General features: G+C 29.0%; 19 protein-coding genes across 19 annotated transcripts in view; 8 read left to right on the top strand and 11 right to left on the bottom strand.

The window, feature by feature from the left end:
* Positions 1-4,314: 4,314 nt before the first annotated feature.
* GO595_001157 (uncharacterized protein) lies at positions 4,315-4,875 on the bottom strand (the record flags this gene model as incomplete). Its single annotated transcript, XM_067913924.1, has 1 exon — positions 4,315-4,875. One exon carries the CDS (start codon positions 4,873-4,875, stop codon positions 4,315-4,317), a length of 561 nt encoding a protein of 186 aa, XP_067778627.1.
* An 11,058-nt stretch (positions 4,876-15,933) lies between these two features.
* On the bottom strand, positions 15,934-17,514 carry GO595_001158 (Myotubularin-related protein 8; the record flags this gene model as incomplete). Its single annotated transcript, XM_067913926.1, has 1 exon — positions 15,934-17,514. The coding sequence occupies one exon, from the start codon at positions 17,512-17,514 to the stop codon at positions 15,934-15,936; it is 1,581 nt and encodes a 526-aa protein (XP_067778628.1).
* Positions 17,515-18,054: 540 nt separating this feature from the next.
* GO595_001159 (CAMK family protein kinase) lies at positions 18,055-19,704 on the bottom strand (the record flags this gene model as incomplete). Its single annotated transcript, XM_067913927.1, has 2 exons — positions 18,055-18,951; positions 19,099-19,704. The coding sequence occupies 2 exons, from the start codon at positions 19,702-19,704 to the stop codon at positions 18,055-18,057; spliced, it is 1,503 nt and encodes a 500-aa protein (XP_067778629.1).
* A 399-nt stretch (positions 19,705-20,103) lies between these two features.
* Positions 20,104-22,890, top strand: GO595_001160 (vacuolar protein-sorting-associated protein 11-like; the record flags this gene model as incomplete). Its single annotated transcript, XM_067913928.1, has 1 exon — positions 20,104-22,890. The coding sequence occupies one exon, from the start codon at positions 20,104-20,106 to the stop codon at positions 22,888-22,890; it is 2,787 nt and encodes a 928-aa protein (XP_067778630.1).
* Positions 22,891-26,263: 3,373 nt separating this feature from the next.
* GO595_001161 (Brix-domain-containing protein) lies at positions 26,264-27,121 on the top strand (the record flags this gene model as incomplete). Its single annotated transcript, XM_067913929.1, has 1 exon — positions 26,264-27,121. One exon carries the CDS (start codon positions 26,264-26,266, stop codon positions 27,119-27,121), a length of 858 nt encoding a protein of 285 aa, XP_067778631.1.
* Positions 27,122-27,516: 395 nt separating this feature from the next.
* GO595_001162 (cellulase family glycosylhydrolase) lies at positions 27,517-29,133 on the top strand (the record flags this gene model as incomplete). Its single annotated transcript, XM_067913930.1, has 1 exon — positions 27,517-29,133. One exon carries the CDS (start codon positions 27,517-27,519, stop codon positions 29,131-29,133), a length of 1,617 nt encoding a protein of 538 aa, XP_067778632.1.
* Positions 29,134-31,193: 2,060 nt separating this feature from the next.
* GO595_001163 (UPF0769 protein C21orf59-like) lies at positions 31,194-31,928 on the top strand (the record flags this gene model as incomplete). Its single annotated transcript, XM_067913931.1, has 1 exon — positions 31,194-31,928. One exon carries the CDS (start codon positions 31,194-31,196, stop codon positions 31,926-31,928), a length of 735 nt encoding a protein of 244 aa, XP_067778633.1.
* Positions 31,929-32,524: 596 nt separating this feature from the next.
* GO595_001164 (transcription initiation factor TFIID subunit 6) lies at positions 32,525-33,838 on the bottom strand (the record flags this gene model as incomplete). Its single annotated transcript, XM_067913932.1, has 1 exon — positions 32,525-33,838. One exon carries the CDS (start codon positions 33,836-33,838, stop codon positions 32,525-32,527), a length of 1,314 nt encoding a protein of 437 aa, XP_067778634.1.
* Positions 33,839-34,059: 221 nt separating this feature from the next.
* On the bottom strand, positions 34,060-34,725 carry GO595_001165 (syntaxin-12-like; the record flags this gene model as incomplete). Its single annotated transcript, XM_067913933.1, has 1 exon — positions 34,060-34,725. One exon carries the CDS (start codon positions 34,723-34,725, stop codon positions 34,060-34,062), a length of 666 nt encoding a protein of 221 aa, XP_067778635.1.
* A 723-nt stretch (positions 34,726-35,448) lies between these two features.
* Positions 35,449-35,892, top strand: GO595_001166 (Vacuolar protein sorting-associated protein 26; the record flags this gene model as incomplete). The annotated part of the gene is made up of 1 exon (XM_067913934.1): positions 35,449-35,892. The coding sequence occupies one exon, from the start codon at positions 35,449-35,451 to the stop codon at positions 35,890-35,892; it is 444 nt and encodes a 147-aa protein (XP_067778636.1).
* A 1,173-nt stretch (positions 35,893-37,065) lies between these two features.
* On the bottom strand, positions 37,066-38,256 carry GO595_001167 (Transcriptional repressor tup12-related protein; the record flags this gene model as incomplete). The annotated part of the gene is made up of 1 exon (XM_067913935.1): positions 37,066-38,256. The coding sequence occupies one exon, from the start codon at positions 38,254-38,256 to the stop codon at positions 37,066-37,068; it is 1,191 nt and encodes a 396-aa protein (XP_067778637.1).
* A 6,399-nt stretch (positions 38,257-44,655) lies between these two features.
* Positions 44,656-45,711, bottom strand: GO595_001168 (uncharacterized protein; the record flags this gene model as incomplete). Its single annotated transcript, XM_067913937.1, has 1 exon — positions 44,656-45,711. The coding sequence occupies one exon, from the start codon at positions 45,709-45,711 to the stop codon at positions 44,656-44,658; it is 1,056 nt and encodes a 351-aa protein (XP_067778638.1).
* A 120-nt stretch (positions 45,712-45,831) lies between these two features.
* GO595_001169 (prefoldin subunit 2) lies at positions 45,832-46,179 on the top strand (the record flags this gene model as incomplete). Its single annotated transcript, XM_067913938.1, has 1 exon — positions 45,832-46,179. One exon carries the CDS (start codon positions 45,832-45,834, stop codon positions 46,177-46,179), a length of 348 nt encoding a protein of 115 aa, XP_067778639.1.
* Positions 46,180-46,509: 330 nt separating this feature from the next.
* On the top strand, positions 46,510-47,070 carry GO595_001170 (60S ribosomal protein L18; the record flags this gene model as incomplete). The annotated part of the gene is made up of 1 exon (XM_067913939.1): positions 46,510-47,070. One exon carries the CDS (start codon positions 46,510-46,512, stop codon positions 47,068-47,070), a length of 561 nt encoding a protein of 186 aa, XP_067778640.1.
* Positions 47,071-47,977: 907 nt separating this feature from the next.
* On the top strand, positions 47,978-49,252 carry GO595_001171 (ubiquitin ligase; the record flags this gene model as incomplete). Its single annotated transcript, XM_067913940.1, has 1 exon — positions 47,978-49,252. One exon carries the CDS (start codon positions 47,978-47,980, stop codon positions 49,250-49,252), a length of 1,275 nt encoding a protein of 424 aa, XP_067778641.1.
* Positions 49,253-49,604: 352 nt separating this feature from the next.
* On the bottom strand, positions 49,605-52,685 carry GO595_001172 (pecanex protein 1; the record flags this gene model as incomplete). Its single annotated transcript, XM_067913941.1, has 1 exon — positions 49,605-52,685. The coding sequence occupies one exon, from the start codon at positions 52,683-52,685 to the stop codon at positions 49,605-49,607; it is 3,081 nt and encodes a 1,026-aa protein (XP_067778642.1).
* Positions 52,686-60,632: 7,947 nt separating this feature from the next.
* On the bottom strand, positions 60,633-62,417 carry GO595_001173 (uncharacterized protein; the record flags this gene model as incomplete). The annotated part of the gene is made up of 1 exon (XM_067913942.1): positions 60,633-62,417. One exon carries the CDS (start codon positions 62,415-62,417, stop codon positions 60,633-60,635), a length of 1,785 nt encoding a protein of 594 aa, XP_067778643.1.
* A 499-nt stretch (positions 62,418-62,916) lies between these two features.
* GO595_001174 (uncharacterized protein) lies at positions 62,917-64,005 on the bottom strand (the record flags this gene model as incomplete). Its single annotated transcript, XM_067913943.1, has 1 exon — positions 62,917-64,005. The coding sequence occupies one exon, from the start codon at positions 64,003-64,005 to the stop codon at positions 62,917-62,919; it is 1,089 nt and encodes a 362-aa protein (XP_067778644.1).
* A 5,167-nt stretch (positions 64,006-69,172) lies between these two features.
* The window catches only part of GO595_001175 (uncharacterized protein), a gene marked incomplete at both ends in the record, with an annotated part of 1,311 nt that continues 483 nt past the window's right edge, over positions 69,173-70,000 (bottom strand). The window contains one exon of the mRNA XM_067913944.1: positions 69,173-70,000. This exon is cut by the window's right edge and continues 483 nt beyond it. Within this exon, the coding sequence (XP_067778645.1) occupies positions 69,173-70,000 (828 nt within the window).

A 70,000-nucleotide genomic window follows, 5' to 3' on the forward strand; every position in this document is an offset into this window, starting at 1 on the left:
ATTTTCCATTATCTTTATATAATTATTTAATGTCTTTAGATCTAAATGATTTTGTGAAAAGAAATTTATTTGACCGTTACGACTCGTCGATTGTTCAAAATCAACTTAGAGGCATTAAAGAATCGCCACTTGAAGATTTCCTTGATGATATTCAAGAATGTTGGAAGAATGCAATATATCATGACGAAGAAATAGAATATATAACAGTATCAGAAATGAACCGGTTATACGTTCAGTACTCAAAATACGATCGTTTTAAACTAAGTAAGAAATCATTTGAAAGAGAGCTGATGGAAAAAGAAATTTATAAAATGCAGTATAAAATATTTGGAAGAAATACACGTGTATTTTATAGAAAGAAAATCGACGAAGAATTTAATGAAGAATTTAATGGAGAGTTTGATGTTAAGAGATAAATTATATTGTAATTATTTTTTGAATTTAATGATAAAAGTTAATGATTCTAAATAATGAGTCATTGTTTTCTTATAATTACTGTTAAAGGTGATGGTAACAATTTTCAAAGTCAATTATGTGTGAATCGGAGTTTTCTTTGCTGTTTTTGATTTGAATGAGTCATTGTTTTCTATAATTACTGTTAAAGGTGATGGTAACAATTTTCAAAGTCGATTATGTGTGAATCGGAGTTTTCTTTGCTGTTTTTTGATTTGAATGAGTCATTGTTTTCTTATAATTACTGTTAAAGGTGATGGTAACAATAGCGGTAACAAAATTAACAGCATTTGATACCTTCATTTAACAGTACATTTATAAGTATTATATTCTTGTTTCTTCTGTTATTCTTTCATCTAGTTGTTTTTTGTCTGTTGTTTCTTCTGTTAATTTATTCTTATAAACAGAATTCTGTAAAATGTGCTGGTAACAGTAACAAGTCACAAATCAAAATTCATGTCGGATGTCGGAAGGCTCCGACACTATACTGTTAATATAAAAATTACCGGTTACTTTGCTACCTCATTATTTAAAAAAAAATCTAAAATCGACACAACCATTAACGACTCACGTGAACTAAAAACATGAATTTATCAGTGTTTTTGCAAAGTTCGACAAAGGATTAATGATAAAACATTATTTTAAAACAAGTTTACGTTCGTTGAATTTATCAGTGTTTTTGCAAAGTTCGACAAAGGATTAATGATAAAACATTATTTTCAAACAACAATTTTTAAGCATCAAACGCTCAAAATTTGCAAATCACTACGATTCAATACGAACAAAACAAGTTTACGTTCGTTCAATTTTTCAGCGTTTATTACAACATTCGACAGAGGATTAATGATATATCATTATTTTAAAACAAGTTTACGTTTGTTCAATTTATCATCGTTTGTTACAACATTCACAAAGGAATTTATGATATATCATTATTTTAAAACAAGTTTACGTTCGTTCAATTTTTCAGCTCTATTGCAACATTCGACGAAGGATTAATGATAAAACATTAATGACTATGTTGATTTAAGGCGTTTATGCTTATATCGACAAAGGAATTTATGATATATCATTATTTTAAAACAAGTTTACGTTCGTTCAATTTATCAGCATTTGTTACAACATTCGACGAAGGATTAATGATAAAACATTAATGACTATGTTGATTTAAGGCGTTTATGCTTATATCGACAAAGGAATTTATGATATATCATTATTTTAAAACAAGTTTACGTTCGTTCAATTTTTCAGCTCTATTGCAACATTCGACGAAGGATTCAATGAAAAACATTAACATTAGATGTAGATTTATGCGTTTGCTTGCTTATATTCGACAAAGGATTAATGATAAAACATTTATTAAAACAAGTTTACGTTCGTTCAATTTATCAGCGTTTGTTACAACATTCGACAAAGGAATTAATGATATATCATTATTTTAAAACATGAATTTATCAGCGTTGATTGCTAAAATCGACAAATCACTCACACACACGAATGAAACATCAATTTTTAAGTGTTAATTACAAAAATCTAAAAATAAATTTATGATGTCATCAATTTTAAAACATGAAATTATAAGCATTGAATAGTACATTAATTTGCGATTCGTTTGATATGTAAATTATATAAAAATAACTATCAGAAATTGAAAAAGAATTTTTTAATGCAACCTAACAACCTAACCTAACTTAACTTAACCTAACAAAAAAAATTCGAGAAAGCCTTTTATGAAATTCAGCATTTTGCATAGTATGTGATTTTCTTCTTGTTTCTAACGGTTGATCTTTTATTAAAGTGTTCTTTAACAACTTTCAATAATGAAAAGCTTCTTGTTGTTAAATTTGTTCCGAAGTAATTATTATACATATCACATAATTCTTTGATATCTAATTCTCCGTCAGGAACTGAAGCAAGAAATGAATCAAAACTTAATTCAATGCTTTGAATTCTAACTTTTGTTTCTTGTTTTTCTTCTGTATTAATTCCTAATTTCTCCATTAACGTTTGAATATAATCGGAAAATCTACTTTCTAATACTTCCGGTAAGTCTCTAATTAAAATTTGATTTATATCTCTTACGATTGATTGAGCATAAACTTTTATTGCAGTTGAATTTTCAAATGTTACTGAACTTTTAGCTATTGAACCGATGGAGTTTTTTCATAAAATTATAAATGGTCATAAAATGATCAGAAATGAATTTTTCAAATGATTTCTTTAAATATTGTTCAATTGTTAAATACTCTTCTGTTTCATTAAATTGTATTTTTGCGATTAGAAATTGTAATCTATTAATTAAAGTTTGATTGTGTTCGGTAAACGCTTTGATTACTTTTTGTGATGACTTAGTGTCAAATACATTTCGTATAGTTTTTTCATATTTATTCCGACTAATTTCATCAAAAGCATTTTTATACATGTCATAGTATTCATCCAACAATTCCGTATAATTCTTATTGACGCATTCATGAACAAATTCATTAAGATTTCTTATAACATCTTTGTTTGAATGAGGAATCGACAAAAACTCAATCAATCTTTTCCTTTCTTCTTCTTGCTCTCTCTGTAAACATTTTTTCTTTCCATTCAACCAACGTGAATTTTTGTTGGTGAGCTAAGCGGTCGTAAACGACAATTTGTTCTTGAAGTTCTTGTTCCATTTCTTTGTAAATGTGATTCTCCCGGTAATATTTATTAATTAATCTATCTTCAATTATTTCGGGAAGGTTCTTTTGCATATTCTTTAAATTTTCAATATCTTCTAAATCATCTTTATCTAATTCATATTTTCCGATAATAGCGTCGTATTGTTTCAATTTCTTTTCGATTTTATGATCTAAAACATCATATGAATCATCAAAATTTTCATTAACGTAAGTTTCAATTGCTTCTTTGTCGAATAGTTTTAATTTTTCTTCACTGTGTTTAATAACGCTTTCGAAATGCTCTATGTTCCACAACAAAGAATTATAATAATTTGATTGTGGTTTGAAAACCTCAATCGGACAATCATTAATAGTACATTTCATTAAACTTTTGCCGTAAACGTAAACGTAATTTTCAAGAGTTGTTGTTGCAGTAAGTGGAACTAACTTATCACTCATTTATATACAAATAAAAAAATTAATTTTAAAAAAAAACTAACTTTAAATTTTCTGAGCAAACAAGCATTTCCTGAACTACAACATCAAGAAACAGCACTAAATACAACATTCAACATAGAAACAAGCCTTTCCCGTCAATTAATCATCATCAGAAGCAGTAAACATGTAAAATTCACGTCAAGTCATCAAGCTAGACTTCAACCTCAAAAATATATGGAATTTTACGAAAAGGCTTTCTCGAATTTTTAATGATAGGTTAAGTTAAGTTAGGTTAGGTTGTTAAGTAGCATATAAAACTTTAAGCTCCAAACACTAAAATCTACATAGGATTAACATCAAAACCCTCATTTCCACAGAGAAATAACAGCAATTCTTCCGTGAACTTATAGTTAGCAGCTCCAGTAAACATGTAAAATTCACGTCAAGTCATCAAGCTAGACTTCAACCTCTAAAATATATGGACTTTTACGAAAAGGCTTTCTCGAATTTTTAATGATAGGTTAAGTTAGGTTAGGTTAGGTTGTTAAGTAGCATTAGAAATATTTTAAGCTCCAAACACAACTTACCACATAGGATTAACAACAACTCAGCCGGATTAATGCCTCACACATTTAAAAAATAAATGTCATCATGAATTTAAATATATTTAATTACTTTCAATCAAAACCAACCGATTTATGAAAATCAATCGCGTTTACACCGTTCATCCTTTAGTTTATGTAGCGCGAGTGGGAGCGAGTGCGTAGCACGAAGCTCACATAGCGCTGTGTGTGTGTGTGTGTGTTTGGTAACTTGGTGTTTGATCTGATCGAAATCTGATTTCGAGATTTTGTTCTTCATTTGGTCCCATATTCTCTCTGAAAGGTTCTGGACTGGTGTATGTCGATTCTGTGTTGCTTGCGGTGTACTTCGTTGAACTTTCTTCTGCATCTAATCGAAATCTGATTTCGGAATTTCGTTCGTCATATGGGCTCAAACTTTCTCTGAATGGCTCTGGGCTGGTGTATATTGATTCTGTGTTGCTTGTGATGTTCTCCGTCGAACTTTCTTCTGCATCTGATTCAGGATGGCCGGACTTAAAAAACGGGTTCTTCTTGATAAATTTAGCATTATTAGGCTCTATTTTTGGTCTTGATTTTCGTGTTGTGCATAGTTTCGAGCCTAAATGTTTATCTCGGAGAGATAATCTGATATGTTCCGAGATTCTCCAATGATCGTCGGAACTCATATGGTTCTGCTCCTCTCCGGGAGCTCTATACAATGGTGCGCTTTTCCCCTCTCTAAGTTGCTCAGGTGAAAAAAATAAAAAATCCATTCCGCGCTGCTGGAATCGAACCGGCGACCCTTTGATGACTACTTTTCTACAGTCAAATGCTCTACCACTGAGCTAAGAGCGGCGCTGTTAATTAATTATAATTTAATCCAAATTACTAAATTTCAAAGCTTCGGTGATTGGTGTGAGAGATCTTTTAAAAGAAAAAATAAGTATCTCAATATCATTGTTAATATTTATTTAAAAACTTCAAAAAACAAATTATTAGGCCATAGTAATAGTTATTTTTTAAATTTATTTATTCAAATTATAAACTCAAATGTATTTTTTTCACATTAATCCACAAATGTATAAAATGATTCGATAGTAGTATCTGGTTCATTATCAGCAGTAACATGAAGATTATATGGAATCAATTTTTTAACATTTTTATCATTTAGTAATGCAGGAATTTTTGCTAAAATAAAGTTTTTTTGGATATCGACTATTTCAATTTTTATATATTTTCCTAATAATATTTTTAAATTTTTATATGTGTTTAATTTTTCTCCAATAATTGTTATATAATTATTTCCATGTATAGAACCACGATCAGGAATTACATGATGAATATTAATCATCTTTGTTTTATTTAGATTTGCACATGCTATTTTAGGGTCAGGACATAAGGCATAACCAATTCTACCTTTTTGGTATATTTTCTTATTTTTTCTAGTGCAAAGATATTCAACATCATTTTCAAAGATTAATCTTAAATTTCCATCTGTTCCACATCTTGCTTTAAAACAAGAAGGAGAAATGTCATAAAAGAACTCTTTAAAATTACCATAAAATGTAGACATTGCACATACACTTGATTCTCCAAATGTTTCAAATGATTTTTTAAATGAAACATTTTCATCTTTACAATGGTCAGTAGGTGCTAAAACTGGAGCGAAATCACGTAACTCATCAACACCTAAAAATTTTTGATTTTGATCATAATACCATTTAATATTTTTCATGTTATCTTTCCAACCTTCTTCTTCACTTAATTCATTAACTTTTTTTAGTGTACAAGATGCTTTCGAAGAATAATCATAAAAACAATATGATTTATCACTGTCACATAAATAATCTTTTGGAAAGGAAATTCTTGGTGGATTAACCATAACATTTTGTGATATATATTTATTATATTTATTATTCATATAAATTAATTCCTCTTCTTTTGTAAAATTTACAGTATACCAACCTGTATCTTCAAGTAAATTAAACATAATTCCACTAAAATAATTTATTAAATGTGATTTACCTTGCATAACATCAGTGAAATACAAACGTGAGTTTGGATGTGAAGATGATGTCCCCTCACCTCCACCATCTTCAAGTTCTAATCCAAGTTTAGATAATATAGGATCATAAACTTGAAATCTTTGATTGACCCATTTTGTTAATTTAGGTGTTGAAATAAATTGTTGAGTAATTCCATATTTTTTATTGTGATATATTGTAATTGGATTTTCATAAGGAATACCTTTTTCCTTGTTTATCCATTTATAATATAATGAATGTGAAAACCCTAAAATATGCATTGTTTCATGTAAAAGAGTTCCAAAATAATAACGAATTAGACTATTCTCTCCTTGTGGATAATCAGGTATTGTATTTATATTAATAGAGATTTCACCTTGAATAGGTCTATTTAAATCATTTTTGTTTTGATTTAACTCAAAACTATGAGCCTTTGCAAGCAAACTTTCATCTTTTCTATTTTTATTTGATTTTGGAAAATAATTGCATAGTACAGTGATGACTAAATCATAATTAGTAAAATTATTTGGATAATTTTTCTTTAGCGCTTTATATTCTTCTTTTGCTGTTATAGTTTTTTGATATGTTGTTACATTTATGATCGAAGAAAGAAATTTTTTTACATTTCTAAAAGTTTGTCTAAGAACAAACTTTTTATTATTGGATGTTTCATTTAAAAATATATATTCCAATTTGATTCTAATTGGTTTTCTGTTTTTTGTTGAAAATTGGTTTTCGTTAAAAGTATTATTTAATAATTTCGTTGGGAAACATTTTCTGAGTGCTTCATCCTGGTAATGATTATGAATACATTGATAATAAAATCCCAGGATGAAAGCAACATGCATATAATTTAAGTACTACCCAAAAAACTTTTTTTTTTCAAAAGATAAACCAAAAATGGCATAAAACTCAGAAAAAAGCATATATAAATAATACAAAGGTCATTAATAATAGATGGTATTAAATTTTTCAAATTAAAGTAATCATTAAGAAACTTTTTCTAGCTTTTACTAATTTTTTCAAAAATATTTTTCTTTATATAAGAAATGATAAAAATTATAAAAGTAATTATTTTACATTTGGTGTTTTAAAAAAAAAAAAAAATTTTCTTTTGATTGATATTAATTTTTTAATTTTTTTTACATTGCATGTTAATAATTAAAGTCTAAAAACAAAATTATTTTCTAATATTATAAACTCTAATCATTGCATACAATGTATTTCTGTTCCTAATGATAATGCTTTTGTTATTAAAAGATAAGATGATAAATTTTACTTTCTTTAAATATGCATGAATAATATTAATGCTTATAAAAAATATGTATACATAATAGATTATTATTATTAATAATGGATATATTATACTGAAAAAGCTTCTTAAGAACTCTAAACCATTTTAATCATATTAACACATTGATTTATTATTTTTAATATTTTACAAAAATTAAAATATTATATAATTGATCAAATATCTTTTAAAATTATTAATTGTAGATTTGTCATTTCGATTATTTAGTAAAATATCTTTTGTTTATGAGTAAGATTCCCATTTACTTCCAAGCAACCCATAAAATAATAATTAAAACGACCAAAACAATAATCAATATCCATGCAACCCAATTTCCGGGAGAATTTTTCACTTTAACGACTGCATCAGTAGCTTTGTCAACCTCTGCTTGGGTTTTATCCATATTATCATTTATTTCATCACACATTTTAATTTGATCTTCTAATTCTTTTCCAATTGAATTTGCCGATTGTTTTAGATCACTTGAAACATCAACTAGTGCGTCAATTCTTCTATCTATTTCTGCAAAATTTTGCTGGGATTGTGCGTGTAGCTCAGCGTTGGTCATTTTCTTTTTGTCGCGTTATATAACAAATAAAGTATTCAAACGAATTTTTAAGAACGAAATACAACGGTTATATCTGTGAAAAAGAAATTGGCAGTTAATCAGGGTGCTCTCATATGTGTGGGTTGTTTTTAATCAAAATTTTCTATGAAACTTCACAATCCCAAATTTCAATGAAATGGATGAAATCAGATTCTTTAAAACATGTACAGAAAAATATCAAAAAATAATCCAAAAAAAATCAATACAAATGGGAAAAAATAAAATCAATAAAAGATATTCTTTTTGGTTTAATAAAGGAAATATTTATCAATCAGCAATTACAATATTCAATAATTTTTATAAAAATCCATTATCAATTGACATTATGATTAGCATAATAATTTATACATTATTTTTTGTTCGAATGAATAATTTATATATATATATTTAAGTTTTTTTACAAGAAATTGAAAAATTAGAACAACATAAAAATAGCAAAATAAAAATATTTGACCTATTTTCAAATTTCCTTACGAGCACAAATATTCAAGAATTAGAATCAGGTGTTGGTGAGTTATTTTTTCCATTATTATTAAAGCATTCAACAATTGAACTAGAGACTAGGTCTAGTCTTTGGGTTTTTGAGTTGGCATATATTTTATATTCAAATATATATGTCATGTTTAAAATTTCTCAAATTTATATGAGATGGAGCCTGTAATACCTCTCGACCAATTCCAAGTTTTAATACAAATTTTTCTAACTTCGCCATCTGAACAAGAACGCCATGAAGCCGAGAAGATTATTACCTTATGGCAACAATCACCAGCATCTATTCAATCCTCTCTTCAAATTATTTCATCATTAACAGACTCAAATATTTGTTTTATTGCAGGTGGATGCATAAGGTATTCTATACGTTATAATTTTCGTATTTTTAGTTTTGAAAATTTGTCACAAATTGTTCTCCTTCTTTTGGAAAAAATTAGGCAAAGTCCAGACAGAATAAATTCTCCTGAAAACAAATTGTATCTTATTATAATTTGTGACATTTGTCTTCTTTGCAATCAGTTAATTCAGTCTACACTTGAATCACTTCCACCAAATCTGATCATATTGTTTTTTAAAATTCTCCTTGAAGAGGCCAACTTACCATTTGTTCAAAAATATGACACCAATAGAGTATTTAAAAACACGCTTAACCAATTATGTCCATTTATTATTTCCACATTGAATGGAAACGAAGTATCCAAAGATTGGCTCGATCTTTACTATCTAGTTTTTCAACGGTATGAAAACACGGATATCTTATATCCTTTACTTCCTAAAATATCTAATGTTATTAACAATCCAGATTTTTCAGCAGAACTTTTTACACTTTTTTTTGACACGTTTTCTTCATTAGTTTCTGATAGTCCATCTTTCCCAACTTTTTTAGAAGCTATAATAATGATGTCATTACAGCTATGTTCAGCACATATGGAATATTCAGTGCCACTTTTTGGTGCATTTTTCAATTATGACACCGACTTTTTCTATGACGATACACGTGTTAAAACCACTTTTCAGCTTATTGAAATTTTCTTACGGATTTTGCCAACTCTTTTAAATGAAGAAAACATTTTTGATACATGTGAAAATTTCTCAAAATTTATAATAGAGTATCCTAATTTAGAAATAACGTTACCATATATTTTCCAATTTTTAAACATATTAATTCAATCTGTTCACCAAAATCAATCATATTATATCTATTCTAATTTAAAAAATATATTTTATTCAATCACGAATACAATTGATTTTAATCAACCACCTCAATCACAAATGATGAATCAATTCATATTTAATCAAGAACCATCTGAAGGATTTTATTTGTTTCTTCAAAGTTTCGCGAAACTTCAGTCATCTCCGTATTTAGCGATTCAAATGTTAAACAAATTATTTGAAATGCAAAATCTACCTAAAAATTCATTAGGATTTATTCAAAAAATTGCAAATCAAGAGTATATAATTCCATATTTACATCAAATAATACAAACACTTCTATATTTATTCCCTCAAATGCAATATGAAGTAAGTTCTACATTAAAAACAATAACTTTATTTTGCACTAAAGAAATGATTCCATTCTTTGAAAGCCTTTTTAATGTGTTTTCAAGTAATATATTAAAATTTGAGTTAAATACTCAAGCAATGATCATATTAATGTTCCTTAAACTTTCAGAAGAAAGTAATAATGTTTCCATTTTACCATTTATTCAAGAAGTAATGCTACAAAACACTCAAAATGCTGTTAATTCAATGGATGAAATCATAATTGAGAGGCTTTGTTTGTTTTTGATAAAAATCGCAGAAAATTCAATCGCTCAATACAGCAAAGAATTCAAAGGTTTATTTTTTACACCGGCGTTTGTGAAAATTTTTGAAATTTTAACACCAATAATGATTGTAAATAATGAAAACATGCTTAATAGCTATTGTGATTTGTTTAATTGTTTGATTAAGTGTGATTTAATTGATTATTCATTGCCTTTTAATTGGATTAATGTAATTCTCCCACATCATCCATTACCAAAACATTTTGAAATATTACGAATGATGAAAGCTATGCCAACTGAAACTATTCTTCAATTCATTTTATCACAAACAAGTGAACAAAATAGTGATTTATTAATATGCATGATCCAATATCTGACTGAAATTTTCCCAAAAATTGAATCATTTTGGACAATTATTCCATTTCCTTTTATGCTGAATTTTTTTAATTCTTCATGGGATGTAAGAAACGCTCTTATAAAGTTCTTTGCGACTTCATTCTTTTCTCCTGAATCAAAAGAAATAATTCCAATTGTTGTTCAAGCAATCCTTACTAATTTTATGAATAATGATCTGTTTAATGTATCAAATCAACAAACAGCAATCGAATTATTTATACAAATGAAAGAAAATAATCAAAACCCAAATTGTATTTTCGAAATATTCACAAAAATGTATCCTAGGCCAACACCTGCTGGACAAAGTTTCATTGAAGAGTTAGCTAAGGCAAAGAAGCTCACAGCCAAACTTTGTGAAAGCATTAGGACTCACATACAATTTAATTTAAGTTCATAAAAATAGATTTTGTTAGAAACCGTTTGATTTTGAATAAAATTGAATATATCGTTTTACAGCAAACAAAAAGTTGTCACAAAATAACAGTTTTTTATTCATTCGAAAAACCGAACTTTCTCGACTCGACGGCGATTTTCAAGAGCTTCTAAATGATTGTTTCGTTGTTGCTGAATGAAACGTATGTGATTTTGATCTCTTGCTTTTGTATCTGTGTCAACTTCTGATACATATTTTTGAAATTGAGATTCGTTTTTCCTCAAATATTCGTATTTGTTCTGTCTAAAATTTGCTTGTTTAATTTTGTCTTGCTTTGCATTTGGAGATTGCAAAAAGGATGTTAAATATGCTTCTGATTTAAGTGGAGATAAAGATGTATTAGGATCTGGATGTGATATCCATGATGTGCTATACGAATATGGCGTGTTTTGATGTCGAGTATTTGGTTTTATTGATGAAGAAGCAAATGTAATTGTTGATGGATCTACATCTTTACCTCCATTGAACATATTTACACGATTTCGTTCTAACTGATCTGTTCTGCAATCAATGATTGGACAATTTATTTTCATTTGTAAAGGTCGTAAATTTCCTTCTTGGGATTGTCGAGATGAAACAGTTTGTTTATTAAGAGGAGTATGATAATTTACCTGATCAAATGTAAGGTGTGGTGAAGATTGTGGTATTTCTCTTATTCGTGGTTCTCTTCTAGAAAAAGGTAATTGATCCATTTAGAAGAGAAATATAACGTACAATGCACTTTTTTGTAAATTGAGTTGAGCACTCAAACAAAAAATCCATTATCTCATTAATTACACTAATAATATCTCATAACAACGCGAGGGTAAAGAAAAAAAAAGATAGAATCTGTACGTTTATTAATATCAAATATTTTTAATTTAATTTATAATTTTTGAAAAAAAATTAAAACACTTCAAACTAAATGCAAAGCTTTGTTGTGTTTTGCGTTAATATTTCTATGAATCAGGATATGCATTATTGAGGAAGAAAACAAGAAATGGAATCCAGAACAGCAAACTAAATATATAAACAGGTATAGCTGCAATCCAAAGTTGCGATGGTAAAAATGGAACAAGTGATGGGAAAAAAATCCATAATATGATAATAATTGGAATAATAAAAGAAAATAATAAAATCCAAAACCCGAATTCACCATATATCTCCTTCTGTTTTAGATCATACCTTCTGTGATTTATTTCGTTATTTTGCAATTTCATTCCAAAAAACTATTTTTTCGAGTTTGGGAAATTTAACAAACTTTGTTCGGCTTTTTTTAAAATAGAAAATCAAAAAATTTTATGAAACAACAGCATCATTTTCTCTTTAAAACCAACAATGCTAAACCCTCATTAGTTCTTTGCATTTATGTTAAATTTTATGAGATATTTTTATACATCATTAAAAACATCATTAATGATTTTTTAAACTTATTTCTTTATTTTGTGATAAGAAGTTATATTGAATAATACAAAAAAGAAATAATGAGTGATAACTAAATAAAATGAAGTCAAGGTTATGAATTAGAACCTACAAGACCAACAAAAATCGAAATTTCACTATCTTTGTTTAGGTTCAAGAAAGATGAGCAAAGTGCAGAACAGAATTAATCTACAAATTCAAAAGGATGTACTATTGCCATCATTCTTTAATGAAATATCAGAAGATTATGAATCAAAAGTTTCATATTGTAGACCAAGTCTCCCAGATGAAATTGCAACCATAATCAATTTAGCAGCATTTCCACGAAACATAGCAAAGTATGCAACGAATGATCAAGACGCTCAAACCTCTGAGTCTCAATCAAATGAAAATGATTCTAATAATAATGAAAAGCAAGATTATATTCCAAAACATATTGTTTATGGTTGCATTTCTGAAATCGAACGTTATTATTGTATCATTGAGAATCAACTTTTTTTATGGAAAGTTGAAAACACCGAAGAATATCAACAGTTAATTGAAGAAGATCCCATAATTACATCTGTTTCCATTATGTCTGTTAGTCCAAATCTCCCACCATTTTATCCTGCAGCACGTTTTGTACTAGCAGTCTCCACATCTCATTATATCAAATTTTTCATAATTAATTCTTCAACCATCGATTTTAATTTTTCATATAAAGTTAACATTGACTTTCCATCATTTTGCATGATACCAGGTAACAATGGAACATTAATAATCAGTTCAGATCGAGGTAACATCTACATATATGACTTTGATACAGACAACTTTGTCCTTAAGGGAAGCACCAAACGCTTTTTCCGGTCCATTAAACAATTTTTATTTGGTGATGTCACCACTAATTATTGCGACATGACTTTAGATAGTAGTGGGACCATATTATCCGTTATTGATGAAAACAATTCATTACATTTTTATAATATTTCATATGAAAACTATAGTTTTACACATTTAAATTGTTCTATTCCTGATGAATATGAATTTGTATCAGTTAGTTATTTACCATTTGAATGCATTTCTAACATCATTGGCTTTTGTAAAGATGGCCGACGAATATTATTTGGTTTTGAGACCAATTCCATATTAAACTTAGAAATTAAATCAATAATACCACCACCATCTGAGTTTACCGGCCATCAATTACAATATGGCTATACGACAATGGGAATCACCACATTATTTTGTAATGATATAATCATAATAATGCGTGCACAACGAAGTGATTTATTACATCATTTTTATGAGTTTGTAATTCCTATTGAAAACATTGGTAATGTTTTGTCGTATGGATTTAGTTTTTTAGATTTCGAATTAGATGATCCATATTTATGGCAACATACACAAGAGCCACCTATAGCTTATGTATTAACTACTAAAGGAAGTTATAAATTCCAATTTAGTACACCTTGTCAATCACTTTATAGGTTCTTAATGCCTAATGAAAGTTATGATTTACGATATGGGATTAATAATTTGGTTACTAATTTCTTATTAAATGAAACATCAATCTCGAAACATTATTTCGAGTTATTTGATAATTTAAATGAAACCGCAGTTAATATAATATTATTATGTTCTTATTACCCGAATAATTCTAAATGGATATTATCAATAATGTCACAATACTTTAATAAGAAAATAACTAAATATGAATATGAAAACAAAATCACTGAAGGATTTTATATCCGTGTTTCAAGATTATTATCGAAAGTAATGTACCAACCGATATTCATTAAATATAATAGTAAAAAGAATCAAGAAAAATGGATGATCAATCAAAACTTTATTAACTTATCGAAAGTTGGAATATTTCATTTACATAATATTGAAGATTTCATACAACAATATTTGGAGATTAAACAATCATCAATAACATTTATAACTAAAGAACAAAAAGTTTCATATGAAAATGAAAAAGAAGAATTAAATGAACTTTATGATTATATCCTTAAACTTAATGATGTTTTTACTTTCTTTGGCTTTTTATCGCAACAAAAAAAGATTTTAATTACTGAAATTATTAAAAGATTATTAACTGATAAAAGTTATGAATATTTATTCAAAGATATTAACTTAGAGACGCAATTGTTTTATAAATATGATATTAATAATATAATTGATATAATGCAAAAGATTTCATTCAAAATATTTACAAGTGTTAAACAAACTGATCCAAATATTCAACGTCAAGTTGAAACTCTTGCACAAAATATCGTTGAACATTGTCCGACATTATTTAAAGTTAATAATCGTTTGATTAATTCAGCGATGACATTTATAATACCTGACACCGAAAAAGAAAACAATGAAACTGATGAAAATGATAATAATGATGACAACAACAAACAAAAAATATTTTCTGTTTCTTTGTGTACAAATATATTCATACAATATATATCACAAATTACGAAAGAAGATTTACATCGAATTTGTGAATATTTAATAACAAATAAAGAATATAAAGCAGTGATAGATATAATAATAGCGAAAGTTACAAACATAGATAAATATCATCGAGCATTAAAATGGTATAAAAAAGGTTCAAATGAAATAGATATAAAAGGAAAAAACATTTTTAAAGAAGTATATGAAACGTATTCAATACTTTTCGATATAATTAAGAACGAAAATGGCTTGAAAATGATATTAAACACAAAAGATGAATTAATGCATTTGATAATATATCAAAGAATTATCGACGAAAATGACGAAAAGAAATTACTCGATTTGCAAAGTGTTTACATCGACGATTTCATTATGAAGGAGGCAAGGAGTTTGTACTGGAAGAGACTGATCAAGCAGCATAAGGTGATGGAGGCAATCGAAGAATTGATGTTCATCGCAGAAAACGCTGAAGATGTGGAAAAGGAGAAGAAATTGGAGTGGCTGGAAATAGCAAAGAAATACGCAGTCAGCCAAAACGCACATGAAAAAATTAGAAAAATAGATGAACTTTACGCAATTATTAATAAATAAACAAATAAAATGAATTAAATTTTGGTTTAACAATTTGTGAAATGGATAAATCAAATGGAAATCTTTATGCTGTAAAGATGAGAATTGATTACTGAATCAAATTGTTTTGTACTTGTGTTTACTAAAAAATATTATTTAAATGATTCTGTTTATAAAAACATTACATTAATTAAATTATTACTCAATGTGTGCATATATTTTTGAAGAAACTTTCGTTAGTGTAAAAAATCCTTTGGCAAACGATAGACAAATCAAATGATCAGATAAAACTGTTCTCTCCTGCAAAGAAACTCATGAATGCGCATTTTTGAATAATTTACAACTCATTTGGTAGTTACAAAACATATCAAATAAAACATTTTCTTAAAAGTTTTTTTATTTTCGCTTAAAATATTAACAATATTTATTTTTTCATCAACTTCTCCCAAAACTCTGGATTTTTAGGATAAAGTGGTGTTGTAGAAAGGCCACCGAATATTGGCGGCAAGTTAATTCGTGCTGAGAATTTGTACCCTTTGACGTCATATTTAATCAGATCGTTAACATCTTTGAAATTTTCGTTAGTCATTGATAACCGAAATTCTTCATCTTCCAAGCATAGCCATAGCGAAGGAGCTCTTTCCATTGTGGATTTTTCAACGAAAGATTGCCCATCGAAATCACCAAATAATTGTGAATATGCATGAAAGTTCAAAAAGGCTAAGAAGCATTCGTTAAACTCAAAGGCCGTTGGATTTAAAACCATTAATTGGTATACAGCGTCTATAAATTGAGAAAATATTGGTGATGATTCATCTAACTTTGAATGTGGAACGTAATTACATCTCATATGGAACATATGTCCTGCATCGATCCAATCTTTTTGGATTAAGTCTTTCATTCCTTGGAATGTTCGAGAATAAGGATCAACAATTAATTGCACAATTGAAGATACTTGTGCTGTTCGATCCCATCCATCAGAACAATGGACAAGAACAGCAATATTCTTCTTTAATTTGGAAATTATTAACGCTGAACCTTTGATCAGTTGTAAAATCAGGGCGCCCCAATCTTTGAATGGATCGTCATAACCGTTTTCAAAACCGTATTGCATTGTTAGGTAATACTCTCGAACTTTGTGAATGTTGGGTATGCACAAGAATTTAAAGGTGGAATCATCATAATGACTCTTGGATTCATAACCGCCACCAGTAAATTGATTTGCAAAAGCATTAAGTTTTGGTCGACAATCAATTATTGCAAATTTACGACCAGCTCGAACGGCTTCAAAAAACTTGACATCGTATGGATTGGATGAACCTATAAAACCAGTTAATGGTTGAGCAGACCTTAATAATGGGGCTTTGTTTTTGGGATATACAAATGAAAGTGCCGGAACTCGTTGACGTGATCGAAATTCAGATACCTTAATAATAAGCTCGCGATTGGTTGTGGGTGGGATAAGGAAAATGTGTGGATATGTTGGGCAAAAATCATTATTGATGAAATCCCATTGAGAATCATTCGCCAATCGATCAAGCCATTTCTCATCTGGAACCCATACATCTGTAGGAAGTTTTAGGACATTCTCAATAAGTCCATCTATGGTCTTAGTAAAACCTTCCACAAGGTTATCAGCTGATTTTGGAAATGTTACATGGACAACCGATAATGTGGAAGTTTTAATGCTAACAATAAGGTCACCATTTTTGGTAGTTCTTTTTTTCTTTTTGTAAGATACAATATTTTTCAACGGTATAGTATAATCTTGAACTGCTTTTGTCCACTCATTAAAGGCAAAACGGAGTGCCCAGTTGGTAGCGAATAAAAATACATCACCATGAGAAATATGATGGTAATAATGGAAAAATCTTATTTCTTCTTCTGGCAATAAAGTAAAACGAGATCTTAAAGACTCAGCCATTTCAGGGGAACTTGCATTAGCTGACTTTAAATGAAGTCCAGCAAAAACGGTCGTGCTTTGGCTTTTTTGTGGAATCGACATTTGGCTTTGAGCAGAACCAAAAAAAAGTTGACAAACGGAACAAACAAAATTGTTAATTAACAAAATTCAGATAAATCCGATTAAAATTCTTTCAAAAAGCACAAAACTCATTGAATTTTTTTATACAGGAAAAAACAATGTAAAGTATACTAAAAGTGAAAGAGAAATTTTTCTTCTTGAAAAAAATCGTGATAAATTCATAATAACAAGGATATTATCAATTTTTATTTTATTTCGATATATTTTGGTTGATTTTTGGAATAATGTATTAGTTAAAATAATCTCCAAACATATGGAATTGCAAAATTCCTTCCCCAAAAAACCGACAATACGATGGAATTCAAAAATTGATTTGAATACATTTAAAATTGAGTTTTCATAATTGAAAATTGCGCTTTCACCGAAAAATAAAGTACAGAATTTGTCATGGTGTAAACTGTCCGTCAACAAATCATAAAATGTCATTTTCCTTCCAACACATTTAAACTATACTTATTATAATAGCAAAAAAATTGACATTTTATTAGTAATATCTATGACTCACAAAATAATTCCTTCAATGACTGATTGAATTTTTTCGACGAATCCGTAAAATTCATCTTGCCCACCTGCTATTAAGCTTACTGTTAGCTTTAATGAATCATCAATATCATAATCGGCCTGGAGAATCAAATCTAGTACCGACTCCTTTCTTGTCATTATTTTTGTTTCATCAGGATAAAACCACGCGAAACCATTTCTATTTAAATACAACTGAACAGCGCACATCAAAGATTCGATTGAAACTCGAATTTCTTTGATCGTATAATGTTCATTACATTGTATTGAAGGAGCTTCTTCTGGTAAAAAAGATTGTTCAATAACAGAATAAAACTCTGGTGAACATTGTGACGTATGTTTGTGGTTTCTATAAAAGGGATCTGATGTGTGGAGCGAAGCTGACGATGTCACATCAAGTCCCATCTGATCTTCGACGGTTATTTCTGATGCCTCGAAATCTTGTTCGATCTCATCTGTGTTACGAAGGGACCACGGGAGGTTATCAAAGGAAAGCCGGTTCGTAAGCATTGTAACGAAGACTTTGGACATGGTACTTTGATCAGAAAGAAGTTCTCGTGATAATTCTTCATCACTTGTCATCCCAAGTTGATGTAAAATATCTATGGTTTCCTTGTCTAGTGAAGCTGGATCAATAGGATTTGTAAGTGTTGGAATTGGTAGAGGTGAAGGTAAAGTATATGATTCTGGAATATCTCTACGGAACGCTGGGTGTGCTTTTATCTCCTTGAGAGTTATCCTTTTCGCAGGATCTTCTGTTAAAATCTTCGAGATAAGATCTTTGACATCATCTGGAAGATTTTGTGGGATTTCATACTCACATGAAACTATTTTATGAAGCAAGTTATGGAGTGATGTGTCTTCAAATGGTAATCGACCCTATGTGTTAGTAAATCCTTAAAAATTGCTTCCCGCAAACGATAGGAAAACGACTTGATCGTTTGTGACTTTTTGTGTTGTTTTTTGGCCATATCACATATCTATCGTTTTCTATCGTTTGTGATGAAGCAAAAAAAAACATACTACTAAGAGAGCATAAAGAATTACACCAGAACTCCAAATATCTAACTTACGCCCATCATAGGGTTTCCGTTTAAGAACTTCTGGTGAAAGATAATGAGGAGAACCACAAAATGTTCCAGTGATTTTGGTTTTTATCCATCTAGCAAAACCAAAATCACTGATTTTTACGTTATTATGTTCATCAAGAAGTATATTTTCGGGTTTTAGATTGCAATGGCAAATTGAATGATCGTGAAGAAATTCAAGTCCATAAATTATTTGTCTGAAGAATTTCATTGCTTCAGATACTTCCAAATTACCTCTTTCAACAAGATAATCAAAAAGCTCTTTGTTAGGAGCATATTCAGTAATAATGAATAAATGTGATTTGCTTTCACAAACATTAATGAATTGCAATAAATGTGAATTATCAAACAGCTTCATAATTGCAATCTCGTGTTTAATCTTCTTTTCGAGATCTGGCTGTTGGTTAAATTTTGCCTTTTTAATTATTTTTATTGCAACCTTAGCTCCAGTTACCTTATGTTCTGCTAATTTTACTTTACCTGTTGAACCAGTTCCAATAGTTCCTAACATATTATAATCTCCATAAGGAACTGAGACATTCATCCACTCCGAAAATAGGACATCTAGGGTACCCTGTTTATTGGCTATTTTTGGATTCAATTTTTCTTTGAAACGATAAAAACGACAGCTCCATCTCACATGACTTAAACGTTACTCAATTCCCCTAAATGTTTGATCAATCTATATACTTAAAAAATCAAACTTATTAATTTCTTGTTCAAATAACATATGAATAATGGTTTGAATTATTAATTGAGCATCTTGAAAATAATTTATCAACTATTCAAAAATTCAAATTTGATATAAAATTATCCTTGCTATAAGGGTAAGTTGATTAGAATGATCATTTACGGCTCTATTTTTTTATTTTGCTATAAAATGATGTGAAACATTTTGGGGCACCTCAAGTTAGCAATTTTCCAGTAACCGTTACTTCCAAAAATGCAACCCTGGAAAACTTATCACTTCTTTCAGCAAAAAGATGTACCAGAAATCCCTGAACTCCAGACAATGGAAATCACATGTGTTTCTTCTGATTTTAGCCAGGTAATGTTTGGTACAAATGATGGTCATATTCATGTTCTTGCTTCAATTGATCCTCCAGATATTATTCAATCCGACTTTGAAACAACTGGACCAATTCTTTTCCTTCAAGTTTCATCAGATTCTTCAAAAATTCTCATTGTTAGCAAATCTGAAGATTCCTATGTATTTACAATTTGTAATGCACTTTTATTTTCACCAATGTATGAACTTACTATAAGTACTGAAGGTACAACTGAGATACCATTTATCTCATGCTCAGGAGATTTAACAAAAGTAGCCTTTACGTTAAACAAGAAAACACTTACTGTTTATACATTCCCCAACAAAGATACTGATAAAGTTCAAAAGCTTACACTTAAACCACAAACCTTTGATATGGATTCTGAAATCACAGGAATATTCTTTAGCTCAGGTCTCGACAAGAACAGGAAACCAATTTCCTTCATATTTGTCCCAACTGTACAAACTATCAACTGTTTTGGTCTCAATAATGGAAAACTCAAATATAGTCAAATTGATGCAATTGGTTATACTCCTGAGCCTGGAGAGAAAACAGCTTTTATTGGAGAGAATGGAAATCTCTATCTTTGTCGTAAGAATGTTGTATCAATATATTCATCAAAAGGAAGATTACTTAACGAGGACATAGTTCTTGATGTCAAACCCATGAAGCTTTTCAGGTTCCGTCAGTACATTGTTTCCATTGTCCAAACCGACAAACCAACAAATTCACTGAAAATATATGATCCGAAAATCCATTGTATTTTCGGTGTTAGCCATCTTGGAATCAAAGTATGCTATCTCCTGAACGAATGGGGCTCACTTACCTTGATTCTTGATGATGGCAAAATTGCATTATTAAATGAGCCCGATATTGAAACCAAAGTTCTCCAACTTTGCCAAAAATATAACCAATATGACGTAGCCTTTAAATTGGCCCAAGCGAATCAAGATGATCTTAGTCCAACCGTCATCCCGATAATTCATCATAACAAAGGTGATTCTTTTTATGAGAAGCGTAATTACCAAGAAGCCATTCATGAATACATAGAAGCCATTGGTTACCTCGAACCATCATATGTCATTAAGAAATTTTTAGATCCTCAATTTGCGACATATTTAATCGAATATCTCGAAGCGTTACAAGAACACGGCAACAAAACGGCTAATGAAGAATCGCATAAGCTTCACACCAATTTGTTATTTGGTTGTTACATTAAGTTAAAGCGTATGAAAACTATTCAAGAAAAAATTGATTTAGCAGCCGAATGTCAACGCAAAGGAATTGAGCCTCCGTATGATGTTGAAGCTGCGATTGAAGCATTAGACAATGCGAACTTTGATGACTTAGCGTTAGAGTTAGCGAAAGTTAACAACAGTCATGAAACATATATTAAGTTATTAGCTGAAGCGCATAAAGTTCAATTAATTGTTGATCATTTAGTTAATATGCCACCGAACAAAATCGAGAAAGTTGTGTTGGAACATGGCCCATTAATCTTAGAAACGTTAGAAGAAGAAGCGCGAAATGGATTCATCAATTTCTTAGTTAGCGCTTGTACACGTGGTGTTAATGATGATCCACAACGCATGTGCAAAGCAGCGTCATTTTCTCCGGTGTTCATCGTATATCCGCAATATTACATCGAGTTCATTAATCGCTTAGTTGAAATTGACGCAGATAAAATGAGCCGAACTATTTGGAATGATTATATTTCATGTTCACTTAAAGCGAACACGTCGAAACTTACTTCGATTTTATTGCATCCGAAAGCGAAGTATTCTGATGAACAAGCATTGATTATTATACGTGAAGAACATTTAGCATTAGAGAAGATGAAGAACGAATACATTAAACTTCAAAAGAAGAACGTGCAAAACATAAACATTGATATTAATGATGTCGAACGACGACTTAAAGACATCACTGAAGGCTTAAAGGTTATCTATGAACATCGCGGATTGTTTTACGAGTTAATATTAATTTCCGATGTCACGGAATATCCGAAAATCTGCGAACGATTTGGGGATAGAGATCCATATCTATATCAAGAATGCTTATTAAAGGCAGTTACTTCCAAAGAGCAAAACTTAAATATCATTGAAACATTAATCAAAACTATAGTTGAAAAGAACATAATTCCAATATATTCGATATTACATATCTTAGAGAAAAATGTTACCACATCGAAAGTATATTATGGATTCATTTCGAAATATATAATGAATGATATCATTAAACTACAAAAAGATATTAATGATAAAACTGATACATTGAAAAAACTCGACGAAGAACTCAACGAAATAAATTCCGATATATCGCAAATGGAAAATGATTACTTCATGATACGGCCTGATATGTGTCGAATATGTAAAGTGAAGATCGATCGGCCTTCGCGACATTTCTTATGCGGACATTCGTTCCACATCGGATGTTTGGGCGACGAGCCTTACGTATGTCCGATCTGTAAGGAGATGCACTTGAACAACGCACAAAACTCAATGAACTCCATAAACCAGGCAAAGATGCAAAACGACATCTTCGCTTTGTTGGACACAACAGATGACCCGCAAGAAACGCTGAACATGGTACTGCAGGGATCGTTCATGGATAACGACTTGAATAAAATAGAAGAAAGAGTCGATGGGCTTATGATGAAGTTAAATATGCACGACGAGTAAAAAGTTTTTGGAATTATTTTTGAGGCTGAAATATTAATTGCTAAAAATGATTTATATGTGCAAAGAGAAAAAAAATTTTTCGTGTCAAAGGAAACCGATGGAACTTTTTGATAAATTTCTCATATGAAAAATATTTTTAATTTTATATATTTTGTTAATATTATATCTTCATGAGTGTTATATATTTATTGGAAAAATATTTTAATTATGGTGCAACAAAATTGAATAATATATTAGAGATACTAAATTACTCATGTGAAAAAAATTGCTTTTTTATTCAATATTTATTGATTTTCTTCAATTTTAATGAAAATTTAAATTTATTATGAGGAATTTATTCATAAAATATTTCATTAAAATAACTTTACGGATGACATTCTGCCGTGGTTCCTTTTAATCAATAAAAACTTTTTTCTCTTATTGAGTGAAAATCTAGAGGTCCCTATATTTAAGAAGTAATAGAAATATTCTCTTATAACCTTCATCAGATGCATAATCAAGTGCTGTAAGAAATAATTTAAATAATTTCCAAATATTATTTTGAATTTCTAAATTATTAATATGAATTTTAAGTAAAACAAATAAATATCTTTAGCATTAACATCAATTCCTTTTTGTTTAAGAAGTAGTTGCACTACTTCTGTTTCGCCACTTGCAGATGCATACATAAGTGCTGTAACAAATAATTTAAATAGTTTCCAAATATAATTTTGAAATACCAAATTATTAAATTAAATCATAAACAAAATAAATAAATATTTTTAGCATTGATATCAATTCCTTCTTGTTCAAGAAGTAATTGAACTATTTCTGTATAACCATTATCAGATGCTAAAATAAGTGCTGTATTAAATATTTTAAATAAGTTTCAAATATTATTTTGATATATAAAATTATTAAAATAAATTCTAAATAAAACAAATAAATTTTATCTTTAGCATTGATATCAATTCCCTTTTGTTCAAGAAGTAATTTAGCTACTTCTACTTGACCTCTTACAGCAGCATACATAAGAGCTGTCACAAATAAGCTAAATAATTTCCAAATATTATAATGAAATAGAAAATTATTGATGCAAATTTTAAATAAAATATATAATTATCTTTAGCATTAATATCAATTCTTTTTTGTTTAAGAAGTAATTTAACTATTTCTGTATAACCATTATAAGATGCATTCATAATAGATGTCCAAAATAATTTAAATAATTTCCAAATATTATTTTGAAATAGCAAATCATTAAAATAAAATCTAAACAAAACAAATAAATATCTTTAGCATTAATATCAATTCCTTCTTGTTCAAGAAGTAATTTAACTATTTTTGTTCTACCATAATTAGATGCTAAAATAAGTGCTGTTTTAAATAATTTAAATCGTTTCCAAATGTTAGTATAAAATTTCAAATTATTAAAATAAATTTTAAATAAAGCAAACAAAAGTTTTTAACATTAATATCAATTCCTTTTTGTTCAAGAAGTAATTTAACTATTTCTGTTTGACCTTCTAAAGATGCCCACATAAGTGCCGTAAAAAATATTTTAAAAAAATTTTAAATATACTTTTTAAATATCAAATTATTAAAATAAATATCAAATAACATATATGAATATCTTTATCATTAATATCAATTACTTTTTGTTCTAGAAGTAATTTAACTATATCTATATGACCTCTCATAGATGCAATAATAAATGCTGTATGAAATACTTTAAACAATTTCCAAATATTATTTTGATATAAGAAATTATTAAAATAAAATCTAAACAAAACAAATAATTATCTTTAGCATTAATATCAATTCGTTCTTGTTCAAGAAGTAATTTAGCTATTTCCGTGTGACCTTTTACTGATGTCCACATAAGAGGTGTCATAAATAACTTGAATAATTATCACATGTTGAACTAAAACATCAAATTATTAAAACTAAAATATACCCTTAGCATTTATATCAATTCCTTCTTGCTTAAGAAGTAATTTTGCAATTTTAATGTAACCATTTTCAGAAACAATTATAAGTGCTGTATCGAATTATTCAAATAGATACCAAAAAATATTTTGAAATCATGAATAAAAATAATTAAAAAACTTTGCATTAATATTAATGGATTTTTGTCTTACCAAATACTTGACAAGCTCTTTATTTCCTGATTTAGCAGCGGGAACCAAAATACAATTAGGGAAATTATTTCCTTCTATAAAATCTTGAATAAGATTTATATTTCCAATATACGCAATTTTGCAAATAAATGATTTATTTATTCTCATTCCTTCTTTTATTAAAAATGAAAGAACTTCAAAATTAGCATATGTAATACATATATCCATAAAAACAAGTGGATTTTTTATGTTTTTGATATCATATTTGTTGTAAAGATAATAAAATATATCATTTCGATGAAAAATAATCGATTTTTCATATAATATTACAGAAATTCCACAATTTTGCTCACAAAGATGAAAAATTTCAAGATTTCCTCCTGCAACAGCATATTTAATTGCGTTTTCTGGGTTTGCGTCATTCATAAGTAAATATTTAAAACAATTTATTGATCCAAAAAATGCTGCATAATCAATTAATGTAACATTTCCTTGATTAATAAAATCACATCTTTCATAAATTGATGGTTCAATTATTTGATTATAATCAAAGTTTGTTTGTGATGATATTTCTTGAAGTTTTTGGATGTCATCATTTCGAATTATTTTCGCAATTTCATTTGGATTAACTCCTTCTTTAATTAACTTCTTATGTAATTCCCAATTATTCTTTGATAGTTCTTCATAATTTTTGACGAGATATGACCAAATTACTTTAATACACCTTTCTTCATACAAAGGATCTACAGGTGGTTGACTTTGTAGTAATTCTTCAATGTTGTTTTCATCTTTATAATGTATAAAATATAATGATTTAATAGACTCAATAACTTTGGAAGAAATAATGTTCTCTTCAATCATTCTTTCCAGAAGGTAATTTGAGCCATCTACTAAAAAAAATGCTTTTAAAGTAATCACAAAAATTTCAAATATGTTTAATTTGTTTTTGTTAAAATGCTTACCAATCTCAGACAAAAAATGAAGAAGCATATCTACATCACATGAGCGTGCATAATAAAAAGAAAAGGTGATTCTACAAATAATGAAACAAAAAGAAAAAGGGTTATTTCCATCAAAAAATGATAGAATTTTTTGAACTGTCGATTCTACGTTTTCTTGATTGAGGTTGAAAACTGTGTTTTTAATAAGGAGTGCTTCATTTAAGTATTTCTTTTCTTGGCTTTGCATATTGATGAAAAAAGTTTATTATAAAAGTGACATATATTAAACTCTTAAAACCGTAAAAACTGTTTGTGAATGACCAAAGGCACAAAATGAAAAAACAAAAGGTCAAACCAAATCCACAAAAACAAGCAGAACAAGAAGTCGAAACAATGACAATGGTTATTCACCTTGGAGAGGTTGGCTCTTCAATTCGCGCTTTAGTTGATGATGTAAGAAAAATGCTATCACCATATACTTACATGAAAATGCGAGTTCATGCTAAAAATAAGCTTCGTGATTTCACAGAAGCTTCTTCCCTTATTGGCGCCAAAATGTTAATTCTCCTTCGTTGTAAATTAGATAAAACTACATTTGCAATAACCAGATTTCCTCGCGGTCCCACTGTCTATTTTGACGTACAAAAGTACGCCACCATTGGTGATGTACATCAAGCATATCCAGACTCAGCTAATTTCAACAAAAAGGAAAGATCAGAATCATTTCTCGTGTGTGAAGGATTTACTGATAGCGACCAAGACCAAGTCATTGTTTCCATGTTCCAAGGAATGTTTCCTTCAATCAAACTCGGCCAATGTAACTTGAAATTAATGAAAAGAGTTGTTCTCGCTTCTAAAGACCCTGATGGTGTTATTTCACTTCGTCATTACAAAGTTACACAAAGAGATCTTCAGATTAGTGATCCTCTCCAGAGGCTTGACAGAGGAAAAATACCAGATTTGAGTATGTACGAGTCAATCGAAGACTATTTCATGGAAAGCTTAAGGAACGCGCCAAAGGAAAAAAGGCAAAGAGCAATCCACCTCCAGGAAATTGGACCAAGAATTGACATGACATTCAAACAACTCGAAACAAATGTATTTGGAGGAATGAAGCTTACAGATCCAAACGCACCAACTCCACAAAAAACTTATAAATATAGAACACCTAAGAAAGACGATCATCGTTGAGTAAATATAAATATTAATGTAAAGTTTTCTGTTTTAGCATGAGCATCTTCTTCTACAAATGTTTCAATTCAATCAATAATGATGTTGAGTGATCAATCAGATTAAATTTGAGATATTTTTTTTTGCGGAAATGTTCGAATAAAATAACTAAAGATTTTCCAACATGTGAAATTTATATGAACCCTAATAAGCTAAATCACATCCCAGAAGTAACCAATAAACCGATTTGTGACTCAGGAATTTTTTGAAAAATGTTCGAAAGAAGTGACTTTCTGACTTTAAAAGAACGTTTCAAACAGTGTAAAGTTATCATTTTGTGCATCCAAAACTTTGTTCATTCAAATTATGGGGCGGCTGTAACTTAATTTTTTTTTTAGAAATCCAGCCAAAATTTGATGTGCTTCTGGAACCTTTTATTTCTTGTTCACTCAGAAGTTGTCCGTGTTGAAGATTTTACGTCAGATCGATATTTTTCAAATATTCCAAATTATGCAGAACTTACACAATATAACGGGCGATCATGCCTAAAAGTTCAATGGACCGATGAATCTACAAAGCTGTATACTCATGGAGCGAGTTATAATTTTACTGCTGATCATTTTGCAAAACGTACTCTAATTGTGACTGCATGGATAGCTTCCGAAAATGTTTCACCGCCAAAAGATAGTTGGAATGGCGTCAAGCTCATGTACTCTTATAAAAAAAACAATCAAACTGTATATCCTGGTCAAAGCACTATTATATCTGGTACACATCCTTGGACTGAAGTTACATACAAAGTCACCACATATGCAATGGACAATGTTTCAGCCGGTAATATGTTCCTCGGTCTCCAAGACTCTACAGGGACTGTTTATTTTAGTAACATGACATTTGAAGTTGTCAAGACAATTGAACCTGAATTTTTGTCAACAATTGATTATCAATGTGAATATACTCAACGCGTTTTATCACGTAGTAGAGCTCGTGGTGCTATGTCACCAACTAAGTTTAAAGAAGAAGACTTTGAAGATTTTAAAAGTTGGAATGGAAATATTTTCCGATGGCAACTTACATCATATGAAGGCGATTATAATAACCTTACTCAATACAATGAATGGATTAATTATAAACTTGATGAACTTGAACTTGTATTTCAAAAGGCCGAAGAATTAAAGATATGGATCGTTATTGATATGCACCAATCACCAGGAGGCAGATCTGGAGGCAATATAATGTATGAGAATGAAACATTTCATAATTTATATATCGAAATATGGAAAACAATTGCGACACGCTTTAAAGATTGTAAAATGTTATGGGCATATGATTTAATTAATGAACCATCTCATAACAGTAATGCATTTATTGATTATTTACAAAGTCAATATCAAGTAGCTAAAATCATTCGAGAAATAGATCCATATACACCAATTATTATTGAATTTAATTTTCAATCAGATGCATATCGTTATATTTATTATGCGCTTCCATTAAAAGATATATTTTATTCAATACATATTTATATTCCTCATAAATTTACTCATCAAGGAGTTTTGGAATCATGTCCAAACAATTCTGGTTCTTATCCTGGTTCTTTTGATGGGACTTATTATAATAAATCGGCAATAGAAAATTATTATAAAACATTAATTGACTTTCAAAAAGCACATAATGCTAAAATATTCATGGGCGAGTTTTCTGCGATTTTATGGGCTAAAGGCGCTGAAGATTATATTGAAGATGTAATAAAGATTGCCGAAGAAAGAAATTGGGATTGGACTTATCATGCATTTAGAGAATGGAATGGTTGGAGCGTGGAACATGAATGGATTAATGGGCCAAGAGTGGAAACAACAAAAAGAAAAGAAATTTTATTAAAATATTTTAAGAATAACTTAAACGCAACAGAACCTTGGATTGAACCTGATAAAACAGGAACAATAATCGGATTAGTTGTAACTGTGTTAGTTATAGTTGTTATTGCAGTGGTTATAATTGTTGCACTTGTTAAAAGAAGAAGCAAAAAATAAATTGTTTATGTTGGAGTTATAAATTTCGTTGATTGACACAAAATTCAATGTATCATACAACAGATTTTGTTTCCTTGTATTTTTTAGAGATAAATACTAATTGAATAAAAGTCATATCGAATTTTTTTATTATTTACATGTAAATAAATAATTATATATGTGTACTAACGAATTAGTCGATTCATAATTAATTATATGTAAATACATAATAATCATAATAGATATTTATGACAGTTAAAACGGATATTGTTTATAATCAATATTCACATATATTACAAGCTACATGTGACAAAATTTCTGCTGCCACTATTCTCAACTTTCATCGTTAATTAATATTAGTATATATATCATAAATATCTTCTTCTTCATTAGTTTCTAATACATCCTTGTTGTAGATAATACCAGTTAATTTATTATTTATATCAATTAAACTTTCATTAGTTAAATTATGATTTATTTAAGAAATATTATCAGTATCAATACCATTAATATTATCACATTCTATATTACCATTAACTTTTAAATCTTGATTAACATTAGTGTATATTTCATAGTTATCTCTTCTTCTTCGTTTTCAAATAAATCTTCATGATGAGTAATCCCTGTGTAATCAGAACTTATTAAATAATTATCGTGAGTATGATCAATAAACATTTTATATATGACATTCCTCTAATAACATACCTAATTCATTAGTTCGTTGTCTTTTAGGAACATTTTAATAATAATACTTCAAGTTTTTATAAATTACATTCATTTCTGGAAATAGTTTTATCAAATAATTATATTCATTGAAGTCTTGGTCTATATAATCTGCATTAGGAACCTCTAAATCATCTAAATTTTCGTAAATAATATATGGTAGTCTATCAACAAATAAATTAATTATTGCTTGAACTGATGTTTCAAAATTTTTTTCACTGGGATTGAAGATAATGGATTCTAATGATTTCGATAGATCCATTAAAATAATGTTTCAAGTTAAGTACGCCAAAATAAAAGAACATTGCAAAGCTTTTTTAAAAGAATTACTTCCCTTTATTACTATATTTAAAAAATACAAGTTCTTAGAAAAAAAAATCCATCTAACGTCTCATTCTTTCAATCAAAAATTTCCATGTTGTTGGAAATCATATCAAATCTAAATATGAGATTGTTTTCATTTATTTAGAAATACTCAAATGCTTTTAGTTACCAAAAATAAACAATAAATAAAAGGAATAAATAACTATTTAATAAATGTGTGATGAGAAAATTTGTTCATCATAAATTGAGTTTAATATTTTTCCTACCTCTTTCTAGGTACCACAAAAGCAATTATAGATCCGATTATTATGACACTCAAAACGCCCACGCTAGCAGACAATCTGATAATCAAATTCTTCTTATAATGCATAATGTATTCATTAAGAACTTCATTATAAAGAATTTATCACATAAAAGCCAGGCGCCATCATAATTATGAACTGTCAGCTCCAATCAAACAAACATTTTCTTTAATAATCAATTTGAATAAATTATATGAATATGCACCTTCTTCATAGGTAAAAGTAAAATAAGTTTAAAGCACCTCGATTTATTACTTTGTTTGTTCTATTCAAGCATTAATTCAATTGGTTCACATTCGCTATGCTTACTCACAGTTATGAAGCCTTTGACTTGTAAATATTTTATGTATTGATAATGATAATATTATGCCAACAGCTTTAAAATAATGCAAAACGCAATAAAATATTATACAATAAATCATCCAATAACATAGACATCTCATTAATCTTCAGTACTTCTTATTGTGGTAATTTGGAATGAATTTATGGAGTTTCATTAAGCATAATCGATGTTATTTTAAATTGTGTTTTTAAAGGAATTTGAGTAATCAGCATCGAAGCATTTTATGATGAATGAAATGCTAAGTATTTTAATAAAGTATAATAAAAATAAACCATAATTCGATGTTAGCTAGCTAACATTCCCAATAAAATGCAAAAGTGGCTATATTGAATACTTTATTTAGGGGCACCCCAATAATCGTTAATTTTGGAATCGGCCATTTAATAAAAATGGTCATTTTCCACCTTCAAACAACAAAAGAAACAGAATTTTTATATGAAACCACAAATGACGCTAGCATTTCAGATGTTATCACCGAAATAGCTGCAATTCATAATACAATTTTAAGAATCCGTTGTTTAGTTGAATATATAAAAGAGTTAATCAAAAGTGGTCCCATGGGTGAAAACGATGAGCGCAGTAATCCACCAGAAAATGCCGGAATTCTTGAACGTGCCATTTCAGATGCTGAGACAGCAATTTCTCCTGATCAAGTCACCAAAAAATTCAACTTCACTCCATCTTTTATGTCCGAAGAGCTTGCACGACTTTCAGGAGCAGTATCCATAATTTATCCTGAAGGTCTTCCACCAACAGAACCTGTTCGCAAGGTTTTAGAAGGCGCTGATGTTAGTGGCGAATTTGATCCACAGACATGCCAACTCTGGTGGGCACGTAAATCACTTCAGCGCGACAAAAAAGTCAGTGATTACTTAGGCAACAATTCACGCACCAAAGCCATTGCCAAACTCACTGATGCAAAATCTGGTCCTCCTCCACGCGAAATTTCCATGAGTAAAGAAGCACAGATAAAGATGATGTCGGCAATGCACAAAAAGGCCGAAGAATTAAAGCGGATACAGGATGACGACGATGACTCATACATGAACTCGGAATGGGCAAATCCAAATGGACTCAAGAACACGTTCCAGGGATTGGAGCAAGTCGACTGGAAACCACATTAAAGATATTTGATTTTATATTTTCTAGTTATAAAAATTTCAATTGAAATTTTTAATGTGTTTTTCTAAAAATTATTTGGCAATGCTGAACTATACCTCGGAAAAAATACGTTATTTACGATAGAGGACGATAGATATTTTATGGCAAAAATGATCGTTCGAAAAAATTATACGGAAAAAAAAAAATTAAAACAGTTGATTTATATTTTGTACATTAGAATAACCTCTAAATATTGCTTAATAATCTACTTTTATCTTTATTCTAATTATATAAATAATATCAAATAATTGGAGTAATACGAAATTTAATATTCCCCCAACAGTTAAAATTCAGCTGCTTTGCTTTTTCCCAATGGACTCAGTTTTTTGTGAGAGGCACTGAAATTAAATTGAATTTGCAAAAGATTTTCTTAAAGTTACAATGAACAAATTATGCCTTTGGACATATTGGGATGTCTTCGTGTTCATTATATTTTTAAAATCAATTGATATGTCAAGTTTACTTCTAATTAGAAAAACTTAGATTCAATGAAAATTATTAATATTTTATTAAAAATCTTATATTTACATATGTTTCTTAACTTACACAAACTCTGTATTTAATTTTTAGGGAATTCGCAAAACGACAAAAAGTCGTCGCCGAAGAACCCAACGATTGCATCAAAAACGCATTTGTATTCCTCTTCCAATTCACCATCGAAGTAATCGGGATGAAAACATAGTGCGCATAATCTTAACAAAGCGCCATATAAATGTGAAGATTGAATTCTTAAAGTCATATCTTTGCTATTCATTTCATTTCTTATAGTAGTAAACATTGAAGGTAAATTTGGAATCAACAAATTTCGAATATATACTTTATCTACGCATTGTAATCCAAGTACTGCGCCTAACTGTGATGGAAGTGAAAGCCTACTATCAAATACAATCGATATTAAATATTCAGCAATATTTTGTTGAAGTTTTGGAAATTGATGTTGTGATTTGAGAACGATAACATTCAAAAAGTCGGCGGCCGATGATCGGAGGTTGTACATGTCATCAAGATGGTCATCGCCGAGAGGCGAATGTACAAGAAGAGTAATGGCTATAGATATAAATGAATGAAGGAAAAGCTCGGTGTCAAGTCGTGCATTGGAAAAAAGTGCTCGTGCAAGATTTAGTGATACTTGAAGATGTTGGGGACTCTTGCCATTAGTAACAATGGTCTCACTAACGACTTTGAGAAAGAAAGGAAGTAAGGGTTGAATGGCAGTTTCGTTGGATAATGAATCTAACAATTTTAAAAATTCGGTGGTTTCGGTCTGTGAATTAAAACGCTGCTTAATGGTCTCAAGAGATGAGCAATAATAATTTTGGAGAGATTGAGGTAAAATGGTTTTGGATGAAATTAATAATACAGATTGATCAGTGGCTCGCATTTGCTCTGTAAGTGGTAGAAGACGATTGGGAATAGTAGGCTTTATATCATGCTCGCAAACATTTTGTTCAATTTGTGGCTGGATTCCATTAATTGCAAGCCAATGAAAATCAAAAAGCCTATCTTGTGGATATCCTTTGAGTGGAGAGTGAGCAAAGCTAGTGAGGGGAATTTGTTCATCATCATAGGCAAGAATGTCGAGATCAGAAACTTGACCAATATGAACGAGTTGTTCAATTTCATTTGACTGATAACCATACAGAGGTTGGAGCATTTTAGATTTTAATGATTCATTTATATCTGATGCTTTCAACCAAGTCATATGTTTATGTTTTCGAATACGATTTGCAAGTTCAACAATTTTTATGATAAACGATTCTGCATCTCTAGCAATATCTTCAGAATTGCGTTCAGATGAGAATTTTATATCAAGTTCTTGAGATATTTCAATAACAGTTTCATTCAAAGCCATTGTGTTGTATTGAACAAACATTGTCAATTCAATAAACGGGCACTTATGGAAACTTGAAATTGCTCATGAGTTTTAATTGTTTATATATAAATTCGTGATAAAACACATTGCTGTAATGATCAATAATGAATTAATTTAGATTTTTAATATGTTGAGTTCCAAGAAAGAACTTTGTATGAACGATTAAAACAAGATCAATCCCACTTTTTATGTACTTTACAAATAAGAATTCAATAGCCTTTTTACTTTCTGGTGAAATACAAGGAACAAAACACAACAACTCCTATAGCAATAACAACAATAATAACAATGATGATACACATTGCTCTGGATGAGCCTTTTTGATGTTTATGAGCTTCTTCAAGTTGGACGTTTCCAGATTGCATATTTTGTTTAGAACTTGTAACAATGGAATCAACACTCACGAGTAAATGCCTTTGCTTTTGAATTTCCTCAAGTGTCTGCTGGAAAATTTGCTGAAGGTCTCTCATTGTTGAGAGAATTTGGTTAACTTCTTGTTCCATAATTTCAAGATACTCTGTTTCGCCGTCAAGTTGTTCTTGATCAAGAAGGGGTTGATTAAGAACCGGTTGTTGTTGTTGAGGGTGAATGGAGTCGTAGCATCTTCGCAAAGCCTGTAAAACTCCCGGTAATTTATCTTGCATATCAGCACGAAGTTGATCAAATTGTTGTTGGTAACTGTCAACTTCTGGATCTCCTTTTTCTCGAAGAGAAATTATTGTGGATTTAACTTGTTGGGAAAGCTCCATAAGTGATTTAACATCATTTTGTAGTGATTCTCTTAGTTCTGGAGTATCAGACCAATCACCAATACTTAGAGAATTTTGACATATTTCATCTAGTTGATGTTGCATTGTTTGGATGTCATTCGCTAAAAGGTAGGCCATCTCTTTTTAAGCAGTTTCAAAACGATGGAGAAATTGAATTGAGTTCTAAGAAATCGGTTAACAAACGGTGCAAAAAAATCAAAACCCAGAAAATGGTTTCTGTGAAAAAATCTAGAAATAAATCAAATTTTTATGCTTCTACTTTCGGCGTTTTGGGTCTTTTAATATTGCTTAAAAATTTAAGGAATTTTATATATGTTTTATGGAATTTCATTTCAAAAAAAGCATTTACTCTTAACGTTCTCTAACGGGGCACCCTAAAGCAAAATGATCCCTAAAGGAACGATTTATATACAACAGAATAAAAGCTATCAAAAATATATTGATCTTTTGCAAATAGAAAATAAAAATATTCCGATTGCATTTTGTGGCGAAAATATCCTGGGTCGATTTGAATTTATCTCAGATCAAGAATTTTCTCCAACAGGAATTTCTCTTAAACTTATTGTTAGTTATTATAATAATCTCCATGGTAACAATAAAATTAAAGATCAAGTTATTAGTGAAAAAAATCTTTCAGAGAATGGATCAATTTCAAATATCAAAAGTTTTACCAAATCTTTTGATATTCCCAAAGAAAAGATAACATTTCCATCATATAATGGACGTAAAGTAAAAGCTAGGTATACAATAATTGTTACTATTTCTCGTTCATTTTTCAAATCAAACTTTGTTTTCACCCAACCCATTATTATTTTAAACCCGCGCACTATGGCCAGGCCTATGTCTCCACAAAAGATCAGACCTATTGACCTTGTCAATTTATCATGTCAATTATCGTTGCCTAAATTAGAATATTCCAATAACGAAAAGATTGAAGGCCAGTTGGTTTTTGTTTCTCCACAAGAAAGGAACATTTTAATGATGACTGCACATCTTTATGTATCAGAACAATTAGGATCATCTCCAACAATTAACACACAGATCTTCTCTTATGAGCTGGTAAATGGCAATCCTTTGCCAGGAACACAAATACCTTTCTGTCTACAGCTTGGCTCGAAGAAAATTTGGACATTTCATCCAATCACTGACAAGAAAAACACGCTTGTGAAGGCCGATTTCAAACTCGAAATAGAGACAAAGACAACAACTGGAACAATACGAAATTTTGTAAAGTTAAATATATATCAAAACCATTTCGACGATGATGATGATATTAATAAATAGTTAATTAGTTGATGCCGTAAATGATTTTTATGTTTTTATTTTGGCTTAAAAAAAATTAATTAATTATTTAAAAATATAAGGTACTTTTTCGAAAAATTAATACTTCTTTTGGATATGCCAAATGAAAATTTTGAAATAGTGATTTTAATTTTCAAATTTAAATGAAACCTTATTTAAAATACTTAGAGTTATTATCTTTCTAACAAATCAAAAATTACACATTTTCATAATTATTCAATAAAGAAACAGACATTGGTGAAAAACCTGTAGACCGACAACAAAATTTTAGATAAATCATAAATTTTTATATAGTTTGTTGGCAAATAGAAATTTCAGCATATATTCAGTCCCAAAAATATGAATTAATTATAATATCTAAAGAAAATTGAGAAAAAAGATTTTTTCGTGTAAACATTCTTCTTGGTGAAGTGAGTGAAAAATAGGAATATTGCGAAAATTACAAAATTAAATCGAAAAAAAAATTATTAAATATATATATATACTAAATATGTTCTCTATGAATAATACTATAGTGTAGAAGTCGATTACATTAAGGTGCCAGTCTATAATAGGTTTTTCACTGTAGTCTATTTTTATAGTATGTTTATTCTTGATAATATTACAGCATTTTTATAGAGGTTACGGAAAAATTACAGGAGGTTACAGAAAATACAAAAAGTTTGGATCAAAAATTATCAGTGCCGATGTCCTTATCTGCTATTATATTCTATGATGTTGTTTTATAGCACAATGCACTTTCAAAATGCAAATTCAAAAGTTGATTATCCAATTGTGTTGCCATTTTGGCATTATATGCTAAGCTTTGCATAAGATATTCTTAGCATCAAAAAATATATGAATAAACATCACGTTCAATTTTATTTTTCATAGCAAAATCGAAGTTCTAAGAAACCGTTTAAATCGATTCTCTACACAACGGTTTATCGTTTTCCGTAACCTCCTGCAACTACAAGTCATTACTTTATTTTGATTTAAGCAAACACAAAAAGAATTGAAATTTATTATAAACTTATTAAAAAAAACAACCAATTTACTACTCCAAAACGCAAACTCGCTTCACAACATAAACATAATTTTCTTTATTATTTTTCTAAACATGTGTATATACATATAGTTTGATTTTTATTGTCAAAACAATCTTTCTCAAAAGGGTTAAGGCAAATCGTATTCCCACAAGCACACATGTGCATCGCCCGAACACGTTGCTATCATTTTCTTTGAAGGATGATGAGCAATTTCGAACAATGTATTTGTGTGGCCTCTCATTGAGAACAGCAGTTCTCCTTTCTTATAGTCCCAAGCCTTAAATGTTTCATCTTTACTACCTGTGAAACATATCGACTGCATAGGGGAGAAGCAGACTGACAGCACCATATCAGTGTGCTCGCCAAGGACTTGTTTACACTTCGCAACGCCGATTAACGACCAGATTTTCGTCGTTTTGTCATGCGACGATGTCGCTAATACGCCGTCGTATGGGGAGATCGCAACATCCAATAGGTACTTCGATTCCTCATGCGCACGGAAACATGTCATTGGCTGAGAGAAGCTCATGTCGGAGATCCCGACACTTCCGTTTATGAAGCCAACTGCGATGAATTCATCATCGGCATCTTTGGCTAAGGCTAAGACCATATTAGGACCTGACTTACCTTGTGATGGTATCGGATCGCGTACGACGGACTTAATGAGTTTCATGGTGGTGAGATCCCAGATACATATCTTACCATCAAATCCTCCAGAATAAAGACGTGTGGAGTCTCGTGAAAAAAGCAGCGACGAAATACGATTTTCATGATATGTTAGATTGGAGATTATCTTGTTTTGAGGAATTGAAAATAATATGATGCTGTTGTCAGGACCAGCAACAGCAATGTAGTTGGAATCAGGACTAATGCGTAAAGAACGTGGATAATCTTCTTTACAAAGAACATTATTCGGAATTTCAAAACATGTAAATATGGTGCCTTGCTCAGTATTGACAACAAAGACAGACTTGCTATTGCTAAAGGCAAAGAGGTTACCTGTGCCATCAAAAGAAATGGAACAAATAACAGAATTGGTTTTGATTGCATACTTGAGACTGATCTTGGTATTCTCGGGCGTAACTTCATAAGGGATACTGCAGGTTGAAAAAACTTCAGTTGATATTGGTTGTGAAGAAATTAAAGGTACTTTTGGAATTTGAGATTCTTGAGAATCTGATGTTAATTCATCAAACTTGGCTTTAACTTTCTTAAAAAGGTATTTTAGGGAGTCGTTTTCTTTTTGCAGTTGTAATAAATAAATTACTGATTGATTATATATAGATTGATAAGCTTCAATTTCAGTTGATATCTGCATAATGTTTTTAGTTAGTTTGGTGAGTTTATCGCTCATTCGTTCGACTTTTTCTTGAATAGAGGGTTGGTCAATGCTTATGTTCATTTTAGCGCCGATCTTATATTTTTTCACATCAAATGTCGATATTTCTTTACACCGTCACTGAACTGTGAATTGAATAGTTAATGACGGTTTTTATCTGCGTTTGATTTGTGAAAGGTGGAGAACAAAAATGAATTAATTCTGTTTCAATGAAATTCAGAATGGACGTTAACCAACTTCACTTTTTGCCAAATGGGTAAAATTTTAGAATGAAAGAAGAAACAATCAAAGTCATGCAAAATATGAAAAAAATTTAAGAATTTTATTGATAGTTTTTAATTTAAATGGTGACAACATCATTGAATCAGTGGAATCTTCTTTAGTGGACTTTTCTGGAGAATTTTACCCATATTATTTCATTATAGTAATTTGCGAAATTCTATATGTATATTTTGTCTTGATATGTTAATTTTCGTGTATTTGCAAAAAATTATAACAAGGATAAATGAAATTTGTAATGGTTTACATTGTAAGGTTATAAATGTTTTCGTACAATCTCTTTTATCTGTTCAAAGTCAAGAATCATTATCTTTTTGAAAAAATGAATGAAGCTGGTTTGACGAATTCAAAAACAAATTGCAAGAAAAAAAATGATTTTATAGCCCACTGTAAATCGCAATGTATGACTCAATGTTCAACCAAACCTCAAATTTTTCAAGACAAACATATGATTAATAATGAATTAATTATGAAATTATATGAAGCATCAGATAAAGGAATTGATACATATCAGTGTCGTTGGTGTAATTGGACGTACAACAGATGTAAATAATAAAAAATATGAAAATATAGATAACTTAGTTAATTCCAATGGGGAGATCAATTTAAAAATATACATGAAGAAATCGAACAGAAGTACCACAACCAGTTTTTACGACCCAATCACTGCCCAATTTACACAATTTTCTCATTTTGAAAATTTTCACGATAACTCATCAAAATCGGCTTAATAAAAAGTCGATTTGAATTGATTTTTTGTGTGACTTGTGAATTTGCAAATTTCAAGAAACCAGAAACAGTTAGAAGCAAATTTGCTGAACGCTTAAATTTCCATACAAATTCAATATAACCACTGGCCTGGAACCAGTTTAAAATGAATTAAAAAAGTATTTAAGAAAGTATGTTTGCATACAAAGGATATAGAAAGATAGATTGATAGATAATAGGAGCTTTGTTCAATTGGATAAGTTTTTATCTATCAAGGATAAAGCTGCAGGCTGCTTGGGAAACAATTCAGTTTATGCAAGAAATAATATTTTCATTAAAAAAAAAAATTTAGTTCAATCAGCTCTTTCAATATTTGATATGTTTGATAATAATTACCAGTATTCATTTAACTTACTTATTAGTCAAATAATTTATTCATCATTCTTGGCAAGGATGAACGATTCAGAAGCTTATATGAATTTCATTAAAGAAACAAAAAAATTTGAAGATAACAAACAAATACAAACTAAAATAAATAAAGTTTTTTAAAAAATGATTTTAAAAATATATTCCCAAGAATCAAAATATTTTCTTGAGAGAAAGATGCAAGAAAATTTATGCGAATCAAACATAGTTAAACAGATAAGAGAAGAATCATATTTTATACATTACATGTCCAAAAAATTTCTAGAAAAAAATAAATATTTGAAACGAAATATGGGAAACATTGAAGAACTTTCAAAGAATGATTGGGAATTTCATAAGAAATTAATTAAAAAAGGACATAATCCGAATGAAATTTCGGAAATAATTCGAAATGATGAAATTAAAAAATTTCAAGAAATATCATCACAAACAAATTTTAATTATAACCAAAGAATCGAACCATCACTTTATGAAATATTGAAGAACAAAGTTGCAAAACTTGAAGAAAGTAATCACAAATATCAAATGTTAATTAAATTAATTCATCGAACGACAAATTCATCGATGACATTACCAACATCAGTTGAAAAGTTTCTTAATTCCACATAATAAATTGTTTTTATATTTTTTGTTGTCATGTATTTATATATATGCTTTGATACAAATTTTAAGCTTATGTTTGAAATTAAAATCTAAATAATCATTTTCGTTTTGTTGAATCAATAATGTTTTATGAAATGTTATCATAAACATGTAGAATTATTTAAAAAATAACGTTAATTATTACGAAATAATATAAAATGTTTCTCTTAATTGATTCATTAATTAATCATCAAGTTGACCAAGATGGAAATATTTTGACTAAACTCTCCGGATTTTTGTACGGTATATGCTTCGGCATTGTCACTTTTTAAAATTGAGAAGTTGAACATTTTTTTATTAAATGATCTTTGATCTTTCACTTATGTATTATCGAATAAAACTGGTTGAGGTGAGCTTCGTATCGATACTAAAAACGAGACATAATAACTTGAATTTCCTGTATAGATTGAACAAATGCAATAGTCGAATTTTTATATTTTTGACCAATAGATCATATTCAGCTCTTTCACAATGGACTAATAATACTGCATGTGATACATCAGAAAGTCAAACAAAATACTTTGATTAATTTTACTTTAAGAAGCAAGATCGGTATTCTCATTTTTGATTGAAAAATTCAACTTTTTCACTGGTTTATACTCTCAAATTTTAATTATATCAGTTATTAATATTTTCCACATGAGGCCAAAGGAACTTTGCGACTGGGAAACAATTCTATCAATAAATCAAGCAATTTTTAGTTTGAATGAAGAAAATTTCTCTATGTCTTTTGGTTTAATAATCAACAAATTTGATGAAATCCATCCTTTATCTTATGATTTAATTATTATTCAAATGATATATTATTCCTTTGTAATTAAAAATAATAAAGTAAATTTATTTTTGAATATTATAAAAGAAATAAGAAAATTTGAAGAGTGTAATAAAATCAAATCGAATATATTTGATATATTTGGGCGATTTCTTTATAATAAGCATACAGATGAATCAAATTTTCTTCTTGAAGCTATGATTGAACATAATTTTCTTGAACCGAACATTGTAAAAAACAGCCAGAGTGATTATTTTGTACATTATATTTCTAAAGATGAATTAGCAAAATATTTAAGGAAATATAGTTTTATAAATTATGAAGGACTTTCAAAGAATGATTGGGAGCTTCATAAGAAATTAATTAGAGAAGGACATAATCCAAATGAAATAGCAAAAATAATTCGAAATGATGAAATAGAAAAACTTCAAGAAATATCATCACAAACAAAATTTGATTTTAATCAAAAAATTGAACCATCACTTTATGAAAGATGTTCATTTATTAATCAAGAAAATGTTTCATTAATTGATTATGCAGCATTTTTTTCATCAGTTAAATGTTTTAAATATTTACTTATGAATAATGCTAATGTAAATAATACAGATAAATATGCAGTTGCAGGTGGAAATGAAGAAATCATTCATTTATGTGAACAAAATCATTCATCATTTAAAGGTGCATATGAAGCAGCAATTATGTTCCATCGAAATGATATCTTTAAATATCTTTATGAGAATAAAATATGTCATATTATTAAAGACTTAGGAAAGAAGTGTATTTCATCACATAATTATGAAATTTTTATATTTTTACACAAAGAAGGGATGCCAATTAGCGAAAACATTATAAATGAAGCAGCAAGAATTGGAAACATATTTCTCATTAAACATTTTCTTGAAAGTAATCAAATTCCGAAAGATATCTTAATATATTCATCAGAGTCAGAAAACATTGAACTTGTTAAATATATTTTAATGCAAGAAGGAATTGATATTAATGCTAAAGATATTTATTTGTTATATTTAAAATTTATTTTAATAATTTGATATTTCAAAATAATATTTGGAAATTATTTAAATTATTTAATACAGCACTTATCATGGCATCTTCGAATGGTTATATAGAAATAGTTAAATTACTTCTTGAACAAGAAGGAATTGATATCAATGCTAAAGATAAAATTTATTTTAATAATTTAAAATTTCAAAATAATATTTGAAAATTATTTAAATTATTTAGGACAGCACTTATTTGGGCATCTGAAAAAGGTCATACAGAAATAGTTAAATTACTTCTTGAACAAGAAGGAATTGATATTAATGCTAAAGATATTTATTTGTTTGATTTAATATTTATTTTGATAATTTAATATTTTAAAACAATGTTTGGAAATTATTACAAATATTCAAAACAGCACTTATTTGGGCATCTGAAAAAGGTCACACTGAAATAGTTAAATTACTTCTTGAACAAGAAGGAATTGATATAAATGCTAAAGATATTAATTTGTTTTATTTAAAATTTATTTTAATAATTTGATATTTCAAAATAATATTTGGAAATTATTTAAATTATTTGAAACAGCACTTATGTTAGCATCTGAAAATGGACATACAGAAATAGTTAAAATACTTCTTGAACAAGAAGGAATTGATATTAATGCTAAAGATAAAATTTATTTTAATAATTTAAAATTTCAAAATAATATCTGGAAATTATTTAAAATATTTCTTACAGCACTTATGTATACATCTAAATCAGAAATAGTTAAATTACTTCTTGAACAAGAAGGAATTGATATTAATGCTAAAGGTATTTATTTGTTTTATTTTATATTTATTTAAATAATTTTCTATTTCAAAATAATATTTGGAAATTATTTAAATTATTTTTTACAGCACTTATGTGGGCATCTTATGATGGTCATACAGAAATTGTTAAATTACTTCTTGAACAAGAAGGAATTGATATTAATTCTAAAGATATTTATTTGTTTTATTTAATTTTTATTTGAATATTTTTCTATTTGAAAACAATATTTGGAAATTATTTAAATTATTTTTTACAGCACTTATGTGGGCATCTGAAAATAGTCATACAGAAATTGTTAAATTACTTCTTGAACAAGAAGGAATTGATATTAATGCTAAAGATATTTATTTGTTTTATTTAATTTTTATTAGAATATTTTTCTATTTGAAAACAATATTTGGAAATTATTTAAATTATTTTATACAGCACTTATGTGGGCATCTGAAAGTGGTCATACAGAAATAATTAAAATACTTCTTGAACAAAAAGGAATTGATATTAATGCTAAAGATATTTATTTGTTTTATTTGATATTTATTTGAATAATTTTGGATTTCAAAATAATATTTGGAAATTATTTAAATTATTTAATACAGCACTTATTATTGCATCTTATAATGGTCATACAGAAATAGTTAAAATACTTCTTGAACAAGAAGGAATTGATATTAATGCTAAAGGTATTTATTTGTTTTATTTTATATTTATTTAAATAATTTTCTATTTCAAAATAATATTTGGAAATTATTTAAATTATTTAATACAGCACTTATCATGGCATCTTCGAATGGTTATATAGAAATAGTTAAATTACTTCTTGAACAAGAAGGAATTGATATCAATGCTAAAAATAAAATTTATTTTAATAATTTAAAATTTCAAAATAATATTTGGAAATTATTTAAATTATTTGCTACAGCATACACATATGCAAAAGAAAATGATTATAATGAAATAATTGACATGATTCGTAAAAAAGAAGGAATCCAGGATGAGATAACAGATAAAGCAAATGATTAAATGGAATTCTTTGAAAAATTTATATCATTCGGAGAAAAAAAAAAACTTAATGTCTTATTTGGTCTATAATTCCGGTTGTTCTTTACCTAGATTTGATGTCAAGAAAATCACATTGCATTTTCATGAATCAATTGAAGCAATATCGTTAATAATAAATAGACTTGATGTGTGTTAGTACCTTTATAATATTATTAAATATGTTAAATGATGAAATTTCGTCGAAACAATGCAATTTAAAATTAAAATTGTGATTTTGAATTTCAACCATATTTTTCAGATCTATAGATCGCCAATATGTGCATATGCACTAGGTTTTATTCCGATCAAATATATTGTGATCGCGATCTCAGAAAAAATATAAAATAAATCAAAATGATGGTTATTCAATTAATGGATGTTTTTATAGTACAATATAAATCTTTTTATAGTACAGTATAAATCTTTTTACAATTCCTTTTTGATCAAGAAGTAATTTAACGATTTCTGTATAACCATTCCAAGATGCTCTAATAAGTGCTGTTTCTAATAATTTAAATAATTTCCAAAATATTTATAGGGATTTGAATTTAATAAGACCTCATAATTTATATAAGATGAATAATATTTTGCTAAAATTTCAAAACTTATATTTTATTCAACAAAAAAAAGATTTAGATAGAAAATAAGTTTTGTTTAAACGAAACACATAATACAATTTTTATTTTAAACTAATTTCTTCATCTTGATGACTTAAGGGGCGGTGTTCTGATTTCTGGTTCTTTTCTTTGAGTTTTTTGAAGACTTTCAAACTGTTTCTTCAAATCGTCAATAGTTTTATATTTTGAAGGTGGTGTTACCACTGATTTCTTTTGTTGCAACATTGTTTTCACTTTATTGAATTCATGCTGTATTTCATCAAATGATGGCTTTGGTGACAACTGCAAAATTGGCGATCTTTTTGGTTCTGGCGTCTTTGGTATATTATATTCTTGTGTATTAATTTGTCTTCCATTAGAAGAAATTAATAAAAATGATTTCAATTTCCGCATAACATATTTATCGTCAGGAGAGTTTCCATTTATATTTGCAAGAATTAGACGAATTTTATCAAGCTGTTTCATGGCCATTGTATTTTCGGGTAGATGAACTGAATCGGGATTAAGTTTACTAATAAGTTCGGAAATAAGTTTTGTGCGATTTTCAAATTTTGTTTGACGATCTTTAACGCGTTGAAGTTCACGATTATAAGCTTGAAGATGGTTATCATAATCTTGTTGAACTTGATCTAGTTGCTGTGTAATGCTTCTGTAGTCATCAGGAATAAGATTCTCTGATTTTGTAAACCTTTTCCGAGCATTTTCAATTTTTTTCCGTGATGTCTCAATAGCTGAATGAGATATCTTGATGTTTGTTTCAAGGCGAACAAGGTCATCTGAAATTTGTTTGTATTTTCTCTTTAGTTCTTCAAGAGTAGTCGGTATTTGAAGTTTAAATGCTTCATCAAAAGATTGTGAATTTGAACCATAACTTGTTTCAATAAGCTTTTTCTCTAATTCTTCATTAAGGGTATCGGCTTCTTTAAATTTTCGAATCAAATGTAAACAATAAAATGCATTCATATCAAATCGTTTTGAAGTTTGAAATTTTTCTTTAGCAATTTCTTCTAGTCTGTTAATAAGTGCATCTCTTTGTTTCTTTTTTCCTGGATATAATTTTATGTATTCTCTGTATGACTCTTGATTTGGAATATTACTACGAATTAATGAAACCTTTTTAGTCCAGTTTCCATGCATTGTTTCTAGAAAACCTAACTCAAGAGCTTGTAAATAAAGTTTTGCGTTTGTTTTTTCGTTCATCTTTTTTTTAAACGGAATCCAGGGTGGCCCAGATACGTTTATTCCTTCTGGCCAGAAATGTCAATAAGCGAACAATTCAACAAATTACGTGAAGAACTCAAAGAACTTCAAAGCAAAAACATTCAATTCGAATTAGACATGCAACAGCATGAACGCGTTCTTGAATCAATTGCAAAACTTCCTGATGATCGCAAATGTTACAGACTTGTTGGTGAAGTTTTGGTACAAATGACAATCGGAGAAGCTAGGCCTGCTCTTGACCAACAAAGAGCTTCCTTAAAGGAACTCATTCAAACATTTACTGCAAAAATCAAAGCTAAGGAAGAAGAACTTCTTGCATTCCAAAAGGAGCACAACATACAAATTCGTCCTTTAAGTGAGGTACAAGGATTAAATAAGCAATGAGTAACCATACATAATTGGCGAAACATGACGATTCAATAAAAATTGAATTTATTAAAGTCTCATTTATTGTGGTGGGGAACTACATGTTTTATTTTTCCGAACAGGCTATTTTTAAAGATTATGTTTCTGAGATCATTTTAAAATCCATAAAAAAAATTGTTCAAATGAAATTCCTCTATGCTTCGAACGAATTACTGGAATGATCAGGATCATTTATTCTGGATTAACAGTTTTTGCAAAAATTATGGATTCTAATCATAGTGACCGTTAATCAACATAAACTGTCTTTAAAAAATTGAATAAAACCGTTTTGGCCGCTCCTTCTTCTTTATGGGTGTTGATCTCGACCACCGTGTTTCCCGCAAGTCAAGGAAGACTCCAAAGTCAAAGAACGTTCAATTGAACATGCTTTTCAGACTTTACAGCTACCTTGCTCAACGCACTGGCAATGATTTCAATAAGAAGATTGCCCACCGCATGTGCCTTTCTAACACAAACCGCCGTCCATATTCACTTTCACGCCTTGCTGTTGCTCTTCAAGGCAAAGAAGATGATACAATTGCAGTAGTTGTTTCAAAGATTGTTAATGATGAACGTCTTTTGACTGTTCCAAAGATGAAGGTTGCTGCCCTCAGATTCTCAGAAACAGCTCGTGCTCGTATCCTCGCTGCTGGAGGTGAAATTATCACATTCGATCAACTTGCACAACTCCGCCCAACAGGAGAAAAATGCCTCCTTCTCGAAGGTGATCGTAAGCGCCGTGAAGCTTGTCGTCATTTCGGTGCTGCCCCAGGTGATGACAATAGCAAGACACGTCCAAAGGTTCGCGCTCATGGCCGTAAGTTCGAAATGGCTCGTGGACGCAGGAAGTCTAGGCTCTACCACGTTTAAAAATGCTTTGGATATTTTTTTTTTATATTTTTGTTTAAACATTTTGAATTCAATTTTTAACATTAAACGTCTCCTTTACATAAAAGTGACGCTGAGAGCAAAAGTGTAAACAAAAATGGCCGAGCAAAACAAATCTTCTGCAAAAGATAACAAAACTGCTAACACAAAATACTTGGAACTATTATATTACTCGCAACTTCTTTCTGGGTGCAATTTTGTAAATTGTAAAAATCCTCATTGTAAATCATGTTCGCAATTTCAATATTCATTTTCAAATGAACAAGAAATAAAAGATACAGCAAAAAAACTTACAGAAGAAAATAACCAAAAAACATTATGCAAAGGTATCTCACCTTTATTAAAAAATGCAAAAATTCATCAATTACTTTATAATTTTAATCAATCAGTCAAATTATTCATATCACGTTCACAGGTTACTAAAAAAATTGAATCTAGTTTTAGCGAACTCTTCAACAATTTTCAAGCATTTAGTTTTGCTTTTCTAAAAGGTAATGGCCTTATAAAAAAGGATGATTTTCAATTTAACACTGACCTAATAATAGATTTTCATGATGCATTAAAAGAAAGACCAGATGATCTAATTTTTATATTTCCAGACATTGAACAAATTTTAATGCAACTTCAAACATCAAAAGAGCGAGATACTTTACATTGGATTCGGTTCATCTTTGTTTTATCCATATTTACACCTTGTATTCATCCTGATGCCGAGAAAACGACGAAAAAGTTCTTTGATAAACTTCTTCATCTTGACCGTAACTCAATGACGGTTTTCAACACAATTCTTATCAAAACCCCCATTTTCATTGAATATTTGAATGATCTTGCTCAAAAATTCATTACTCATCATATCCATATAAAAAATCCCGATCCACATTCATATTTAATGCATGAATTTGCGATATTTATTGAACTCTTAAACGAAGCAAACCTTCAATCATATAAACCATATCCACCTGAAATCTTCATTAATCAATCATTTTCATCATTAGTTTTTCCTGATCTAGAATTAAACTTATATGAACAAGGAATCTTTTCTTATATTCAAGTATCGTCAATACTTGACAAAAGTTTTATAGCTAAAGTTGTACGCATGGAACAAATTGATAATAGCACATTATCCGTTGTCATTTCACGTAACAATATCTTTGAAGATGCGAATACTGAAGTATTTTCATTACCATCTGATAAATTAGAGCGCCGCCTAATTATTAAGTTTAAAGATGAAAACACTATTGATGAAGGAGGAGTTTCACGAGAATTCTTTTATCTTATTACAAATATATATTTTTCACCTGACATGAATTTATTTGAACAATTTGAAGACGGCGGATTTTATTGGTTTAAAAAAAATGCGAATTCTAATTTGAAATATTTCGAAAATGTCGGAATACTTGTTAAACTTGCATTATTAAATTCCATTACATTACCAATCAAGTTTCCAATTGTTTTATATCGGAAACTTTTTAATGTAACACTTAATATGAATGATTTTGCCGAAATTTATCCCGAAACAGCTGAAGGGCTTCTAAAACTTCAACAGACAATGAAAGAAGGCGATGATTATGATATATATTTTTCGGTCACCGAAAAAGATTCTAATGGAGAAATTAAAGAAGTTCCGATAAAAGAAAATGGAATTGATATCAAAGTAACGAAATCGAATGTTAATGAATATGTTAATTGTTATATTGATTATATGTTAAATGTATCAATACAAAAAGAATATGATGCATTTCAAAAAGGTTTCTTTAGTATACAAGAATCGATTGTTATCGAATGCTTAAAATATACCGATTATGATATATTAATTAGTGGAATCCAAGAATTAGAATGGAAAGATTTGAAATTAAACGCAAATTACACTGGTGGTTATGTAGAGACATCAGAAACAGTGGTAATGTTTTGGAAGATTTTCGACGAGTTTCAACTGAAACAAAAGAAACAAATTCTGCAATTCATTACAGGAATTTCAAGAGCACCAGCTGGAGGTCTAAAAACAGTAAAAATCACAATACAAAGAAGTGGAGATACGGATAAAATACCAACGGCTCATACTTGCTTTAATACTTTGGTTTTACCGGATTATAAAAATTTGGAACTCATTAGAAAGATGTTGGAAATATGTGCTGCAAACGCTGAAGGGTTCGGTTTGGTTTAATAAAATATTTCATTTTGTATAATTTTGCGTTTTGTGAATTTAATTTTATAAATTATTTTGAAACATAAAATTATTAAAACAAAAAAAAATATTATCTGAAATAATATCTCTACTATTAATATCAATACCTTTTTGTTCTAAAAGAACTTTAACTACTTCTGTTTGCCCATATTCAGATGCTATTGTAAGAGCTGCTGTTTCAAAACAGAGTTTTTTTTTGAATTTTATTTTGAATTTACCGCACACGGCGACCGTTTATTTATCCGAAATTCCATTTAAAACGATACGGAACAAATTTGTAAAAAGATAAAATTCGATTTTACTTATTTTCTTTATATGTTCAAAAAATAACTCATTCATCATTCCTCACCTCATATTTCTTGAATTCCAAATAGTTTACATTTGAACTCAAAATCTCACTAACGTACGCGGGGTACCCCACTGGGAAATCACAGGACTGAACTATCATATTATTGAAGAAACGCGAGTTATGTTGGATAGAGAATCGCTCACTATCATCGTTTTGGAAGAATATCAAACTCTTAGTTTCGTTTGAATAAATAGCTCTCATCCATTCATGTTTCATTTGATATACATTCCAATTCTTTTGGTCAAGAGCAAATCGCATGACAACAGTTTCGCCATTAATCTTCTCCAATGAAATGATCTTCTTCTTGTTCTCTATGAACGTGTCGTGGAATAATTCGGAGTCCATATTAGTGACGACATTTTCTTCTTCAAATCCTTCAATGAAGTCATAGATGTCTTCTGGTGTACTTTCGTCGTTAAACATGCCAGCAGAGGCCATATAACAAAACCCTGTTCCGTATTGAATGACCTGTTGAATAATTGTCATCAAATCTGATGAGTTATAAACCCATGTAAAGTCGTCATTAAGTTGGATATTACCTTTGAACCCATCAAACAACGTAATATAATTTAAAATTCCGTTTTGGTTAAAGATATATGTGGCAATGATTGTCCATAAGCTTTGATATAATCGGAATTCTTCGGGTGTATAATCAAAGTGATAAAGCTCAAAAATGGCTGGTAATTTGTTGGCGGACAATTCAATGTATTCTTCTGATTGACGTAAGATTTCTTGATCAGTGGTTTCAAATGGACTTAATGAGGATGCTATTCCTTGGTTCTTGGAAATTATATGAGCAAAGGAATATAAAAATGACAATTTGACGGTGGCAACACTTGCTCCAACAAATGCACTATTAAGTTTGGTCTTCGTAATATCATACATTTCCAATGGAACTCCCATAGCCCTGATATCAACAACGAAATGTGTCGCTATTTTTGAAGCTTCAAAGTTTGGAAACATTTCATAATTAGATATCAATTCTTCTAATCTTCGAGCTTCACCTCTGTGACAACTTGTTTGGTTATTGTATTCAAGACCTCTTAATTGAATCTTATAACGGTCTGGTTCAATTGCAATTACATGTACATATGCAGCTAATTCACTTGACTTAAACAAGAATATATCACCAGCATTGACCAATCCCAAACGTCCTTGCTTACATATGTTTGCAAAATGAGCAGTTAAAGCTCTACATGCCGAAATGTACACAGGTGTTTCGACTGGATGTTCAGCGGCACCTTTTGTGAGTAAAGCTTTCAAATCGCTATCTTCGCTCATCGGCCAATTGAAAAAGTAATACGGCCTTAACGGTGCCGGCAATAAAAAATAAGGCAAACCGAATATCGCAGTATAAGAAGAACCAGTAAAGAATGACCAAAGCATAGAAGGTATTTTTGTCAAGAAATCTATAAAATGCATTGATTGAATCAAGTCGAACAAAATATTCAACAGTAATGATTCAAACCCTTCCATTTCATCATCTAAATCAGTTGGATCACGTGCATGATAAGTCAAATCCAAAAGAGGCAAAAACACTTCAAATTTTGTAACAATTAAAAGTGTTAAAGCGAGGTTAATAGCTCTATTTGTGAAACCTAATTCAATTTCGAATGTTAATACACAAATTGCAATAACAAATGCGAATACATGTGATTCACTTTGTGACTTATGTATTGCATGTGTGATTATAAATGCTAAACATATATAGTCAATTGCTTGATTCTGTAAACATGAAGCTATAAATAATGGCGCAATTACATATGAAGAAATTGCTCGTAATAATGGCTCGATGATTAATGTCCTAAAGAATCGTAAATGGAAGAAAAAGTACTTATGATTACATGTAAGTATTGGGATTAAGACATCAATCAATATGAACCATCCAAATGATAACCATTTAACTATTTCCCATGAATTCTTCCAATGGAACACGACAACATATGCCATTACAAAGGTTAACCCTGTTGCTATAATTGGTAAGAAGATCATATAAATTATACTTACTGACCCTGCTTTATGTAATGGTAAATTTGCCATAAATGTTGCGATAGTTAATGCTATACATAAGTTATATTCCGATTTAGAATAATGAAGTAATAAACTAATGGCTACAACTGTTATACTACCTCGAAGGAATTGAACTATCATACTTAATAATCCACTAACACCATTTTGACCAAACGCATAACGGTTAAATGCTTCGACGATAGTTACAATAACCGTCACGGGGTGCCCGAAATAACCAAGAATAAACCAAAACGGCATCAACATCAATCCGTATCGGCACACCATGTCAATGTATGGAGCGACTGCGGTCATGTTGATGCTCCAGTATGAAAAAGGTAATGTAAGAGTTGGATGTCTCTTTTCTAATTCAACAGTTCCATACCAGATGGCACAAACAATGGAAACTGCTAAAGATCTTGCAGAAGAATTCCAACAATCTGGTACTGATGTCATATATGGATCTGTAGAAGGCCATTGAAGAATAGAATAAAATCCAAAGGCACATACGACTGCAATCCACCATTTTTCACGTGCAAGCATTTGATCTGATAAAAAGGTTGCTAAAACAGAAGAAACAAAGGCAAAAATTGTCGCGAAAATTGCAGATGGTAATGTAAAGTCTGAAGGGAAAAGAATATTAACATCTTCACGTGAAAATGGTACATGGATAAGTTTACCACATACTGAAATAACATTATATGATTCATTTTCTTGCTCTAATCTTGTACTAACATCAAGATATCTTCCAGCATTAAGTTCATCAATAAAATGTAATAACTGTTCAACATCTATACCAGATGAAATGCAATCATTAACAATTGCATCTAAAGATGGCTTATTTAATTCTTTGACAAGGCTTTTTCGTAAACTCCATATTTCATCCGGAATTTCTGATGGCCTATCTTCGCCAGATTCTGTTGATCCTGTCAATTCAAATGTTTTATTTGCAATAAAATGAATGAACCAAAGAATAAACTTGATAACAAAAATTACTACGGCAATAATAGCTGAAACTATGAGTGTAACTGTTCTTGATGGTTTTAAATATAACATGAGTTCGAAATAAACAATAAACCCAATATAAAAGAATAGCCGAATGAAAGTGACAATAAATCTGTTCATGAAAAGGAGACCGCCACTAAGTGAACATATAATTGACGAGAAAAGTTCCATAGCTTCTGTTTGTCACTTTCAACTGGAACTTTTTCAAAAATAAAAACCGACTTATCATTCAATTTTTTTACACGAAAAACACATTTTCCCTTTAAGCATAAACAAAATCCCTTAAATGCAATTAAAAAATTTTTATTCCCCAATCATGGAATTGGGGTTATGGAGTTTAAATTCTGGTTTTCTTCATTATAAAAATATTCCATTCTTTTTTTTGCCCATTTCTTCAACCGTCAGAACTTTGAGGCGCCCTAATCTTTTGATATCATTTTAACCGTTTTACGCTTAGAATTTGGTATCGAATTTTTACAACGTAATTCATATCTTCATATTTACATATTTAATTGATTTCTTATTATATGATTATATTACAAATAACATTTATAGTAATATATATGAAATATTCAGGAAAAAATTAGAATAATTGCTGGATATTTGCATTTTTTGAAAATTAATTTCTGAGAGGTTCAACGGTTTTGATATATTTTGCATTCAAAAGGTTAGACGATAATCCTCGTGAATTTGCCAATTTTTAAACGTCAATTGAAAAATCAAATTTAATTATTTCTACAATTTCGTATCAAAAGCTTCTTATTAATTATTAGTTAACCAAATGAATCTGTTATTTAGCACATTCAAAAAAGTGGATGTATTATCACAAAGAAAAAAATTTCAGTATTTTTCATTCGTCAAGTTAAAAAAAAAATAAAATTTTTATTTACGCATTCTCCTATTTCTTTCATGTTTTTCTGTTGTTGTCTCCGCAAAGCAGTTCAAGCACGCGAATATTTCTGTCATTAGCACGTCATCAGACTCTTGGTACTGCGTCTTCACTGACATTCCTTCGCATCCCTCTACGCACAACAATCCTGCGACTATTTCAGCCAACATTTCAGTTGATGCCTGATCTTGTGCATCTTTAATCATTTTCCAGCACATATTTTCTATTCTTTCTTTAATCACAGCGAAATCGCTTAGGAAATGTTTTAATCCATATATAATACATTCCGCGATTTCATCAAATTTAGGTCCGAAAGAACATTCACAAAAGCTATTTCCTATATATGTAATCATCTCAACTTTTTCCTCAGCAGTTCTTTCAGCGAAATTATAAAATATTAATTCAGGGAAATTGTTCGGTTTGAACTCCTTAAACTTTAGTCTTAAAATCCATTTATAATTATCACGTGCATATACCACAAACGGCAAAACATAAATCGAGATAATTAATGGCTGATCAATTAATTGTTGGATACAAATACTAAATAATTCGAGAACTAAATTCCGCGTATCTTCCATTTCAAGTGCTTTTGTTAATGCAACCAAAAACGCGAAAGGAAATCTTGAAACGAAATCAATATTAAGTGATTCAGCATATGCTTTAACACCTGAAGTTAAATTACCTGAATTTTTTAGTTGTGAAAAATCGATATTTATTAATGAAGTTTCAATTATTTGAGTTAATAAACTTATTGCAGATTTACGTATTGAATAATTCGAATGATTTGATGATAATAAAGTTGTCCAAAATAATATAAATATTTTGTTAGGTTCAATAATTGTATTAATTGATTTCGATAATATTATAAATGCAATAATTAATTCACGTTCTCCAAACTCTGATATCATTAAAGATGGTAATATATCAATATATTTTTGTGCTAATTCTGGTTTAATTATATTATGTTGTGCTGCAAATGCTGATTTAATATACCATGTTTCTTGATTATCATCAGGTTTATCTTCAATCATTAATCGTAAGAATTCTTCATGTGAATTCTTTCCATTAAATAATGAAATCTTTTCGAAAAATTCGATTAAATCAAATGATGAAAAATATTGATTTTCGATTATTGTATCAAATTCTATTATTAAATCATTAGCATTTAATGATTCTAAAATAGTTGTTAAAAATATTTTTATGTTTTTTGTGGTTTTAGATGTAGAATGTGTTAAAGCAATTACTAAATAAAATAATATGTTTAATAAATTAGGAATTATAAAATTGGTTGATATAAATGGTAATGATACAATGATTGAAAAGATTTTTTCAAATGTAATTTCGGAATTAAATGATTTCCGTCGAATATTACCATCTAAGAAATGAAATATTAAAATTTTACCAAATAAATTACTTGCTGAATGATCTATTAATGCTTGCATTATTCGTCTTAAGATTATAATATTATAATTACATGAAAACAAATATTGAAATATTAATTTTATTGCAATTTTCGATTGGATTTTATTCCAAAATGGATATTCAATTATAGATAATATATCATCATTTTGTAAAAATGGGAAAATTATATTTAAGAAATGATTTATATAACATTTATTTTTACATGAATTAATAAAAATTACAAATAATGGCATTAAATTTGAAAATATTTGAATATTACTTTTAGTTAATGAATCATTTGAAAATAATTTTTTAATATAATTCGAAATAACTATTACAATATCATCAAATATTTCTAATTCTTTAATTTCATTAAAAATTGTATTTAAATTCTTTGATAAATTAGTAAATGTATAAATATCAGAGTTATTAATTTCGGATTTATTATTATTAATTTTATTAATTATTGATTCATATAATTGTAATGATGGATTATATAAGAAATTAATGTTTGATGACATTAAAATTATTGTAAGTCCAATTAATTCAGCAATATAATTATTTGATATATTATTTTCTACTTCATCAAAGTTTAATAATAAATGTTCAATTTCAAATTTATTTCTCATTGCTTCAAATGAATTTTTAATTTCTCTAAAAGATTTAGTATTTAATTCACATATATTATCATTATTAATATCTTTAAAGATAACTTTATTTTCGACTAAATTAATTGAAGAAATATTATTAATAATTTGTGTAACTTTAATTTCTTTATCATAAAATTTAATTGGCTTACTTAAAACAAATGAATTATTTCGTATATATAATAATGAATTAGAATTTACTTCGAAATAACCTCTATGATCATAAATATTATTAAAATCATCAATATCAAATGTATAATTAGTATCAAGTTCAAAATTAATTTTAGATGTATCATAATCAACAATAATTTCTTTTAATTCATTGATAAATTTATTAGATGGATTTAATAATGTAATTTTTTGGATTCGTGAAGTAAATGAAAAAGGTAAAAGTTTAATAATTGTATTTATTTCTTCTTTACTTTGATGGAAATCTTCAGATGCATCTATAAATAATTCGATTAATTTATTTTTAGAGAAATGTTGACAAAAATGATATAAATTAATATTAAAATCTAAATCAGGTATTAATTTAGGTTTAATATAATATGATTTAATATTATCATTTTTACCAATATATATAATCCAATTTAATGATTTTAATTTTAATTTATTGATGATATTCATTTCTGAAAATGTTCGAACTTCTTTAGTAATTGGATTTTTAACTTTATGTATTATTCCAATATTTGGTGGTTTATTACTTAAATATTTTAAAATAATTTCTTTATCTTTTCGAAATGTTTGACTAATTAATAAAGGATAATAACTTATTGAATATAACAATGAATTAATGAATTCTAAATATTCTTTATTTGTTTTTAAGCATTCAATAAATTCATCGATTTTAAATCCCATTTTTTTAATATCAATAGCTTTACCATAAGATACTGGATCTTTTAATATTTGTTTAAAGAAACATTCAATAACTAATTCATTTAATATATTTTTATCTTTAATAATTTTATAAAATAATTTAATATAATATATAAAACTTATCGATGGTTGAATCATTGATATAAAATCATGAATTCGTGAGACTTTAGCTAATACTATAAAATCTTCAATTGACCAATCATTAATAATTTGTTTAAACCATGCAATATAAAATATTGAAAATCGATTAACTTCTTTTAAACTTATTAAATTCTTTTTATATTTATTTGTCATATATTCGAATAATTTATCATGAATATGATAATTAATACAACATGAAATACCTGCACGTATTAATTCGATATTTAAAATTGGTTTTCGAAACATTTTGAAGTTATTCTTTGTTATTATATCATAAACATTTTCTTTAAAATTGATATTAATTTGTTGGATTTTATTATTAATATTTAATGTATGGAATTTCTTATATATTGATTCAGATCGTTTTAATGATAAATTAAAATTATTTACAAAGTTATCCGATGATGTTAAAATAGGTAAAGCCGATAAAGATGATACTTCTGATATTTTAACACTACTTGTATTTCGACTTGAAGTAGTTTTATTAAATCTTGAAAAGAATCGACGTTTAGTAGAACGTTCACTTTGAGGTTGATGAATTTCATTATTACTACTATTTGATTGTATATCAAACGCTGGTAAATGTATTAAATTCCTTTTTGATCTTTTATGAACTTTTCTTTTAGAAATAGAATGGAATTTAGTGTTAAATAATAAACATAAAGATTCAATTAATAATACTTTAAATAAATGATTCGATTTATGAATAAATGTTATATATAAATTTAATACATTATCAATATTATTAATTAATATATTATTAATTGATTTTTGTATGTTTTTAATATAATGACTTTTATTTACATATTGTATTATTATATTAAATGATGATAATACATAATTAAAAAATGAAAATGATTTTTCTTTTGAGTTTAATTCTGATATATTTTTATATATTAAAGTTAAATCATAATGAAAATCATTAAATAAAATTGGTAATATTTCACCAATAGTTTCTGTAACATCAATTGGATTTTTAATTTTATAATTTAATGAAGCTTCAATTAATGTAGTAATTATAGATTTTTGTATGTTTATATTCTTTTTAATATTTAATGAATAAAATGAAGTTAATAAATGACAAATAGAATCTAATAAATTCTTTTCATTACCATTAGAAAATGCATTAAATTGTATTAATGAAACAAAAATATTCATTAATTCTTCCATTATATTAATATCATTTTCATCATTAATTTGTTTAGAATCTAATAAACATGCAAATAATTCAATAACATTAATCCAATATAATGATTTATCGAATTCAAGTTTTTTATATTTATTAATAATTTCTTCTTTAGATATTTGGAATAACTTTTGATATGAATTTGTATTTAAATATTTAAATGATTTGACCATTAATTCATCTTTAAATGTTAAATTATTTAAATATTTCAAATTTAATAATATGAAATTATATTCAATTGGTTTATTATCTTGTCCTGGCATTGGTGTTAACTTTAAGAAATATATATATTTACATAAATATTTCGTCATTATCGATACTCTTTTATGTGAATAATGATATATAAATTCTTTTTTATTATTATCAATTAATGTTAAACTTTCTTTTTGTATTTTATGATTAATAAATTTCATCCATTGTAAAAAGATATATTTAATTGAATATAATAATATTTCATCTGTTAATTTAATTTCAGTAATATTTAATGGAAATCCATATATATAATTTATATTAAATTTTTGTAAATTCTTTTTTAATAACTTTGAAATATATCCTAAAATTTTATCATTTGAGATGAAATTAAGATAAATTGATACAATTTCAAGTGATTTAATAAATTCATCATCAAGTTCATCATGAATATTCTTATAATCTAAAATTTGAAATATCCATTTTAATAATCGATAAAATAAAAATGGTAATACACTAATCGATGGTGATAATATTGAAATTGCTTTTTCTGTTTGTTCTTTAAAATTAATAGTTATCTCTATTAACGTTTGAACTATTTCTTTTCCCTTTAAATTTTGTAAATATTTCTCCCAAATAGGTGAAAATGTAGTGAAATATCGAATAAATGTTAAAATATCATCAGAATATTTTAAATATTGTTGAATATATATAGTTATTAATGCATTTAATATTCGGCAAAATTGATCAAATCGATTATTCGCTTGTGTGAATATATTTAATTGGATATTAATTTCTTGATTATTAATATCAATTAAATTTTGTATATATTCTATGCAACTTTTAGAATATTTTATATTATCAATCACTAAAAAATTTGTTATATATGTTATAAACTTCGAAAATGTTTTAAAGTTCGGTTCATCATTAACATTACGTGTTTGAATATGTACCATTGCCTTTTGATATTTATTTGTTAATTCTACAACAAAACTTATTGGTATTCGATGAATGTTTTCAAGTTTCTTCGGATATCCTAAAATTAAATTACTTAAAAACTTGGAATAACTTAAATATCCAATTGGTTCTTTAGCTACATTAATTAAATAATTAAATGACTTACTTTCTGATTGATTTTCTCGATTCATGTTTTGCCAATATTCTAATGTCGCATATCTTGGTAATATCTCATTTAAAAATTCTTCGTCTTTCGATATTTTCGATTTTTTATATGTGAAAAATTGAGAATTAAATTTTTGTTGAATTTTCCCTAAGAATTCGGTGATATATTTATATCGATATAACTCTTCTTTATCAATTAATACAATTGCATTTAATATTTCTATGATTCCATATGCAACAGAATTCTTTAAATAATCTTTTTTCTGTTTGATTTGACTCATTAAATTTAATATGGTGTTTAATTGATGATAATCATTGGAAGTAGTATTTGATTGTAATGTAATGGAACACATTGGTATTAAAGCTCCAAATAAACAACAATATTCATGTGAAAATTTCCAATTACATAATGAGTAATATACTTTTTGTGCTTCAATACATCCATTTTGTATAAGTTTTGAATGTAAATCAGGATGAGACATGAAAAATACTGTTAATGATCGATGAAGATATTTGACAAATCGTGTTCGACGTTCTGGTTGAATATTAGGAATTAATTGGTTGGATATTTCAAGAATGGATCGGAATGTGGATGTCGTATAATTTAAATAAGAAAATAATTTCATCAATTTATTGGTATCAGATTCAACGTCGAATTTGAGAATGGGATTAGAACCAAGTTCAACTAAAAGTCTAAGGACTTTCTTGGTGGATTCAATTAACGGCGTTTCTGCATCACCAAAATGATCTCGGAAATTTAAATTTAATGTAAGTGATTGTGTGATGTCATCGACTTCTGGATTAATTTCAAGACCACCGGAATTTAAAATAAATTCATTTGCTATAAGAATTTGTTTGGGTAAAATGGGTTTAACTATTTTTTCTTCATGTGGATCATATTTTTGAAACCATTTCTTAACTTTCCTTAAAAGAAATAACACAACTGAGTTTTGATTGATTTTCATGATTTTTTCCATGGTTTGAAAGTAATTTCGACTTGGTGATTCTAACCAACTTGCAGCGGAAAATGCTTGAATATCATCATTTGTATCTTCCGTCGTGCGGAGGTCTTTTTTAATTTCTTTTAATAATGATATTATAATTTGTTGGCATATTCCTTCGGACATGGAGTATCAGATTTTTTTAGTCGATGCAGTTTGTGGAGAAATCGATCGGAAACCGTTAAACAGGTATCAATTGGTGTGTGTCCACAGTTCAATTTTGAAATTCAACATAAAGTATTTAATTTTATTGCATGATGTGGGAGCAAAGAAATTCATTTTTGAAGAGTAAAACCTTTCATATTTCAAAAAATAATATAACTTCATAACAAATGCTTTATTTCTTATGTAAAATTCATATAAATTATAAATATTATTGTAAGATTTCGGGAGAAATTTAATATTTTGCTCGAAATTTTTTGGTTATTTTTTCAAAAGTTTATTATCGGAAAAATTTCCCTCATTTTGAATACAGAAGATTTTCTATATTGAAAAAAAATGCACTTTTAATTCAAAATATTCTGTGAATCAAATTTGATGCTTTAATTAATCCCATGTTGATGTGGTTGTTGTTTCATCTTCAGAGTCATCTGATTCATCTGATTCTTGGATAAACTGACGACGGAGTAAGATTTGGAGCAAAGTATCATCTTGCTCATTTTGAGGAAGTGCTGGTCTTTCTCCAACTTCGACTTTCTTAAGAGTAACAGACGCAATATCTGTAACACCTCCAGCTGCAGGCTTAATCTTGAAGATTTCCGAAGCCGTACCTGTAGTTGGTGGAGGTGGTGGTGGCGGAGGAGGTGGAGGAGGCGGTGGTGGAGGTGGAGGAGGTGCAGCAGCTGAAGAAGAAGCATTGCTTGAAGGAGTTGGTTTCGATGATTGTTTGCTTGGAGTTGAAGATTTTGATGATGATGATTTCTTTTCTTTCTTTGATGATGATGGAGCCTTTTCTTTCTTCTTTTCTTTCTTCTTCGAGAAGAAACTAAAGAGTCCTTTCTTCTTTGTCTTCGTTTCTTCCTTCTTTGAATGACTTGAAGTTTGTTTAGCAGGAACGTCTTCAATATCATTCGTCGGACGAACTGTTGCCTTTGGAATTGCAATTGGAATTGGCGCAACTTCTTCTTCAACTGTTGGCTGTGGTGTTGGCGCTGGTGCAGGTTCTGGAGCAGGTGTTGGTTTAGGAGCAGGTTGTTGAACAGGTGCTGGTTTCGGTGTTTCTGGAGGTAAAGTTTTACCAGCAGCTGGAGAGAGCTTAACGGGCGCCGGCGGGGCGGGTGTGGATTTGGCTGGTGTCGATGTCGGGGTGGCCCGCGGGGGTGCCTGTGGAGCGGTTTTAACGGGCGCCGCAGGGGCAGGCGAAGCTTTGGGTGCAGGTTTATTAGGTGGAGTTATTGTCTTTGACTGGAACTTAGGAATAGTGGTTTGAGTTGGCGAAGGAGGTGATTGCTTAGGTGATGGAGTCTTTGTTGGGAAGGTGATGCTTGATTGAGGGATTTCTGATGATCGATTGTAACTTTGGGCAGAGCGCTCAGGGGAACTTCCAACAACAACAGAATCATCTTCATCATATGAGATAACTGTTTGAGTATGTGTTGCTTGATTTTGTTGTTTTCTTCTGGCTTGCTGCTTGATGGATTGACGCCAGTTTGGATCGCCTGGTGGTGGAGGAACAACCAAAACAGTTTCTTGCCTTGGAACTTGACCTGTAAATGCATGTAATATTGCAGTTGATTCTTCCATAGAAACTAATTTCCTGGAAGAACGTACGCGTTGAGGAGCCTTTTCTTTTGTTTGAGTGGCTTCTTGGATTTCGCATTGTTTTCCAAGTTCTTCGATATATTGTCTCCTGAAAAATCCGGGATCAGTAATGTATTGTTCGAGTTGCTTTGGATCTGGAATTTCTTGTACGCCGGTCCAACTATCGAATGTAACATCTTTCTTTGGCTCTGGAATAATTGATAAAACGCTGGCATGATATTGACCAGGAAGATTCTCGGAGTTGTCGATGAACTGTATTGGTACAGGAGTTCCAGGCTTTGAGAAAGAGTCGATATTTCTCTTTTGTAAATTTCCAATTGAAACAGATGCGTTTTGTTGGAATGTTTCTATAAAGGATGAAATACGTGCGACACGCGCTGTTAGCTTTACCATATCTACATTGATATCCTTAAATAAACGAGTCGCGAAATCAACCAAATTGACAATTTGATTAATTAACCCACGGTTATAAACATCCTCCATAGTGTTCAATGTATCCGCAATGTTGTTGTTCTGGAAATCCCACGTTGAACATTCATCGATCGAAGGGATGTGGAATGCTGGAAACATTTTAAAGTCCACTTTTTGATACAATTCTTAATTTACGGGAAAATTTTCAGTTTAAAACGGTTCCCACGATCAGAGATTGTGTGCCTTTTACGGTTATAAACTGTTGTCTTGATCAGTTCCCTGTAAACAACTTTTTATTTCTTCGCTTAATGGATTAACAAATGTTATTGAACATATTTTATATTATTTTGTTATGTGCTCAATTTTTCGTTATATATATTCATGCTATAACCAAAAATTTGGAAATGCAGTTGAATATCATACTTAAAAAAAGACATAGTAATTAGTATTTTGAAATGAACTTGACTATATTAAAAGAAGAATAACTATATAGTATACTAAGGTTTTTAATAACAATAAAAATGTATAATTTCTTATTCACATATGTGAAGGAAATTCTTTAATATCACAATTTAATGGAAATTTGTTCATTTTCAAACAAACGAAAGGATAAAATTTCAGTCATTACATTAAAAAAACAAAACGTTCATAAAAAAATTTATCCACATTTTATTGAATCCAAAGTATAATAGAATAGGTCACCTTCTTTTGGGACATCATCCACTGTAATATTAATGACAATATTTGCTTTTGTAACTACTGAATGATATATCGGAATAGCCATCAACCTATAAACATAACCAAGTCCAGCCCAAAAAGTAATCATTGTTTTGCCCACAGCAGGACTTAGTTTACCAGATAATTCTTTCCTTTTGATTAAAACAATATCTGGATTATAAGTCTTCATTTTATATCCACTAATGTCAGTCCATGTAATTTCTCTTCCGTTTTGATCGAATGTAGGCAAATGTTTTCGATATAATTCACGGAACCGATTTAAATATTCCAAAACTTCTTCTGAATATGTTGCATTTAGTTTAGTGTATACCCATGAGTAATTCCCAAGTTTTGGTAACGAATAAGTTGTTGTTGCGTTTATTGCATATGTACGAACAACTGGAGGATAACAATTAAAATAAGTTTTAACTTTACCTGTTTGAACAGAAGTACCTGTAAAGCCTACTTCCAAATATGGAAGCTGATTAATCATATCATTAATGCCACTTTCATATGATGCATAACTTTGCGCAAAGTTATGACTAAATGCATTATCAACAATTTCAATATCGCTAATTTCTATGGGACTCACAAGGGCAAAAATAAAAGTGGCTATAGCAAAAAATGGTAAAATTGATAAAATTATCCATGGAGTTGATATTGTGAAAAAATACACATTTAATGGTATTGTTATAAGAAAAATAATTATGATACAATAATAAGTCCAATATATTGCAAGGGGAGTGGTGGGCATTTCAAAGAAATCAAGTTCAGGATTCTGTTTTTTGGCTTCAAGATATTCACTGCGTGGGATAAAAAATGAGCAAAAGAAAAGGATTGTGAAAAAAACAATTAAAAATGTAGGAACCAATATTGGTATCAAGTCACCAACAGAGAACCTAAAATGTGATGAAGAATCACCTACATGTGTAACTCCTGGCGTCGCAGAATGTCGATGATTGAAATCATCAAAATCACCTGCTTCTCTGTCAACAGTAGCTTTCTGGCCTTCCTCATCAAGTTCATTCATTTCTAGATTAGTATCCATTTGAGAAAACTATAACTCGTTACAAAGTCTCAAAAAAAAAAAAAAATTACAGTTTGCGATGTTTGTGGGCGCCGATAGAACATTAAACCGTTTATTTTTATAAACACAGAAGAAAAGAAAGTGTTTCTTAACTTTAATGTAACATTATATTTTTATTCATTTTGTAGTGATTTAAAATCTCGAAACAGATTTATCTTAGTCTTAAAAATGAAAATTTTATGGACACAGCATTTCCGACAATCCTAAAGGAAAACAGACTTCAAACTTCATTGGATACATTCCAATGAATTTTATCATATGTTTAAAATACATTTAACAATTTATATCGATTAAACATGAATCTTAGGATAAACATACTTTTTTTGTTCGAGAATTTGAAGATATAACAATATGTTTTAAATATAATGAAATAATTTCCGATTAATATTAACCATAAAAATATAGTATACATGATTAAAATTTATAACAACAACCTTTTATGCCATTTACTTATATAATGGGTTAAAGTGACCGCATAACCAAAAGCGAAAACAACAGAAAATAGCAGCAAGATTAAAAACAATGTGAAATGGGAGAAATACACTAAAAGCAATATGAGGCGCCCGACATCTCTTGTACATATATTCATCAAGTTGTTCATCTAATGTAAGATCAGTGCTTACAGTTTGATTCATGTAACTTGAGAGTTCTTCAAAGTATTGATGATCTGTTTGATTTGTATCTATAAGCAATAACTTGTAATTTTCACACTGAGCTTGCTTGGTGTTTCCGATAATAATGCATGTGCAAATAAAGCTTCCAAAAGGAACGCATAAACAAAAAACCCATTGCAAAAGAGCATGCATTTGCAAAGAGCGGAGTGCGCTTGGTGATCGGTCGTCGTTCCATCTTGGTTGGCTTTCATTCAGAATGCCCCAGTAAATTCCACCATATATCAAGCGACCAAAAAAACAAAGAATACAAACCAAGACAACACAAAAGGTCAAGAACTGATTTCTACCTTCAATGGCTTTTGCATCCGCTAGACTTTGATCAAATATTACACCTTCGGTTAACTGGACTGGTGCTGCTTCGTCCGACATCAAAGGTTTTTGTAAATATAACCGAAATCTTCCTTCGTATTGACGAAAGATTTCCCAGTGAAGTTTTTTTTTTCAAATAAGAATTTAAATTGCTGAGAAAAACAAAATAAGGAATCCTAAAGATCTGGGAAATATTATGAGTCCAAACGTTGTTAATTTTAAAATTTATTCATACTGATCACGTATGATTTAGAATCGAATTTTCCGGAAAATATGGCATTCCGTTTCTTGATATTTAAAGAAGGCATTATCGAATTAATCATTAATTAAACTATTTTGTCAAATTTGTTCAAAAGATAAATAAAAAAATGAAGTATATAATTTGCTTTTTGTAATGACATGAAACACCAACGAGTTCATGTTTATCCATTTTGGTGCAGAGAAGTTTTTAAAACAAATTTTTATAAGCGTTAAATTTAATTAAATGATAGGATGAAAAATTTTGACTTGAAAGAATTTAATAAAATTAACCCATCATAACATAGCACATGCATTTTTAAGAAAAAATATATAAGATAAAGATTTAGATATCAAAATAAAAACTCGATTGGTTAATTACGATACAAATGGGCTATCGTTGTCGAATCAATTTTTGCGAACTTTATCTGTTTACAAAATCAACCCGAAGCAGGCACCTGCTAAATTTGGAGCGAAGAAACAATGGGGGAAAATTACAAAGCTATTGAATTCCCTCCAATCCCAAATAACCTTTCGAAATTATTTGATATAGAAAATCCCTTATCACCAAAAATTAGAGATTTAATGAAAAAGACCAAAAATCATCAAGTTTTTCTTAATAACCTATGCACTGAATATGAAAATCGAATAAGCAAGCATGCAACAAAATTAACAAAATGTAAGAGCGGTCCAATTGTATTTCAAAATGAGAAGAAAGAAATTGTTTTCTTAAGGAAAAAACATGCAAAGGCATCACGTAAAGTATACACTATAAGCCGAGAAATATATACCAATTGTATATCTTTAGTACAATTTGTTTTATCTTATCTACAATTTTTTATTGACAATACAATCCCTGTTTTATTTGATGAGGTTCAGTTTAAAAAGTACTTGGAATCTATATGCGCTGATAAGTACTTAACAAAATATCAATTCCGAAAAAAATCGACCAAAGCAAAAATCAATTTCTATAAAGATACAAGACTTTATCCAGACTATGATGCTGAGAGAATTAAAGCTGAAATAGAAGTGGCTACAAGCAACTTTATTTCCCAAATTGAATATTGTCCATATTCTCATTTTGATGTGATTTTCCATAACCATATTGACAACTCTCCAAGAAAGGTCAGAGTAATTCAAGTAGCCAAATCTCTTGTTTCTGAGCAGTTTGAACAATCAAAAGAAAACAAGGAGAAAAACAATCATCTATGCAACACAGTTATTAATGAACTTCTTGATGACATCGAAGTAACTGATCCTACACAGAAGAAAGTTATTCGGATAACCGTATTTCGTTATGTTTTTGATTGCTTATACACATACAGCCCAATTTTATCACTGTTCAACAACGACTTCACTCGAAATTCAATACTCATTCAAAAATTGACTCCGAACGAACTAAACCTTCCAAAAAGTTTCGTCAAAGACGATCATCGGGATACCCCGCTCATCGATTTTCTTGATCATGACCAAGCACTAGGACAAATTATCAAAATAATATCATCACTAGAATTTGTGTTGAATATATTCGATATTGCTTACATTCTTCACGAAGCTATCGCAATGATTCAGAATTATGTCAATGATAATAATAATAATGCATTTATACCATTGGACTTTGACAACCTGTTTAACATTTTCATTTCTTTGTTGGTAGCAAATCCACCAAGTAACTCCGAAGGAATAATGACATATGTTGAACAATATTCCAACAAACTTCCTCCACTTCTAAAGCATTCTTGCATGCTGTTATCTGCAGCAGTGAAGTATATTACCAATTTCAGGAATGAAGAGCTTTCGCCTGGTCTATCAGAGAGAATCAATGAAATTAATTCCAAAATTAAGTAGTTCTATGTGGTACATTGCAATGCAATATACTATGCGGGATAAACAAATAATATAAACTATCATTAAATCTGTGATTAGACTTTTTTTTTAAATCTTTATTAATAATTAAAACAAGTAAAATTTATAAGTTGTTTATTATGTTTAAAGTGTAACAAATACGTTGGGTGTTCCCTTAGACACGTTCACGCCTATTTCGCTAATTGACACATGGAACATTAGTTCACCGCTCACTAACAATTCATCTCTATTCAAAAACATTTCCTCATTAGTTATGTTAATATGTTTTGCGCATTGTTTTAACAATATGTCCACATTTGCTAAATGACTCATTTCGAATTCCTTAAAAGGCGGACTTTCTTCAAAGCACAACTCAGCGATTTTTTTAATTTCATTTTCAGCGCAATTTTTATTATCCGTAATTAATTTCACAAAAGAACAAAAATAAAAAACAGAAAGTGTTGCATTTGTATCCAAATCATATTCATTATTTGAATTTATCATTTTTTTAAATGCCTTAAATTTCTTTAAATCGAATGTTTTAAAATGAGAAATAAAATCATTTAAAACATTTAAAGCAAGTGAAATATATTTAATCCCATCGAAAAACTCAAATTTATGACCCAAAAATAATAATTCTTGAGTCACAAAATTTGTTTTATATCTTTTATAATATAATGTTCGAAATTCTAAAGAAATTGGCTCTAACATTTGTAACTTAGTTTTGATGTTATTTAATTCGTTTTTAAATGATTCCGCTCCATATTCAACGCATTTCCGATATAACATCTTTGGGAAATTTGGTAAATTGATAAAAGAATTTATGTTATCTTTACCAAAAATTGTTGTCGAAACAATTTCGATAAGTTGAAATTGAAGTTTTTCATTTTGTTGGATCGATTTTGATATTAATAAAATCGTTTTATAATATTCATAACTTTGCATTTCATAGATATATTGTATACCTTTTTCTTCTTCTTTTATAAGTTTTCGCTTCTTTTCTAATTCCTTCTTGTTAAAATATTCAAGTAATGTCGGTGGTTCAATTGTTTCCGATTTTAATTTAGAATAAATATGTTTCCCAAGTGCCCATTCACATTGCATTTGTGTTATCTTTTCGGATAACTTTTGATATATTATTGTGGGAATAAAAGATGATTGTTCAACACCTTCATTCATCACAAAACGTGAAAAAGAAGTCGTTAAATATGGATGCAAAATCTTAAAAAGATTATTTGCTGCTTCAAATGATATAAGATTATATCCAAATAATTTCATGTATTGAAGTGCTTTCAATTGGAATTCGTCCGTTAAGAGTACTGAAATTTGAATGAGAAAATTCAATGATGGGGAATAAACGGTCGATTGTGATGAGAAGCCTGGAATGGAGTTCTTGGGTTTGCTTGGCAAATGAAGATGATTAAGTTGTGTTTGCTTTTCATTTAGATATTGTTTTAATTTTTGTAATAAATCATCAACTAATGGATTGGTTTGATCAACTATGGAATGAATAAAATATTCAAGAAAATTGTAGTCAATAAATTCTTCAACAAAAAGCGAAACAATATAAGAAATTCTACTAAATTGTTCGGTGTCACCTTGAAATTCTTTAATCAATTGACTAACTATTTCAATAATTGATTCTGATTGTTCAAAAAGAAAAGAAACCTTCTTAACTGCGTCTTCCAATTCAGGGTTATCAGAAACTAATAATAAAATTCTATTATAAGTATCGTTTGATAATTTTTTTGTTTCTTCAATTTGTTGAGATAAAAGTGAGAACTCTGTTGCCTTCTCTTCATTTGATTGAACGTATGCCTTAATATCATTTAGTAATTCACTAATTGCATTGATTTCCCCCATTTTTGAAAAGAAAATTGACACAACTCTGTTCGAAAAGTTAACGGCCGAATTGAGCACTTCAACGATAGTTTTTCTATGAAACGATAATATCTTTTCTGGGCAAAACCGCTCTGGGATCATAGAATTCTCTATCGTTCAGATCACCAAAGAAAAATAAATTTTAACGAAAAGCAGAAATTTATTTATTCTTCATCACCGCCAACTGCTCCCTTCAGTTCTTCACTTAAAGCGTGAGCGAATTCCATCAGTTCCTTGGATTCTACTCCCAGTTCGATATTGTTCAATTCGCCGATTAGACCATTTTCCACCAAGTTCCTTGCGACAGTACTATGTTGATCATCTTCGGCCAACTTTTGGGTATAGTTTATTAAATGGCCTAATGCCTTTATAAAGAGCAATTTTCCGTTATCACTTTGGGCGCTGAAATATGAAATTACAACGTTTTCGAAGTCATCGATTTTGTCCAAAATGAACTTTGTGATTTCAGCATCATTTAGGTTAAAGTATGCCATAATTATCAAAGATGCAGCGCTTGCTATTTCGAATCTTTCTTTTAGTAAGTCCAGCGCTAATTTTAAGACATCTTCTGAGAACTTCTTTATGTTAACTAAAGTCACTTCGCCAAGTGCTGGGAAGAGTGAATTACCTTGTACTCTTGTGTATTGGTATATTGATTCAGCCCATATGTTACAAAAATGGATTTTATATATATCCTCCTTGAGTTCTATTGGCGAAAATTGCAAAAAGCTTTCCGACGTTATAATATATTCCGAAGATAAATGATGCATTTCACATGCAGCTACTAACGTTTTTAATGCTTCACCTACAATTATTTGATCAGGATTCTGTAAATTCTTAAGAACAGCATCTAATAGTGGTGGAGCAATTGGAAAGTTTAAGTCTTTTTTAATTAAATTGCCTTTCGTTAAATTATGGACACAACCAATGCCATGTTTAATAAATTGCTGAGCAACTTCAACACCAATATCTGGAGGAACACCATCGATCTT

Source organism: Histomonas meleagridis (genome assembly GCF_020186115.1).
Source record: "Histomonas meleagridis strain 2922-C6/04-10x chromosome Unknown contig_120, whole genome shotgun sequence".
Taxonomy (NCBI): domain Eukaryota; phylum Parabasalia; order Tritrichomonadida; family Dientamoebidae; genus Histomonas; species Histomonas meleagridis.